General features: G+C 47.1%; 1 protein-coding gene across 1 annotated transcript; it reads left to right on the plus strand.

Moving 5' to 3' along the window:
• The first annotated feature begins 3,267 nt into the window (after positions 1–3,267).
• Positions 3,268–41,618, plus strand: LOC144146563 (uncharacterized). Its single transcript, XM_077678506.1, has 5 exons — positions 3,268–3,362; positions 4,485–5,349; positions 39,098–39,153; positions 40,060–40,924; positions 41,482–41,618. Coding segments are annotated over exons 1-5 (1,791 nt in total). The 5' UTR covers positions 3,268–3,359; the 3' UTR covers positions 41,484–41,618.
• The last annotated feature ends 30,309 nt before the right edge of the window (positions 41,619–71,927 follow it).

The following is a 71,927-nucleotide window of genomic DNA, read 5'->3' on the forward strand; positions in this document are numbered from 1 at the left end:
GGTCAGCCTCGCCACCCACTGCTCGTATGTAGGTTGGGGAAAATAAAAAAAATGGAAGAGAGACTGCAGGGGACGCCCAAACACTATCTGAGTAATTTTGCTGAATGCATAAATTTCGGGGTATGTTCTAACATCGAAACAACACACTGGCTGCGCTGCTGCTGGCTGTTGCTTTCAATGCCGAAAGGCAGACTGCAATCACGGATGTTTTTTTAAGCATCAGCTGTTGACACGCCCAAAGGCTTTGCAATCACGGTGCGCTGTTGTTATTCTTCGCTTTCATTAGTTCGAACCTGCGATAATATGCCGACACACTCGCCAACTACCGGCACGGGCGCCCACAATACCCAGATCTAGATCCAGCTGCACGCATCCAGAACCAAAGCTACCATATTCCGACGGGTACAAGCAAACTCTTACCCCCCCAATATCCTACTCCATGCAATGCACCCCACTCTCTACCCCGCTCTTGCCCCAACCTGGCACCCTATCCCGTCTGAAATGAGTGCACAATGCTATGAAGCATGCCGGTTCGCGTTAATGTCTGCGAAAGCTTGCGTCTGCGCCGCGCTTCACCCTCTGTGTGCAATTTTTCCCTGACAAATGTAGTGCATGCTACATGTTCTCTGCAGGAATAAATATGTTGGAGTAATTCAGCCTCTGAACTTAAATTGCGGAGTAACGGGTAAATAAAGTGACAACACACCCATCATAAATAGCAAAAAGCTGAGAGCTCGATTTCTTAAGACCGTACTACATGGTGTGAATTGACCTGGGAGTTCACTGTTGCAGCGGCGGTCGTGCGGCGCAGCGACCAATTGTGGCACGACCAAGAAATTTCGAAATGTTCGGGACGGCAAAACGTTTCGCTCCTCCGCTAGACAAGCAAGACTGACGGCCTGTTCAACCACAGCTGGGTCAACGTCACGGCTCAAAAAAGTGTCCCAAAGGCAATATGATTACTATTTTGCGGCACAACAAAAACCTTCGCCAGCAAAAGACGTAATTTGATCCGCGGGGAATGCGTTTCTAAAATGCCACAAGCGCGACGTCTGCGGACAACGTAACAGGCATTGAAAATTTCTCCGTTGTGAATATTCGCTTAACCAAATTCCCAAAATAAAAACGCGCCCTGTATGTAGTACAGGCTCAAGGAAACAGTGCCGGTGCAGTTTTTTCAACCTCTCAACATGGTAGAAACTACGGCTATGACAGTTTGTGGTGCTGTAGCGGCGGACATGAGTTTACGTATTTCTTTTTAACAGTGTATTTCTAAGGTCGCCAACACAACCGCCCGCCAATATCTGGTACATTAGCGTTACCGTTTCACGAGCCCACGTTTCAATCCAAACTCCCGCATCTTCCTCGCAATATTGCAAATCGTAAAGGTAACACACAAAATATCGGTGCTTGAGTTTGAATTGTCACATCCACCCATCCCTAATGCAACAAGAATTTTTCTCCTTTCATTAAAGTTTCTTCTTGGTTACGTGAACTGCGGAGGATCATAATTACTCCACTCGTGCTGTCAAGGAAGTATGTGCACTTGATGACGTAGCAAAAGTAGAAATATGTTGGGTTTCGAGGTAAGGCGTTTATACGGTTCTATCGCCATGTATTAATATTTCCTAATGAAGAACACGCTGTCGCAAGGATACAGAGCTAAAATATCAGGCACTGCATCTGCAGACCCCACCAGTTCTACGTAGTGGTTTCTCCCCGCCGCCCCCCCCCCCCCCCCCCCAAAAAAAAAAATCCTCTGTTGTATTATTGATACCTGCCATAAGTAGGCCTTCAACATTCTAGCTCCGACAGGGTTAAACAGAGGACAAAAACACGTGAAAATTTCATAAAGGATGGCGCAAGGGCTTGGTGTATGTGAGAGTGCATGTTTCGACTGCGTGGTATATCTGATAAAAACTCTTAACACCGGAACTGTTGTCGGTCGAGCCTTTTCATCCATCTTCTGAAGACCGTACATACGTCGCGCAGAGCTTGAAACAGGCTCCCAGACCCGCCGTCAGCCTCACAGAATCCGTTCCCGGAGGGGTGCAGCGTTCTCGAAGGGAAGGGGGGTTTGTAGTCCCTCCCGCTAAGGGAGAAGGAGGGTAGGACACCCCCCGCCCGTTGATGTTTACCTTCCGTGTGCTCTGCGCGAACCATAGAATTTGCGCGTCCACGCCGGACCAGCTCTAGGTTGAGCGCCCGTTCAGGTTCGAGCCGAAACAAGAGAACCAAAGTTCCACTGCTTCAGCATATTTGACGCTGGGTGGGACTGGGATAAGTTTTCTAATACCGCGGTCCCGCCATTTTCTGTCCCAGAGTTTGGAAATATACGGGGCTGAAAAATTTAGTAGATGGCATCAAGGCGCTTACTCGATTGATAGCCATGACACTGATACGTACGCTACAGTATTGATTTTGATTACTTTTTATCATACCAATTACCCCTTGAGTGCACGCATGCTTTAGATTTATTCGCTCCTTTCCTCCGTTTTGGTTCATTAACTCCAGGAGAAAGTTTTATAAATGCATTGTTCCTACCAAAAAGAATCCTTATTCTGCGATGTTATCGGGAAAATGAGACCAAAATTGAATCAGCCTTTCTATGACTCTTGCAGCATCGATGCCCTGAAGGCTGTCTTTTTTTAGCTGGAAGATGCCTGGATATTATAAATGCGCGGAGTTCACTGTGTACATCTCTCCCAAAAACCGTTTTTGCCAGAAGGCAATACGTGATTCGTTTAATACATTTCCTTGTCCCGCACCGTCGTCCATCCGTTGCACATATCAGCGTCGCTGTAAAAAAAGTGACAAAAAATACAAAAGGTAGCTTGCATAAGAAGCATCCTGGCGCTGAGTTGGCCGTTCTGTTAAGGCGGTTGCGCTGAGACCGGTTACGTGACTGCAATATAGAAACATTCAGCCGCGGTAGGTACGGGCTACCTTGTTTCATTTCTTGTTATATTTATAGAAGTCCGTTATTCAACTCCATTCTCACAAGGTCCCATTTATGTCAACCACTACAAGAGCATTCTAGAAGACGAGACTTACCTCTGCCAAGGTCACAAGACAAGATCTGTATTTCTCGCGAACATTCGAACCCACAACGACATCACGCTGTCTTACAACTTATTTCTCATGCAGTTCAAGCACAGGGTGGTACTCGGTCTGCGCAATACTTGCCACCCTGCTTCTTTATAATCTGGACGCCGCACATGCTATCTCTTTCCCTTCCCTTCATTTTTTATCTAATTACTGAAAAATTACTGCAGCGCCACTGAAGAGAAATTCTGTATAAAAAGGAGACCCACCCGGTTCGAAATCAGCAGTTGGACCAACAGCAGCTGAAAGAGACCATGGTAAGCGCACCTCTTAACGCTCTTTCTCAGACTTGGAATACGGCATGTTGTCAGAGAAGACCTCGCATGGTCAGGTAGCATCTTACTATAGCCTATTCTCCGAGTAAAACCGAAGCTTTCCTACTAACTTATGTGCCTGTTCTCTTGTTGACTCATCAAGTATTCTGGAGGCTCCTGAAAGGGATATTTAGTTCGCAACTGCATAAAAGATTATACTTTATTTTATTATGCAGTGTTCACTCAGGTTTGCGAACGGAACTCTTTTATAAAAACTACTTATGTAACGTCTAAAATGTTAAAGCAGAACTACAGAGGACGCACACCTTCTTCGTGGTCGTAATATTCTTCATCAGTGACTCGCAAACTTGACCAAGGTTATAAACAATAAGATACAACGCAAAGCATTGAGCAGACATTTATAGCTCATTGAAAGCACCTCGATACATAAGCAAAGTGTATTACTGCAGCTACAGAGTTACGAAGTTTTATGAATAGCTTACAATAAGTTAAACACCTATGGCTCTAATGGAACAGGCTCATAAATTAAACGACCAGCAAATACTACCTGAGCGAAATTCGGGCGCAACGCGATACTTAAACAAAACCCGGAAACTGGCATTGCATGGTTAGAAGAATGAAACAGAAATGCGCCCTTTCATCGACAAACCACCTAACCGTACGGTATACTAGCAAAATTGGCCCCATACGTCCCTCCAAAATCTACTTGAATTGTACAAAAAGAGCTAAATTGTACAAAACAGCGTACGTACACAAATACGTACGCTGGACACGAACAACAAGGATTGGCACGACTGCTCCTTCACCCCTTCAAGGAACGCGATTACGGGACTTGCGCTTCACGCACGCAATTTTTCCTCTGCGTTTTCATCGAATATCTATTCCGTAAAATAGTAAATATCTACAGTTCAAAGTGCTCAAACAACAAACGAGCCCGCTTTCAAGCGTTGCTGAACGTAAAGAAAATTCTAAATCAAACACCACGGCCGCTAAAGTTGACGAACACAATAGGTCATAAACAAACAGTCAGGGCACCATTTCTTGAACCATTTATTTAAATGCAGACTTCTAATCACTGACACCACTAAACATTGTACTCCGCAGATCCGCGCCTGCATTGTCCTGGCTCTGGCCACCAGCGCCTTCGCTGGCTACACCGGCTTCGGTGGTTATGGCCTCGGCTACGGCCTTGGCTACGGTGGCCTTGGCTACGGTGGCCTCGGCTACGCCGGGTACGGCCTGTCCCACTACGGCCTGGCCCACGGTGTCGGATACTCTGGTCTCGGCCTCGGCTACAGCTACGCCCCAGCCGCTAGCGTCGCCGTCGCTGCCCCTGCTGTCACCAAGACCGTGTCCACTTACCACGCTGCTCCAGCTGTGACCGCCGTCCACCACGCCCCAGCCGTGGCCACCGTCGCTCACGCTGCCCCAGTCGCCACCTATGCCGCTGCCCCAGTCGCCACCTACGCCGCTGCTCCAGTTGCCACCTACGCCGCTGCCCCAGTTGTGAGCCGTGTTGCCACCTACCACGCTGCTCCAGCCGTGACCAGCTTCGTCCGCCCAGCCCCAGTCGCTGTCGCTGCCCCAGTCGCCACCTACGCCGCTGCCCCAGCTGTTGCCACCACCACCGTCCACCACGCTCCAGTGGCCACCGCTGTTGCTGCCCCAGTGGCCACCTACGCCGCTGCCCCAGTGGCCACCTACGCCACTGCCGTCCACGCCGCCCCAGCTGTCTCCACCACCACCGTCCACCACGCCCCAGCTGTGGCCACCGTCGCCCACGCTGCCCCAGTCGTCGCCTCCTACGGCGTCGCCCACGCTGCTCCAGTCTACGGCTACGGTGTTGGCTCCCTTGGCTACGGTGTTGGCCACTATGGTTTCGGCCATGGTCTCGGCACCTACGGTCTGAACTACGGCTACGGCCTTGGCTCTCCCTTCGACTACACCACCCTCCTCCGCAAGAAGAAGTGTGAGTAGTTTATAATGTTTCCTGAAGTCGTGTAGACGCAAACAAATTAGCAAAAACACTCGTGGTGCATGAAACCGAAGGTTGGAATATTAGCAGTTATTAGAACATTTTCTGTAAAACGAGAGCTCGTGCGCGGGTAGTTTCATTTTTAGACATGAATTAATTGGCGCCGCGATTTCGTACAGCATTCAGTAAGGACTTGCTTGAAATGAACCAAACCAGAATGTGACAACTTGCTCTTGCTCGAGTTCATCCAGAGGATATCTTTCGATCGCTGCCTTAGCTGCGCCAATATTGCAGCCCAAAGATGCGTAACCGCCTATCTAGCGTTTAACTTGATTTGTTTGATTCTTCGAGCATACTCGGCTTCTTCATGAGACCAGGTGGTATGTGCATCTAGTACTTTTTATACAGTAGAAAAGATTTTGCACATACCACATTATGACTTACATGCACGTGCAGTGTAATTGAAAATCGCGAAGGAAACTTATGTTATTCTGAAACGCAAGAGGAGTGAATGATCAATTTATTTTTCATTTTTCAGAAACACTCATCCCAGGAATCAAGGAAGTAATCGAAGAAGTCCAGGAGATTTACCAAATCTCGACGGATGCATTTTCCTACTTGGTGTCAGTACCACGACAAAGGAAAGATGCTCCAATAAATTATACGAATTCGCTATGCTTCTGTGCTGCCACTAATTTTTTTGGTATAATGGGTCTCTTGGCAGCTGAGTTAAGCGGCCGGCAGCTGATTTCTTCAGCTGTGGTTTTAGTATTACTCAACATTCCGACATGCAAATATATGTTCCACGGAGAAAGTTTGGGGGTGTTGTGAAAGAATCTCCCCGACTTTCTTGCATTCTGACATTATCATTATTATTATGTAAACAGAAGCACGTCCCGCACGTTCGGTCTGCGCGTCCCGCATCTTAATCTTCTCGTTTCCCACAAGACTGGTGCCGAAGCCTGGGAACAAACCCCCTACAATGATTTGGAAGTGTACAATCATGGGTTCTACAGCGAAGGAAGCCAGTAACTCCACCGGTGTTGTTGGATGTGCCTACATACCAAAGGGCCCAGAGAAATGTTAACCACAGCGGAAGCTCATCGCCGCTAAGGAATTTTAGTGGGTGAATCGAGGGCCGTATCTTTACTTCAGAAACATATGGTGGCTGATGCGGAAAACGAAGACAGTTTATTCAAGCTTCGTGCTATCGCAGCCTTTATTATATAGCTACAGACACTTCGTACATTAATACAGAAGATTCGAGACGAAGCCCTTAGCGTTGCGAACTGCTCGCAGCCAAGTTACCTAGGACTCAAAAGCCATCCTTACAGACTCCTAGAACATGAAGCCAAGCTGAAATAATTGGACAAGGACATTGAGCCATACGCATACAGAGAATCTCTCGAAGAGGAATTTACTGCACGTTTTGAGTGCGAAGAGATTATTATCGACACCAGAACAGAAAACGATGCGCTTTAGAACAACGAATGATAAGAGTGTCAGAGTACTACTTGTGCCCTAACAAACATATCCTATTCTTCAGTCGTACCTCAGAAAAAGAAACTGGTTGAAAATCAATGTCCACATCATTCAATTCTGACGCCACATCATATGATCGTGAACCCCGTTAACTCAATGAAGCCATTCCGTGTTAAACCTCACCATACCATTAACAAAGCGCGAAGCCCGAATTCACTCGTCAACACCACTTAGGGAAGAGGCCTAAAGAAAGTGACTAATGAGTCACGAGCAACCTTCACCTGAGCTCCGTCTGAAACAGCTTCCACGGAACACAAATTACGAATTGCTTCAGCGCATACGTAGCCAACACAAGGCAATAGCAAAGCAAAGAGAGGCCCGAAGAACCGAGCTAAATACCTTTGTCCTTGCCAAAATAAGTCTCCATCAAACAGACCCTTTCCCACGTGCTTCCCTCAGTCGGCAGCCAAAAAAAGGAAGCGCATTGGCCAATATAAAATGTACGAAGAGAAAAAACGTAGTAGATAGGAGACCACCGAAGTCCTGAATTATGTGCACCAAAAAGACGCACCAGCGGAAGCGACAGAAAACTCGTTTATTTGGATAACGCACACGACCGGAAATTGACAGTAAAACAAACACGTGTGATCTACACAAGTTTCATCGTAAACGGCTCGAGGATATTCTGAAGAAAATCGTTACCTTCATCTGAAACCTACTTTCTTTAAGTAAGGTTGCTGTCTGCAAGCCTGTAACCATACACAAGACTGTATACCGAAAACGTTATCGAAGCTACAAATATCGCTTGGAGGTTAAGATGTGCCTAAACGGAACGTTATGAAATTTGGAAGTGAATGTGCCAGTGTTACGGACAACATTGATAGGCCAACTAGTTTACTCCCTCTGTTGCAGCGGGCACGACGTTGCGAAAGAAGAGGCTACCCGACTCGCGCGCATTCTGACATTACTACCATTGTTATGTAAATAAAATTCATGGTTCCACCTGCACGCCTCACTCCTTTGCCTTCTCGTTTTCCACAACAGCGGGGATGTTTGAGCACTGGTGTTGGCGCAACATAGCGCCATAGTGGGCTAACGCAGTCCTCCCACGAGTAGTAAAGGCTTGAAAATAACAGTGAGCCTTATATAAGGACAAAGGCTAAGCGAATGTTCTCGCAAGTGAATTTTCAGGAATTGCGTCGATGCAGCTGATAAGGCCGGAGCAGCCAGAAAGCGCACTGCACCGGACGTGGTACGAAAAGCTTGAAATGGCGAAAATTCCAGTGGATGACTCGGCGGTACTGAGTATTTTAAAGAAATGCTTGCGCGTTCAGCCGCGCAAAGGTGGTTGCTACATTGTTTCTCGTCCATGCTCGCCATCGATAGCCGAATTGTTAAAGAGACCACACGGCTCATTTCTAACTTCTTTTCAAAATCTGGAATGTTTTTATAACGTATTCAACAACCGTATCTAGTACTCAGCATACACGGCCAGCCAAATGTTTCTGCTCGAAAAAGTTTGTTGAAGAGCTTTTTCCATTTTTCTCGGTGGGGGCATTGTTTGCGCGCTTAGGTAACGTCACTCGAGCAAATCGTGGACATTGGGGGGCTTCTTTCAGTTGCAGCAATACAGGGAATCAATAGTTTGCTTTAAAAAACAGGCAGCGAAGCCACAGAGGTACTGGTACACGCGTTTGATATAATGACAAAATTGTGCTGTGCCGCTAGGTGGAGGCGACAAATACAGCTTTCGCAGTGCGTCCAGGAAGCCCGGAAAAACCAGCATCGTTTTCGGGCATTGTTGCAGGGTCCCTTAAGAGCCTCGTTTTGAGGTCCTCATGGTACTGATGAGTTTTTTATTTTACTCTCCTTTTGAAGGTCGTCATGGTACTGATGCTTTTATTAATTATTTGTTCATTTATTTACATCGTACTGCAATCTTCAGTTAAGAAAGATTTTGAGTCCCGGCATCGCTAAAGCGCGCGTCCGCGCGAGATTGCGGCACGTGCAGAGGCGGCATTTGCGTCAAATAGGTTTTTTACAATGCACATGCTGGTGCTAGAAAAAAATAGCCAAGCTTGAATGACTTAACGCCGCGAACCGCGGAGTTCCCTAATCGGACGGCTAAGCATGATAGAACTTCTGAAAGCCAGCAGTTCGATTTCCGCTCACGCCAATCCACGTTTGCTGTGTTCCACTTCTTGTATATTTGAAACTTTTGTTACTTTTGCACTTAGAACTCTGCTACGAGTGAGCGCCACGAACGCCTTTTGTTTTTTCTTGGCGTACATTTCATTTGCTATCACAAAAATCAAGGAGCCATGTATTACTAATTAAAACAACAATGCATACATCATTCATCCTTTGATGTCTTCCCTCAAAAATGCTGCACAGTTTCATTTTTCGGAACGATGTTCACAACTTCATAAACACTACTTAAAATGCCGAATCAGAAGAACTGACTTTCGCACTGGCGGTGACATCTCAAACTTCGAAGAAAACACTCCACACAATCGCAGACTGCAAACAGGCATACAGAAACGACATAAACAGGCGCATCTCAATATCCGCGCTACGAGTACTGAAAAAGCATAAGGATAACCTATACCCTACGGCGTTAATATGGACGCGAGGTTACGCAGGGTTCAACGGAAACGAGCAAGCACATGCTACAGCCCGAAAATGCCTCTTCCGGGCACCGTACCAGTCGCTCCGTGACCAAGACCTTATCCAGCTGCAGTTCTGTGCACTTCTGCAGCACCACCGTCTTGCAAGGTGTAACAACAAACCACCGCACCAGAAGATCAGCCGAGAGGAGACTAGCCTGAGGCGAAATACCAACAAATGCATAGGACCCCCCCCCCCCCCCCCTCTTAGCTTCCTCATATCACACACCCCAAAATATGTCGACCTACATGACCACACAGCAGCAGAAATCCAACACCACACTACACCACGTCCGCTTTCCAGAAAAAAGCAGCAGCCCCCATAATTCGCCTCGTCACCCTCGAGCAATGGGAGGCCGCGCAGGGCAGCTCGGGCCCTGAAGACCAGCGACGGTGTACGCAGGACAGCACCCACTGCAGAATCCCTGGATTGAGGGATTCTCTTTCAAGCGCGACCTCCTCTCGATATAAATAAGTGTTTTCCCACTACCACTAAGCACAAACACTGCCAGCAGGTTTAGTATTTTGGGCAACGTTTGCCTATATAAACGTCTCATTCAAGCATTCTTGCTGCGTTTGTCCTTGCCGCTTGCTCTCCTTCGCGCTAGTCTATGCCGTCTCAACATCGCTGCGACAATTTGTCCTTATTTCATTCCATAAAGGCCTCGACCAAGAACCCCTTCGTTGTTAAGACGTAAACAGCATCACCCGGTATTTAGGTGTTGAGTACGCTAGCGGCCTATTCAGAAGTCCAAACATGCCGCGCTCTGCCCACATGCATTTTATCAAAAGCAGGCGTGCCGTACGGACGCCATCATTCTCATTTTTTTCGCATTTGTAGGATTATTCTGGAACTTGTGACGCAACTTTGCATTTTTCGGAAGTCACCCCAGGGTAACTTGCGTTTTGGAGTAACGGATACAATGCAAGAAATAGGGGGAGGGGGCTGCTTGGAAATTTTTAAAAATGTGAAGGCGAAAGACTAGTTGAACGATGTGTTCATTTCCTGTTGCGCTTTCTGTTGAACTTTCCTGTGGCACTCGGTACGGTGGTTACGGCGAGTTGCATTAAAAGTGGTCCTAGCCACTTACGCTGTTGCGGACTTCCTCGGTCTTGCACTCCCGCGACTTAGGCCTCGCACAGTCGCCAGGCATGGCATCGTAGAATGAAGCTCTGCTCCCATGCGGAGACGTATGCAAAGTTTGTACAGAACGTTTTAAGGTTTGTCGCCCTTTTTTAGAAACCTCCTCCAGAGCACTGTTTCCCTTCCCGGGCCCGTGTTCCTAAGTTTGCAATCGAACCAAAACGTTTCTTTACCTAACGTTTGTACTTTTCAAAGCGACTTTGAAACTTAGCAATATAAGAAATCACCGCCAGTGAGATTCACCGCAACGTTAGAAGAGGGCCAGGCAGTGTGAACAAATGCTCGAATTTTGCAAATGAGGAGGCCCAGCTTCCAAATAGATTAGGAGTAGAATCTGCGCTGGTAGAAGAGCGAACATGCGTTTTTTTTACTCAAATGGCATGCTCACCCTCGTCATTCACCAAATTTGAACATTTGGTCACGTTGTTTGTTCGTGCTGGGCCTGTGTAACATTCGCGAAAACCCTCCATTTCTTCTTACGAGCTTTGAGCAAGAGCTCTGACCAGCTCCAACCTCAATGACCACCACCAGCTCGTGCTTAGGGTTGTTGAGGCTTGGAAAACTCAAGGGGTTTTGGACTGGGGACTCCTTCCCATTTCTTTTCGCAAAAAAACATGTTTCCTATCTTGCTCTCAATCCCACGAGTGGGGATTCCTTAGAATGCCAGGCTATCCCTTTAAAATAAAAGTGTTCAAATTATGCGGGTTCAACGCGCCAAAGATAGAGCTGGAGCTTAAGGCAAGTCGTACTGAACGGTGCGAATTAATGGTTACCCTCGGCGACAACTCTAACGAAAGCCACAATCTCGAAAGGCGGACATTTTCCCCTTTAGGATCCATCTCAGAAACGACTGGGCAGCGCCCAATTTAGAACCTCCGTTCTTGGGCTCAACAGCACAACGCCTCAGCCTGGAATCGCCACAGCTGCTAGGGTACAACAAGTGAGTTGCCATATTATATCCAAGTAGACAAAGTAAGAAATTCTTACATTAAAGGAGCTAACAAAGCAACGCTGTAGCGTGGTCTTGAATCTTCCTCGTTCGATGTGTACTTTCAAACGCTTATAAAAAAAAATTAGCGGCTTTGTCTTGTAAGCCAAACACCTTTTAAGAGTGGCTTATTTATGCGTACTGTCACGTACTGCTTTTGCATTCAAACCAGGGACGTACCCAGAGGGGGGGCCCGGGGGGCCCGGGCCCCCCCCGAAATTTTTTGGGCCATACCCCCCTTTCCCGCGCCACCTCTCATCGTCCCTCGCACACATTCTAAAGCGACGCCACACAAATCTTGGGTTTGATAGCTATTTGAGGCGCTTTTTTTTCGGAATGAGCCAAATCCTCCTAAGGGGAATTTGAGGGGAAAAAACGAAAGTTTGGAACCGGACCTAAATGCAGTGCTGTCAAAACTATTAAATGACATGTTTCACGTGTCAGCTAGGGGAAATCTATAGCGACAAGTAATTAATAATTATGCGGAGCATTTGAGCAATATTAAGAGAAGTTCAGATTTGGCTCGTACTCATTTGAAACAGACAAGTTGGTGCGGCATTCTTATGAAAACTTTAGAATCGACTTTCAAGAACGGTACGATACAGTTTCAAGCAAAAAAGGCAATAAATATGCAACAGAGCTTAAAAAAGAGCTATTTCAAATGGCTCCGTAGGGTACTTTTTTGGACACGCCTGAAAACACTCATGAAGCTCTTCATTACCTTGCCATAAATTTCCAAAACGCTTTACAAGAAGCCTGCGCAAATCATCTTCCATGGCTTGCCATGGCTTGTAAGAGGCAGCTAATTGGTTAGGTACGTAAAGGGGAAATATGGGAGTAATAACAATAATAATAACCAGATTTACCGCGTAAGGACGAGGGAGACGAGAGACGCTTCCGTTCACGTTATCGTAGTGGTGTGTCGGCAGATCATTTGCCGATCTCCTCATTGCTGTCTGACCTCATGATAAACCAGCTCTCAAAAGCAAAAAAAAATTGACGCAAAAACACACAAAACAGCCCGAAACGTCACACCAACGCGAAATCCCATTGGGCAAATGAATTTGGCTCATTTTGATCCATGCCACAGCAGGGTCTGGCTCATTTTCCACACGAAGTAAGATCTGCGTACACGTTTGCAGGGAATTGTCTCAACTATTTATTTGCCACATTTTTTTAGGGGAAAGTTGCCGGGATTTTCTTGGCACTGCAGTTTTATCCTACTTAGTTTTGGTTTGTGGATTAGGTTTATTTCGAAAAAAAAAGATGAATCATTTGGTGGTCAACGTGGGATTAAAAAAAAAACAGGCGAGGTATGTTTGCTCCGTTTACGCGGAAGCCAGTACCGCTGTACACTGGCTTCGTGCTCTGCTGCCGGCCTGCCACTTGCAATTCGCTGCACCCCCTTTACCCTGTTCGTCTGCAGTTGGTGCTTCGGTTCTCTCAGACAGCAGTAACTTATCGCTTGATTCGCCAGGGTGGTGGTTTCAGCGGCTCGGGTCGCATATGTTTTGGTGGGGAAGAAAATGTTTGTCTTTGAACATTCAACAAATCCCTCCATCCTAGCGCGCCGTGGTGTCGGCCGATACTATCGCCCATGCCTGGTGTTTGTGGCTCAACGAATTCCTTCCCTGAGCCCAACTCACAGCGCGTTTTTCACTAGTTTTCGTGGAAATGCTGCTTTTGTGTTTGTCGGTAAGAAGGGTAAGAAGTCTTCTTGCCGCAGAGAAACCCGCTGAAGGTTTCTCTACGCAATGCCTTCCAACGTCCGGCTCGCGCACGTGTGCAGCGTCTGCCGAACAAGCCAAGGCGATACAAGGGCTTGGAACCGGATGGCGACGAGCGGAGTGCGCGAGGGGATGCTTGACCCCACCATCCGGCGCCTCTAACATTACGCCCGCTTAGGGAAAGCTACCGTGGGAGTACAAAAGCCTTGTTCCACAGTCGGCGCGTCCGTCTGGACAAGAAGGATCGCTCAAAAAGGAAGCGCAACAACGTTACCAAGCCCGGCGACGGCAGGGTGACAAAGTGAAGGCGCGCATCGCAGTGGTACGGCGGCATTCCTTTGGACAACTAAAGGCAGTGGCAGCGGCACTGTTGATTGACAGCCATTTTGGGTAATGGCTGCTATGCACAACGGCGGTGTAGTGATGCCAGCGCCGGTGGACCCCGTCGGGGCGATGACCCTCCTCCCTTCTCGCAGCTTTGTCGTGTCCCCCAAGCCGTCGGCGGAGCGGCAGCCCTTTCGGACGGCCTTGCCGGCGACCTTCTACGCGGCTTTTTGGGAAGACTCGTTTGTTTCCCCCGACTTTCTGGGGCGGCGGACAGGGGGGAGCGGGGGTCAAAATCCTAATTGGCACGTGTGTTGCTGTGTGGAGGCTGCTTCGCTTGCGACTGCATGCGCAATTTTGCTGAGTTTGTCCGGAGCTGGGGCCAACAGCGGTCGCATGAAGACTTGCTCTCGTGGCAGTTTCTGGGCGCCAGAGCCCCACGAATTTTTCGCCAACCGCGCGGCGGTTCGGCACCCGTTTTGGCCCCCGAGCCCCCATCAGGGATCATGCCGCGATACCCTTTTTGTGCGCTGCGGCACCTTTTATTTGTAATCCAGTTTTCATTATCATGTGTTATCTGTTCATGCTTCGTCGTGTCCTGTAAATAAGTGTAAATAGACTTTTTCTTCATCATCTACTTGCCTCGTCTCATCATCGGGTCCTTCACGACGACACCACCCACCTCAACAACGAACCAAACTTTACTGGCGGGTTTATGGACCCCGAGCTGCATTCCTATGAACAGACCTCGAGAACACCGGGCTTCAGCGGGGAAGGGCACAGAGTCTAAGTGGCCAATGGTCAAGATGAGAGAGACGGGGTGCCGCGGGTGAACGGTGAAAATGAACCCGGGCCGGACATCTCGACGCACCCCAACCAGACTTTTGGCCGAGAGAAATTTCGGCTTGAAATTTGGACTGCGAACTGTGTCTTTGTATTAGAGAGGTTATGAAACTCCGGGTACATATGATAGCTTAGTCTCGCGATGTCGGAATATCGTCAAGGTGTCGGCAGAGAGCAACGAGTTTACTTCACCAACGGGCCGAACGAGAGGACAGAGGAGCTCATTCCCGCCTTGCAGGACAAGCCACGCAGCGACGTCGAGGAAGCGACAAGGCGCATCCCTGGATATAACAAGGTTCTTTACAAAACTGCGAGAGGTAAGCGCTGACGCGCTGGCGCTTGCCACTGTTTTTTTTATCTACATTTCCTGCAGTCCAGTGCGTCTCGATACCGCAATTTCCAAGGCCTGAATCATTGGTGCTTTGAATGGCAGACCGTTAAACGTCGAGCTCGGAGGCTGTTTAGGGTAATAACACACGGAATTAGGCGTATGACATCTCCAATTTACCTAGCATTTTGCTTCCTTCCTTCATAACTAGTAGCTACAGGTTTTGCTTGGAGAAAAATGTGGAAGCGCAAGAGGGTTGCCACGGAGATCTGAACTCTCGAGTGCCTATGCACTTCCGTTCCTGCCGACTTCGATTGCGTATAACGTGTGGGATGCTCCGGAAATGTATAGTTACAGTGCAGTACGCGTATTTATTCCCGGAAATATTGTAATTACTGCCGTTCTTTTTTTTTGTAATTTTGCAAACTTCGCGTAGGGATCTTTAACGTGCGCAGAAATCTCGAACATACGAGTGTTTTTGCTTTTCGCCTCCATCACAAGGGCGGATACAGTTAATTTCATTTCTCTATGCAGGTTTACACGCATTATGGTAAACGCTGCGCGTTTATCGTGTTTGTACTAGTAACGGCGGGTACCCTCGCCCTCTCCCCTAATTTGCATAAAAAAGCTACCTTGGGTTGGGCCCCCCCCCGAAAAAAAATCCTGGGTACGTGCCTGATTCAAACCATATACGTACCCACACCCTATTCAATCTGAGTAAGTCCGCGTAACGTTGTTGTCATGATGATCATGAAGGCTGACGTGGCTACTATAACGACAGTATGATCATGTCATCAAGAACCCGTAATCTTTCGAATTGTCCAGTCTAGCCCAACTAGGGAGCAAAACCACACCCCCATTACTCGCACGGCGCAGTAGCAGACTTGCGATTAAAGGCTGACACCAGGAGGCACTACTAGAAATTTGCGACCCTTTGCCCTGGTGAGACAGTGCACTGCGAATCAAAGAAAGACTCCAATCAACAAGATTTTTCTTTGCGCCGTGTCACACAGTACGGGTGGCCACTCCAGCTCGTTTGGTGCGACGTCAACAGCTAGCTTTCAAAATCAACGTTAAAAGCCTGCACTAGCGCGCAAGACTTGAATGGAGAAGCTTTTGTAGGTGAACATTGCCGGACACATAGCGAAGATTCAGTATCATTGTTTATTTGCGTAGTCGCGGTGCTACTAATGGTCGTCATATGCATCGAGGAGGTCGTCGTCTTCTTCGCAAGAATGGTGGATGCGAAGTCATCCTGAGCATTGTATACTTCCACCAGTTCTGCTGTCGAAGCTTCCCCTGTTATAAGTCGCACAAGGCATGAACCACACCGAAGCTGCACGATTTCTCTATACGGGAGTACAGAAGGACGAATCACCAGGCAATTGTACAAGTTTGACATTGTTTATTTACATGTCCCATCGCTGTTTTGCACTGTGGTAGTAGTACTCGCCGTCATATCCATCGATATCGTGGTTTTCCTCATTCCAAGCATTACATTCATTGTACCACTTCACGACAGCGCTAGAGGTTTTTTTGTTGCTGTTGTTGTTTGCTAAAGCCACTCGTGAGCTGGGGCTAAGCGTTCGCCGCAAGGCACCCGCTCACAAGTGCTAGGCGTTTTCAGGCTCTTCTTGGTTTTTGCTGATTTTTTGGGGTAAAGCTACTGCGCGTGCCGTGAACGCTTCGTTGTCCCAGCGAGGCGGGCGCCCACTTGCGCTCCGCATTTTCTAGCTATTTTTTTTTACCGCTACACCGAAGTTACGGCAGGTGCAACAGCTCCACTGTTCAAATGGCTTTCTACAAAGCAGAAACTGGTGTATAGAAGCTTTAATCTGCCTTTGTTTGGAGTTCCAAGACTCTTGAATGCGATTTTTTATGTTGCCATTGTCGAAGTTATGGCTGCTACAAAATGTAATGTAGTTATTACTTCTGTCACTCCAATGTCGATTACTCAGTAAGAGCCCCTGTTACACCTAGTGCGGTGAATATGCGCTCAGTACCGCCGGGAACGTGGGCGGGCACGTCTTGAGCGGTATTAAGGCGAAATAAGACATGTCCCGCTGATAGGCTTGTTCTGAAGCCTAGAGACAGTGTATGGTGGGCGGTCGTATTCACGGTAACTTTAATTCCTGGTTAAAAAAAAAAACTGGCGAAGCTTGCGCTAAGCCGCGCAAGGCTTGAACCATAGCGAAGCTGCAGGATTTCTTTATACGTAAGCAGTGATGGACAGATCACCACGCATTTTTACGAGTTTGAAATTCTTTATTTACGTGCTCCGTCGTTGTTTTGCACTGTGATAGTAGTAGTCATCGTCATATGCATCGATATCGTCGTGTTCCTGATGCCAATCATTACTTGCGTGGTAACGCTTGACACAGCTGGGGCGCAGCGGTGGCACGTACACGCACGAGGCAAGCGCGGCGTTCCTGGAGTCGCGTCGACGTTCCGTGGAGGTGGTGTTGCGCCAGCTGTCGCGTTGTTGGTTGCTGAACAACGCGAGGCGCTCCTTGGGGTTTTTGCCAGTTTTCTTTTTTTTTGCGAACGCAACTGTGCGTGCTGGGGACGTTCAGTAGTCGCTGTGAGGCACGCACTCATAAGCGCTCGATATTTTCTTGGTATCTTTATTGCTGGCCATAATGTCGGGCGCGTAACGGATTAAAAATACGAAGAAAATTCCAAACGGCGCTCTTGAGCGCGTGCCTCGCGGCGACCGCCGATCGTCCCCGGCTCGCGCAGTGGCTTTAGGAAAAAAACCGGGGCGAAAGCCCCGAGCCGCGAGAAAATGGCGAATGTATCCGCGAGCGCGTGCCTCGCGCCCACCGCCGGTCGTACCGGGCTCAAGCAGGGAATTTAGCAAAAAAAAAAAAAAGCTAAAACCCCGAGCAGCGCGTGGGGTCGCATATCAACCAACAACGCCACAGCTGGGGCAATATTTTCGCAACGGAGCTTACTCCACGAACGCAGCGCATGCGTCGAGCACGTACGCGCCAGCGCTGCGAACGAGCTGTCGTCAAGCGCTTGGCATAAGAAGCACGACGATATCACTGCATATGACGGTGGCTATTACTAGGACAGCGCAAACGACGACGGAACATGTAAATAAGCAAGTTCAAACTTGTATAAATGCGTCGTGATGTGTCCTTCAGTGCTCACGTATAAAGAAATCCTGCAGCTTCGCTATGGTTCAAGCCTTGCACGACTTAGTGCAAGCTTCGTGCAAGCTTCTTAGACCTTTTATTTGTTCTCTCATCTAGGCCAGCGTGGTTACAATGGTTTATTGAGCTGGCGGTGTCGCGGCAGGAAGCGGTGACGCAAGCTCACATTCTCCCACGTGTGAACGGCATTGGTGAGGAGTTTCTCTGTTCGCATATAATACAGTCGCCGTCGTTGCCTGATTCATACGTTTTTATATCTCTGCTTTCCTGTCTGCTCCGGAGGTGGGGGGGCGGGATGTGCGCGTGACCAGCCATGGTACTCTTCGCTGTTTTGTTTTCGTTTCGTTTCCTGTTTCTTTATCGTCATCATCATTCCTGTACCACTTGCTCAGCGGATCGAGGCTGCTGGAGTTGACGACTTTATCAGCGGGTCTCTTTAACTTCTTGATTTCTCGCTCTTTAGAACAGCGGCGGGAACACGCAGAGTAGGAAAATTTGCGCATTTTCGTTCGTTTCTTTTCCTTTTAGTGGAAAGCCCCTTATGGGGTTCGCGCCGTCGGTGTCTCATGTCGTCGCCTCAGGTGGTCGTAGTATCATGTACTCACGATACTAAAACATTGGGACACTCGTTTTCCAAAGCCTCGCGCTAGAAAGTAACGCGTGCTAAAAAAAGCACACTGGGAAACTCGTTGATTCTGTTGAGGATCACGTGTTCCATAAGTTTCCCGGCACATGAAGTAAGAGATATAGGTCTTAAGGTTTCTATCTGGAGCTTTTTGCCTGATTTGGGAATCATGACTACCTTCGCGGTTTTCCACTGGCCCGGGATTTGACCCCGTTCCCAGCACACGTTCATGTATTGGGTTAAGGCCTCGACAGAATTGTTGTCCAGATACCGTAGCATTTCATTTGTAATGCCGTCTGGACCCGGGGCGGAGCGGGCTCGCAGGTTGTGAATGGCACCTCGTACTTCGTGCACCGTGAGGTGGCGGTCCATGGTTTCGTTCCCGGTCCCTGAATCTTGTACATATATTATGGGCATGTCCTCAGGCGACTCCTCAGAGCCGCAAAATTATCAGTAATGAGCAGTGGGAGACCGTACTGCTCAGCTCAGACCTGGCGAATCAAGTCTGGGCCGTCCAGTTGGCCGAAAACGCTGCTAGGACCCAAGGGCTCCTGGCCGACGCCTAGGGTGGAGGTCTAGGTGTCCTCCACAAACTGGACAAATAAAAGTTATTTCTCTCTCTCTGGGACACTCGTTTTCCAACGCATCGCGCTAGAACGCTTCGTGCTTCAAAGACACGATACTTACAGCGACGCTGTATCCCTCTACCACCAACGGTTTCATCTTAGGGGGTAAAAACGCTAAGGCTCCGAGAATACACTTTTGAACTGCATGCTTCGGCCTTCCCCTGGTTTCGCGTTAGTGAAAATGGCCCTTTTTTTCATGAATGCGCCGCCAGGCATCAGCGCTGGTGCGAGCGTTCGTCTTAACAGAGCAGTCCATGTGAAGTGGTTCCTCTAGAGTGTATTCCTTTTTTTGCATCGGGTCGTTATAAAACCAGACAAACGCACGCGTGGGCGTTGTTCGGCATATTAGAGAATTCGGCTTAAACGAGTTCGTCTCAACGCGAGTCTGCTGCATACTGAAGGTCACTGAGATCCTTTAAAACATTGTCGATGGCATTGTGTGGTGTTCAGGGGCCAATTCTTTGTAACAAACCTTGAAACCGAACCCGTGTACTTACAGAAGAAGTATACGGTAGCAACCCTGCTGTTACACACATAGTGGGTACTAACACATATGAAGCAGTCAAATTCACTGGTTCTGCAGTGATTATGCTACATACCTCCTTTTTAGGAGGACGTCTTTTATAAACCCTGTTTTTAACGGTCTCATTCACTAGATCATGTTGGGGATAAGCATTTTTTCTGAAAATGACGTACACTGGGCTCCTTGTCCTTATGGCATTACAGGAACTGAAGTAGTAGTCGGGAGTGCAGCGTATCCTGCCTTGCGCAAGTGTGTAGTCGACGTGTCCTGCGTTTCATATTGTGTTACAGGTCACTAATCCACTAATGCCTAGTGGATTAGTGACCTCCTAGTGGATTAGTGACTAGTCCACTAATGCCTGGCGCAGGAATATATTGAAGATTGAAAAAATGTTCACAAAACTGAGAGTCGTAATAACCATTTATTAACGTAATTTTAAAGTCAAGAATGCAAGTTTACCCACCGCGGTGGCTCAGTGGCTGAGGTATTGTGCTGCTGAGCACGAGGTCTCGGGGGATTCGATTCTCGGCCGCGGCGGCCCCTTTTCTAGTGGAGGCGAAACTCAAAAACGCCCATGTGTACGAGATTTCGGCGCACGGTAACGGTCCCCAGGTGGTCAAAATTAATCCGAAGCCCTCCACTACAGCGCGCTTCATATCCTGCGTTGTGTCGGCGCGTTAAACCCTACAATAAATCAAGGGAGGCAAGTTCAGCCTCCTTACTCCATGAGGCCGCGAGCCTCCGTTGCTTGTAAGGGCTAGCTCTTGCTCCGGCTATGATTTGGTAAGCGCTGTCGAGCATTGTTCAAGGGCGGAGTTCGGCGGAGGAGAGGAGGCGTCATGCGAGCAAGAGGGCACTAATTGACAGATGCTGAGGCGAAGACGCAGTGGCAGACGTGGATGAAGTTGCAGACGCAGTGCTGGCATGGGTGGGGGGGGGGGGGGGTGTAAATGGCAAAGGATATGTGGCTGCTGATAGTGTAAAAAAACTGAGATTAGGTGCATGCACAACGAAAAAAATTTGTCGCCATCCAGTCCTGCGAAAGTGGATGTCCAGCAAATCTGTGGAATATCACTACAAATATTGATGGATATGGTATGAAATGCTTCTCGTCGCCTCGGCGGGATTGTCGCTTGCGCTCGGCTAGTGTCACTAGATAAAGTTGCAGAGTATCCTGACTCTTTTCTCGTATTGTTCAGTTACGCCGCTATGATAATTGGTCAGTTCGCCTTAAGTGACATTTGTTAACACTGCGACGATTCATGGGCACCGCCATTGGGTTGTTTATGCGTTTTATACGTCCAACTGTCGTATGCTTAGGTTGACCTCCCTGCTCAGCTGGCTTCGTAAGACTGACGTCGCTCCGAACACGAATAAAAGATAACGCGTTTAAAAGCATTTCAGCAGCAGAAGTGAGTCCAAAGACGCGGAAATGCTGTGTCCTGCCTAGCCTTAAGCCTGCCCAAGGCGTCTTGGGCAAGAAGGGCTCTATTTATTGATACTTGTCGTTCCTACCCTTAAAAGATAATCTGCAAACATAATCTTCACCAGAAACACATGGCGGGTACGGGGGGGCGGGGGTCCCATTCTTAACAGGACCCTTCCCTCATAAAAATTTTTACCAACATTGAATTCAATGTTTGTTGACAAAAGTCGACAAAAGCTACCAACTTTGAGTAGACTGTCTACTTACTGTCTGTAGACCTCCTAGCAACAGCCTACCAACTTTTTGTCAACCATTGGCCACCGTGTTTGAATTGAAACGTTTCTGTAAACTTTCTACAGAAAGTTTTCTGCAGACTTTATACTCAATCGCTGTTGCTAACCGAAGCGTTTTTGACAGGATATTCAAAATGTGATGCAGTGGGAAAATCCGACCATTCGTAGACCGTGCTGTAAATACAGCCTAATTGAAGGTCGTCATTATTTCTCTCTAAAAGATCGTGTAGTGGCAGCACAAATGAAAAAAAGGAAACAGCAACAGGTTAGGCTAGCCTGTTGCTGTTCCTTTTTTTTTTTTTCATTTTTCTCCTTCAAGGGATAAACGTTCACATTTTTAGGCATACATGTACACTCACTTTCTGCAATGCAACATAACAACACAACCCCACCTCAGAAGCGTACAACAGCAGGAGAAACACAAACGCAACGAAGCACGACATGGTCATCGCACATTTTACAGCAGTGCATTTCATGTATATGTAGCCGCCACCCGCGGGATGCCGATGCCGCGGTGAGGCGTGCCTCTTATTGCATTTTTACAAAACTGCGCGTTATTATTTCCAAAATACAATACTGGGAAACACTGGGACGTAAACGATTGCACATATCTTCTTGTTTACTTTATAGTTGCAAGCTGTAACCAAACAAAACGGAAAACTGGAATGGGTTGCAAGAAAGCCCGGCGCCGGCACGCGCGCCGCGTGTTCGCTGCCTCCGGTGATTGACGCGTTTCTCCCGGAGGTACGCAAAGAGGGAGGGGCGCCGGTGGCGGTTGGTAGAGAGCGGCCAAAGCACCTGCGCCGGCCGGATTAGGTTAGCATAGCGGGCGATTTTCGATTATCGTCGTTGTTAGAGGCGCGTCCAGCAGTCTGTCGCGAAATATGTACGCAAATAATTCGTTCCTTTCAACCATGTAGCACTTAGCTTGCGTAAATCAAAACACAGTGACGAGCGGTTGCGAGTGGTTGATGCCGCCGGCTGGCGCTTGTTCGGAACCGCTGAAAAGCCATGTTTATCAGCGTGAAGAGTGAAAGCAAGCAAGTCGTGAAGGACCAACCCGTGCGGCTGAGGGACGAACTGGTTGTTCCGCGGGAGAAACTGTGCGAATCGAGGTACGAACAGTGAATTCGAAAACAGCGCAAAAAGACGGGACAAGGCTTGTCCCGTCTTTTCGCGCTGTTTTCGAATTCAGTAGTATGCACCAACTAGCCCAAACCACCGTTCTAACGAACAGGAGAAGTTGCTCCCTTTTGCTACTTTTTTGTTTCTTGGAGTGCACAAGTGTGAAGATACGTGAAGAGAGAGAGGGAAAGAGAAAGATTCGTGTGTGTGCGCGTATGTGGGCGTGTGTTTGTTTGTTCAAAACCTGATTTAAACGAAGTAACGTAATTTGGTTAAAGTCAAGTAAATAGTTTGTCCCCAAATATTGTGAACGTGTCCAGGTATTTAGAAAAAAACCAACAAGAAATAATTCTAATCGGACTCCGGGACGAAGGAATCAGATGTTTGCGTTCAATTCAACTTGCGACAAAGCGTCTCAAAACACTTTCAGTGGTCATCCTACAGAAGCCCGTCAATAGACAAATGTCAACATAAATTAGACAGACTTTCTATATACCACCGTCAACAGACAAATGTCAACGTAAATTAAGAAGACTTTCTATATGCAACAGTCAACAGACGAGTGTCAACATATATTCAACAGACATTTTACAGACAACTGTCAATAAAATGTAAGAGTATGTAGGATAGCAATAAAGTAGGTAGGATGTCAACAGAACGTCTACAGAATGTAAAGAAGCATTTTTGTAAGGGTTATCATCCATAATGGGATTTCGATGCTAGTTTTGTGGTTTGCTGAAACGAATTCTGAGCTCTATGCTGTATGCCTGATTAGCCTGACGCATGCTCGGAGTATTAGGCCCTGGTGCCTGGGCGTATTTGCCCACGGAGATCGTTTTCACCCAAGGCGATGAAACCGTTGGAGCGGGGGAGGGTAGAGGTATACAGCTTTGTGTAGTAAACAAAACATGCTCATAGAAGTTACACTCTGAATACTGAGAGTAGGACCCATTCACGATATAGACGCGTACCGCTGATCAAGGGCACACAGAGATCAATCCCAGCAAGCTGTGTGCAATGGCTTTCTTGCAAGTCCTCACGCAACAAGAAGCACAGACACGAATTTGTTGACTGCGCAAAGCGTGTTCTGTATCATGTTCCGCTACGATGCGGAAAGTTTTACATGGGGCAATCTGGCACATGCCTGAAAACACAGCTATAACGTTCTAAATCAGAATGAGGTCTATCTTGCTTCACACTGCAAAATGTTTAGCTGTTCTCCTCCCTTTTTTTAAAAGTGTGTTGTTTTTGCCGAGCAGTCACCCCCTTACACGCAAAATTTTGGAAGCCAGATACATTTCTGGTTTGGGTGATCCATGCGTTTGAAAACCGTCGTTGCCTCTGTGGCCAAAAGAGATTTCTTTTAATTCAAAGCCATGCTTTTTTTACGTCTGGAATGTGTTTCTTTCACGCATGCGCATGTGCTTGTCCTCGTAAGGCGTTGACAAGCTTTGTCTAGTTTCTCATTTATATCTGTGTTTCTTATTATCTGATACTTTTAGCGATTCGGTACCGTGCTCAGCTTCTACGCCATGTTATAGGTGTTGTTCGCCATATGAGGACTACTACTTCCTTGAAGGTTGAAATTAGGCGTCTTGCTTGATAGGTATGGTACATGTGTAATGTCGGTTTTTATGCTATTAAAGTTATATTGTCCCTTTTCTTGTGCAGCGCTTTAAAACTTTGCCACACACCGCTGCACTCAGCTTTCAGACAAACCCATGCTTGCATTTTAAGCGACTTTTCAAAGTTGTTACTAGTATTGGCCCTTTTCATACGAGTACATATCGCCCACTTTTTTGGCATTTGTTGGTATTGTCGTTATGTTCGGCTCTTTCTTCCGACGCCTTCAAATTATAGCCCTTATACACTTCTTCCGACGAATCACCTATTTTCATCCCATCACGGTCAACATTTTAGCCGCATAGCTTTCCATGCATTCGTTTATACCTACCTTCAATAAACGGTTACTTACTGTAAGGCTTTTGCCGGCTCCTGAGCCACAAACGCAAACACACACATGGTTTTCAGCCTTTTGAATGGAATAACCCTATCGGTATTGTGATTTATTGTACGGTTTGACGCGCCGACGCAACGCAGGCGATGAGGCGCGCCGTAGTGGAGGCCTCTGGATTAATTTTGACCACCCGGGGACCTTTAACGTGCCCCGAAATATCGTTCACTCAGGTGCTTTTGCTTTTCGCCTCCATCAGAAAAGCGACCGCCGCAGCAGCCGGGAATAGAATCCGCGACATTGTGCTCAGCAGCGCAACACCTTAGCCACTGTGCCACCTATCAGTATTATTTATTCACCTCAGTTACCCCTTGGGGTTAAACATGTTTCCGGCTTTTATCCACCGCTTTAGAAGTTTTGTTTTTAAGAAGAAGAAGAGGAAGACTTTATTTTTCAGCAGACATTGTTACAATCCCTGCTGAAGGGGCAGGAGCTAAAGGCATTGAGTGCCTGACGAGGGCTCCTGACCCTCTGGATTCCACAACAGAGGAGTTCACAGTAGAGGACATGTTCAAATCAAATATGCGTGCTTAGCAATAAGATCCAGCAATACAGAGAAAAAAAAAGTAAATCAAGAAAAATACAAAAAATCCTACATTTCCTATAATGAGAATCACAAGTTATACAATATACATAAAACGTTTTTCTTCAATACCTGTTGCCAGCAGATACAATACAACACGAAATGTTTCCTTACATATTGGTCCTCATGTCTATGAAAAAATCACGTCTTCACACAGTACAGTTTAAATTCTTTAGAATGAGACACGCTTAGTGATTGTCATATCTCACTTTCTTTTCTATAAACATCACCTTGGTTTCAGTCTTAAATACGGTTGCACTGGTGCTAAGATTTAAATTATCCGCTAGGATGTTCAAGACATGTGGTACTTGATAAGTGGCCGATTGTTTGCCGTAATTAGTCCTAGTTTTTGGTGTACGTCTTATTGGACGCCGTACACAGTAATGACGGTTTTCTGCGTCACCATCCCCAGCAAACCACTAACATCTCTGCGACGTCCCAAAAAGATCCGAACGTCTATGTCCCAGCAGTATCTCTATTAGACATCCGTACAACGTGCGATATTTTTCTGAAAATTTTTGGATGTTGAGATAACGTTGCTGGTACCTTAATGTGGGACGTTATTTCAACTATGCTGAAGACGTACTCTAGATGTTGCTGCTGCTTCATTTGTGGACGGTATTTAGACATATTTTTCTGACGTTGTTCAGATGTTGCTGGTATGTCTGCTTGTTACTTCGTACATGTCTATCACAGTTACATATTTTTAGCTATATCTGCTATACCTTATTTTCAAACTCTCCGCAGCCGTAACCTTCATGTTACCGAGGGTATTGTATGTGTTTTGTATGGGTTTTGTACCGAGGGGTTTTGTGCAAGTTTTGTTATCCACCAATATTGCTTTTACAGAAACATAAATGCGGAGGACATAATAAATAAATTATCATCAACATAAGCCTGAACAAAATTTGATGCCTAAAGGAGTTTTCATTCACTGAAACCACCATTTTACTTGGTCCTTGTGCTCGCTCTCTCCGATGTTTCTTTGCGCGCGGTTGAGATTTTGTGCTTGTCAGCAGCAGATCTCGCGTATGCGCAACTTTTTTCGTAACAAAAGACTTAAAATAGCGTAAAGTAGCTCAAGGCGTGATTTTAAGTATAGTTTGTGATACCGCTCCGGAAAAAAATATTGCCGGCGTCGCCCATGCATTGCTGTGAAGCTGGCCCCGTGAGGAGCGCGAAGAGTCTGAGCTAGGCGTCAGCCTCTGTATGCAGCAGTCTTTCGAACAAACGTAAAAGCCGGAGGCTGACAATCGACAACAGCGAAAATGGAGGACCAAAACAAATTCCAATCCTTCAGGGCTGTCGGCATTGGCAGAAGGCATTACGATTCCAGCTAATCGTATATGTAAGGTAAAACAGATTTGGCAACCTTGCCTAACGCTCGAAACTATTGTATAAAGTCACTTTACGTTGTCACGGCATGAGTGTGTGCCGACATGCACTATGGGGCACAAATAATGTAGGTTGGTTTCCAAACAACCTTCTGTGTGTATAGGCGCGTGCTGGTTTTATACCAGGGAGTATGCAGGCTTATTGAGTATGCACTATGCAGGCTTATTGAGCAAGACGAGTAACCGGTATTGAAACATACAGTAAGACATTTTTTTTTCAAATTTGGAGGGATAATTTGGTACATTTGCCACAGCCATATTATCCCAATATTCAGATAGGCGTTATAGTAGAACTGCACTCAAGAGGAGGAGGACCAGCCGGAGGAGAAAACTTTAACAGTAAAATCGAGCTGGTTAGTGGGCAGGCTCCTTAGTCCCAGACGAGAGAGAAAGATTCATTCTTCAATTCACTGAACGTCACCCCGAGTTGCCCAGGATTTGTTCTTTGCGCCTGAAGTGGTTGGAAAACAATAAAAAGCTGCCTGGACATATTCATTGGTTTCGAAGTGTGTTATACTGAAAATTGGCATGTACTCTATTTATTGCGTTCGTTAGCGAGTATATCAAGTTTTCAACACCGTAATCATGGCATAACTGTTCAGGTTGAGATTGAGTTCGTTACGATAACGATGGTTCGATAGAAATTAGGTGCGCAAAAGCTTTCTTCGAGTACTGTGGACAATTATCTGCGGCGTAGCACAAATCTCATTGCATTGCATATCCACACGAACTTTGTGAGCCTTGAAAACATCTCAAAACTCCTGGGACGTTTGGGACGGTGCAGAAAAATGAATGCGTTGGGCACAGAAAAAAAAAAAACTTTCATCTAACACAAGTCAACAAAAACGAAAGAAATGGAAAACACCCGTTTTATTTCCTGCCGTGCGCCCCGCTGCTTCATACGTAGCATTGCACTGTTGAGTCTTCATAAGAGCATCTCAGAAATATTTCGGGGAAGCTTACGCATTTTCAATACTTACCAAGGAGCTCTGAGCACTGAAACTCGCATACACGCTAGGTAGGACGCGTTACGCACGATCGTCTGAGCGGTGCTCTCTGAAAGACGTTATCGCTCTCCTCGTGTGTTGTAAACTTGTGCGGGATAAAGCTTCAAATTATTCAGAGCTGTTGGAATCTGAATAAAAACACGCTTTTTAAGGCCCCAGAGCATCAAAGCGGGCGATTTCTAGCAAAGGCACTGCTGCCAGTCACAACCGGACGATCGCGGCGCGAATGTAGCAGACGACAGAGGAGCGGGTCCCTCAGACGTCACATCCAGGGGGCGCCACTCAAATATCTCACCGTCACTTCCCGCAGTGCCACAAGTTGAGTATAAATTCCTCCCGCTAAGATAAAAACTACATAAAATACACTAAATGTGTACTAACGCTACAGTTCGGACTATTGAAAAGCTTATTGTTGTATATGCTGTTTTGAGACCGCAAAATAACGACGGTGCTATAAAGCCAGATCATAAGAGCCAATCCAATCCACTAGTCATGACCTTCGGCGTTCAACGAGTGCAACGGCCAGACGCGTACTGCGCCGTTCAGTTTAAACGTGTTACAGGATGAGAGCCTTGAATGTTACTCAAATGTCTACTGTTACTACTGTGAATGAAAGAAGACTGTGTGCAGCCGTGTGAATTGTGTTGTGAACTCAATTCGTCTGGAAGAGCTCAGCGAGCCGAAAGCGCGACGACAGTTGTCACCGATGCAACGCTATTTAGACCGTTGCAGTTGCGACCTTGTTCATCGCCTTCCCATCGTGAGTATTGTGCATTTCAACGTCGTTACTAATAAAGTATCACGGTTTATTAGTTTTGCCAGCATATCTCTGAAAAGGCATATGGGTTGTACGTTGTTGCTGCGTTGTGGGAAACGTGCCTTCGAAATAAAGCGGTGGCGTTACAGACGGGGCGGAGCGATAAGCAGATAAACACTTGCGCTTTGTTCACCGCAGAAGCACAACGTCGCCTCTCATCGCGAACGCGGCCACAACACACACACACCCACACCACTTCGTTCGCTGGCCTGGCTACAAAGCTTTGTTTGGACAGTCAGCGATGTCACGACGATACACAGCTGTGCGAGGGAGATGTGCTAAGCACTCGTAAAGCAAGGAACTTTCTCCATCGGAGGCAAATTACTGTCGACAGAAAGGCGGAACCGTGGATGCTTGTCGCGCTACTTGCCGCCTGTTGGAAGCGCTAGCGGCCTTACGTAGGCACGCTATTTCGCTTCGGTTCGACAAATGCAGAAGCGGCTTAACGTACGGCGCATGCGCAGTGAGAACGACGCAAAGAAATAGCGTTCGCTAACTTTTTGCATACGGTTGCGTACGTTATTCTTAAACTCTCTAGTTTCCGCCCCGTCCGCTCCATTGGCCTACGCCTTTCCTCGAACCTACCAGTCGAAGTTCAAACTCCTGTGAAGCGTGCCTCAACAAAAGCAGTTGTTGGCGACGCGATCTTCAATGGATTTACAGCGCACGTAGACGAGAACACAAGAAGAGAAAATAGCACAAAGCGGTGAACTCTGAGTTTTATTCAGACACGAAAGACATAAACCGGGACACATCCGATAGGAATGGCAACACCACCTGACGTAAACGTCATCTTGCGCCCTGCCAGCTATACACCCGTTGCTCCTACTGGCTCCGCAATGCTGATTTGCCAAAGTGGACTAGCTGTGTGGAGGTTTGGTCCATACTCTTTAGCACAGCCTCGTTTCCCACTCGTGCGTGAAGGCACAACGCCTCAGAAGTGTCATCGGGATTTGTTTGCGTTCGCAGCGTAGAAGGCGCCTTTTGTACAGTCATTAAAAAAACAGAACGAGAGATTGTGCACCTGAACGGGAAAACTCTGATGTGCAGCAGTGATTTAATGAACACGAGTGGCAGGAATTTTCATTGTTATATCCTGTGCGTATATATTTCTGCGATTTGGGCAGAGAAACTGTAGAATGACAAAATTTGTGCGATGATACTCGGCACGCCATGGAACGGAAGCGCCCAACCACTAAGTGCGCAATTGAACGGAAGATGATAGGTATAACATTAAGCGACAAGAAGAGAACGGAGTGGATCAGGGAACGAACGCGTGTTAATGATATATTAGTAGAAATTAAGAAATGTAGGTGGGCAAGGCATGTAATGCGAAAGAAAGATAACCGTTGGTCATTAAGCGTAACAGAGTGGATCCCTAGAGAAGGCAAGCGTGGCAGGGGGCGGCAGAAATTAAGTTAGATGGGCAGATGAGGTGAAGCTTGCGGGGGTAAATTGATCGCAGTTAGCGGATGACCGGGATAATTGACGATCTATGTGAAAGACCTTTGCCCTGCAGTGAGCGTAGATTGGTGGGTGAAGATGATGACTCATTCCTAAAAGAACGCAAAAAAACTCAGCTCAGCCTCAAAGAATGCAATTGTAACTTTTGTATTTTTAACACGCCGTTCTGCTGTATATAGCAGCCTTGTTTTCGCGCAAGTTGGTGTCTCTTTTATGTCTAGCGCTGAACTGCAAATGCAACACCAAACTCGTAACAAGACTGACTGCCAACTTTCACTTGGGGAAGGCCTACCCCAATAGCATTGCTATACAGTCAATTCATCCCACCTATGCAACGAACAAAGCCTGCTGTATGCCGTAAAATTGAGCCAGTATCAATTGCAGATTGCGTGTATCATGTTTTACTTCACGTGCGTCTTGTTTGCGTCCTGATTATCCCGTCTACCAGTCATGTTTGTTGGTCGCCTAAATGCCACCTAAGTCTTTATATTTTGCATGTGCTATTTTGCTGAGACAAATACTTTTAAACTTGTTTATCTCCTGGTGCAAGCCAATGCCATCCATGCGCCGCCCTTCACTGCATTGTAGGATCGTGCGGTGTGGCCTCATTAACTCTATATTGATGCAAAGTTGAATTGTAAAAATATTCGGCTGGCTTGTGTTCAGGGCATAGTAGGTGCAGTAATAACCAAAGTGAGTGGGGGAATCTATTATTTTGGTTTCATTCCTACCTGTTTTTAAGCAATGCCGCAGCCACCACTGTCACGTATCTGTGGTTTAAACGCTAGCGCCACTGAAAGAACATAAGCAAAATGCACTTCATTTAATGAAAGCCTGCCAAAACAACTCACTACAATAGTATTCTAACCTCAGAAATTCGAATACAGTGGCCACTGGAAATTTTCCATAGAGTTTAAATTAAGGGAAGTCTATGCTTAAATTTGAGTGTGCAGTAAATATTTCTTGCACTACCTTGATGTTTCCTGCTGTACAACGTATATTTCAAATAAAAATGTAGGCCTAACAAGGCAAGCGAACAGGACGAGTTTTTCAGTGATGTGGTTTTTGAAGGTTTAGTTATGCATATATACCAACTAGCCCACCTCGCCATTGTGCTGCAGGATGTACGTCCATGGCAGAGACGCTGTCCGGGTTTGTGCATGTTTCCTTTTGCCACATTTTGTGGACATGGCTTCATCGGTGTATATATTGCCACTTCACTCAAAAAAGTGGGTAACATAGACACAGAAAAATATTTTGCAAGTTCAGGTCGGACCCGTAGCTGGGCTAAAATGTCCTCAGAGTCCCGATTCAAGAAATATAGTGCGTATAAATAGTGGTACCTCACATTAGCAGTCATAATTTTAAGGTTGCCTTAGTAGTGCCAATGCTGGCATTAAATTACATCGACTCCGCTCTCTTCCTTTCCCTTAATGTTACACCCATCATCTAACGTTCTACGGCCTGCTAAGTAGTCCCTACTTTCAGTTAGACCGTTTTATTGACCCTGGAAGTATCTGCCCCGTAGGTGAGTACCGGTAAGCTGCAGCTGTCATACACTGTAGATTTCAAGGACAATGGTAGGCGGCCACTCTGTATTATACCAGCCTTAAAAGCTGTATTAACAACATAGATTTTCCTGTACCCATGCCTAGATTGAAGAACTGGATTGCAAGGGAGGTGCTACTGCAACAGTCCACAAGGCGCCTGCTCGAGCTACTTTTGACGGTCAACTTGGCGCAGGAGTTCCCCTGGTTTGGGAAAAAGAGAAGCACCCTTTTTTCCACCTTCGAACGACATCCTGAATTGTGTGTAACTAGATATCTTCGTGTTTTTACAGACATCAAATTCTTTCATTAGACAATTAATTTATAGGGCCCAGATTTTTATTGTCAGTCACATCCTGCGCAAATATCAACATTGTCGACAACCTGCGGCTTCTTAGTTTTTATTGCTAGAAGAGGCATTTATTTTCTTCAGCCTTTGGATCATGAAATTTCTACTCACTTTCCAACCAATCCGGTCCGCAACTATTTTGACAATTTCTGGCACCACAACGAAGAATGAAAACTGTTCAAGAATCCCTACCATAACTGATGATGGAGGCATGCACCATGGAACCACCATTGAATTATTTCCTTGCTTCGATGCATTTTTATTTTGTTATTGTTCCTTGAGCGTATCACGTGGTGTGAATCATGTAGTTGTGTATATCTGTCTTGTAAATATTATTCAATCATTTCCGTGTTCCCCGTTTTTTCGTTTGTTGCCAAATCATATCACTTTGTGTGAAATATTGAAATAGTGTAACATTGTATTCTTTTCCTATCCAGACTTGAATAAGTTGTTGCTAAAGTTTTTTGTTGTTTTACTGTTGTCCTGCCATTTCGCTAAGTGTGAATTATTTCATCACGTAAATTACTACTGCTCTTGTAACCGCCGTACACTCATTTCTGTATACTCACCTTTTCTAGTGTCTATAACCATTTCCCTAGTTGTTGGTTTGTTTAAAGTATCTCAAATTTGTATGGCACTTACACCCACCACTCAACACCACGGTTGTGTTTCCAAGGTGCTTTTGGTGTATTGTTCCACAAATTGTTCACTAGATTTGAACTATTTAGTTCCGTAAATTTGCTTTGTTTTTGTAATCACCATTCAATCATTTTTTTGTTTCCACACTGTTTTTTTTCCACACTGCTGTTTTTCACCCATTTCACTTAATGTGAGATACTTCAAGTTGCATAACTATCTTGTGCTTGTACGCTGGGTTTACATGTTTGCTTTTTTTATTTTTGTCAACCTTTTTGCTGTGTTTGACTTATTTAATTTGTCATGAATATTTTTACTATTCTTGCAAATATACAATGTGTACCCTGTGAGCCAGGGCAAATAGGAATCAAAATAAAGTGGTTGTGTTGCGAAAGCATATTACATAATTTTGTGAAGTCAACATAAACTGTGTTACTGAACTCTTGTGTTTTATGTGTGCATTGAAAGCTTTCTTACTACCCAGCTGCACTTACTTACATCTAGGTTGGCAAGACTGTCATTTTAAAGTTTAATTATTGAATTGTTTCCCTGATAGTTTATTTGCAGAAGGCCTGTACAGCCATGCTGGTGGTACAATTCGATGACGCTACTGTTGTTGCCTTAGTGTCAACGTCACTTGTGCTGATCAGGACTGGTTTGCTGTTACTTACTGCCACTTGTTTTCGATGCGACATTTCTTGTTTAGAGCAGTGCTTCGTGTGCTTCGGCAAGAGTGTGTGGTCAGCTTGTTACTTCACATATAAGACTTCATGCAGTATGCAGCACTTCAAAAGTGGAAACATTATTCTAGAAACCAGGTGACAAGTAACAGCAAACAGTGCTGAATAGCTAGTAAGACATGTATTTGAAATATTATTGCCTACAACACGTAGGCAGCCTTGAAAAGGGGGCTGGCAAAACATCCAGATATTGTATAAAGAATGTAAATTTCCATTATACAGGTTCATCTCTACAATATCATACTAACGTACACTAGTCATGAATATAACAAACTAATGCTTGTGCCGAAGACAGAAAAAGAATGTAGAAGATACGTCTATAAACGTCTTGCATGCGTACCACTACAATATCCATACGACGTACCACTAAGGTAACGTCCCGCAAACGGCGTATAAAAGTACCATGAGACGTCTACAGTACGTGATCCTCCGTGTTATTTGGATGGGTTTTTTGCAGTTGTGGGGACGTTGATTATATGTAACTCTGACCCCAACAGTACGTCTCCTGGACGTCTGCAATGTCTATTGCTGACGTCTCCGGGATATCTGCACGACGTAACGTGGTTTGCTGGGTCTACATATAACGTGTTTTTGTGTACCATCTGCAGAAGTCTAAAGTAATACAGCTGGTCAGCTCTAAGTATTGAGTGTTTTGAAAACAAAGGTGAAGTTGAGAGGTCTTGGAATTTCCCTTGAAAATTTTCGAAACACCGTAATATCTTTTTTTGAAGGACAACAAGCTTATTGTAATTATTTTGTGAGGTTGTTCCCCACACCAAGATTCCGTACGTTAGTTTCGAATAGAATAGAGAATAATACATGTTTCTTTTTAGCCATAGCGGTACTAAGTGTGATATTTTATAAAGGCATCCAACTGTTCGTGCCAGAGCCGCAACTAAATTATTTACGTGTACTGACCAGTTTAACTGTTCTTGGAACCGAACACCAAGGAAATTTTGCTCATGTACTCGTGCAATAAGATGACCTTTGTATTTGAGAATGATATCTTCGTTTAAGGGCTTATTGATTGGGCGGAAAATTATATAGGTTGTGTTTGTGGCATTTAATCGCAGCTTGTTTTGTTGTAACCAGTTTGAAAGATGCACCAGATATTCGTTTACAATAGATTCCAGAAATGTTAAACTGTTTGATGAGAAAAAAATATTCGTGTCATCTGCATACATAATAATATTAGAAGAACCTGGTATTTTAACAATATCATTTATGTACACAAGAAATAATAACGGGCCAAGTAGGGATCCTTGTGGGACACCTTGGTTTAATTTCATTTCGGCAGATATTATGTCATTGATGCCAACTATTTGATATCGATCATGCAAGTAGTTTTCAAGAATTTGTAATGCGATCCCACGAATTCCACAGCTAGATAATTTTTTTAACAGCAAATCAAAATTTATTGAATCAAATGCCTTTTGAATATCTAAGAAAAGACCGAGTGTGTATTTTCTGTTTTCCATATTTACGATTATCTTTTCCTTGATATATGCCAGAGCTTGCTCAGTTGACCTATGCTTTTGGAGGCCGTATTGGTTGGTTGCTATTATTTGGTGCTTGTCGAAAAAAGAAGTGAGTCTCTCATGGATTACGCCTTCGAATATTTTAGATAGAGTTGGAATCATCGATATGGGACAATAGTTCGACAGGTTGTTACGGTCACCACCTTTGAATATAGCAGTGACTTTAGCCAGTTTTAAATGTCTGGGAAAAATGCCTAAGGTCAAGGTGAGGTTAATAATGAAGGATAAAACTTCGCATATCAATGGTGATATCAGTTTTAACTCGGCGGGCCCTATTTCATCTATGCCAGATGCTACATTGGTTTTAAGCTTGCGGATTAAATTTGCAAACTCAACAGCGTCTGTTGGTAGCACAAAGATGGACTCAGGCACACGGGGGCCCTCTGTTAACGCGTTGTCTGCGCTAATGCTAGGTCTTTCGTACGAGCCCGCATTTATAAAGTGGGCGTTGAAAGCATCGGCTAATCTCTTTCCTGCAAGAGCTTCATCGTTTACTGTTAATTCTTCGATACATCCACTACTTGTACTTTTGCCAGTCAGAGCGTTCACTACCTTCCAGATTTTGCGTTGGGTATCGTAGGTCGGAGCATTCCGGTTGCGCTGTGAAAGCTCAGGCCCGACAAGACTGGTGCCCGGAAGTCGATGCCGTCAAAATACCTCCACAATAGCGTATATGCCGTAGGTATAGCATAGAGTTTCATACTAATATACACTAGAGGAAAATCTGGCGCCACCGTCTAGGGGAGACGCGCTTCGGCGATCGGTCCACCATGTACCGGGCACGCACGTTCCCCTTGTCCTTGGTATGGCTCATGCACAGGCTGAAAAGTTGGCTCTGGCTGCAGAAAAGGAAGAATATTACTGTAGAATGTTCATCAAATTTGTTTTGTTAGTGTGAAATTGAACCTCCAGAAGATTAATTTGTCAGTGATTATGTAGAAGCCTCATGTACGATGAACAAGAACGAAATGTTACCCCTTTTTTTTGGTTTTTGCTTCGAGACAAAAAAGAAGCCCTGTGGCTAGCTAAGCCAAATAGGCGAGAAACGTCGCTAGCGGCGATGGCGCCGCCCACGGCGGCCCGCAACTGCAGCGACAGATTTCCCTCTGGCATATATTAGTATGAACCTCTATGAGGAATAGTGGCTTTACTGGAGTGGCAAGCAACATTTACGTATAGGACTAGTACCCTTGTAGAATATTTAAGGCCACAAAAAGGTAGGAGAAGACATATCGAAGTTAATATAGGTAGTAAGGAACTACGTCGGCCTAGGTTTTTTCCTTAAAGCAAAAAACAAATGTACAAGAAGCCCTTTTTGTTCAGGGTGAACTAGCCTTCTTCAGGGCGACATTACATGTGGGATCGTATTTGCCGCTTGACTGAATGGAGTCGCTGGTGGTCAGCTATTGCGGGTGCTAGGAAAATGCTTACTGCACAGCGATATTAAGTAAAAACTCTATTAAGCAGCTTGCAACGCGGTAATGCAAAAAAAAAGAAGTCAATTTAAAACTTATGCGTAAGTCTTGAGCTTATAATTCTGCAATTTCGGCAGCTACCGCTCCGCTCTCATTTCTCCCTGGTAGAGAGCAATCAGAAAACTGCATCGCATTATGCAGGTTCGAATACAGGGCGCAGAAAGTTTTGTTAGTCGATTTTTTTAATGCAGTGTTCATTTATCGCATTTAAGATTTTCCGCCACAACATTTATGACTCGACGAGCTAGTCGGCAGAGTGCCTGCACACGACAAAAACGAGTGCCGACTCAATTCCGCCGCCAATATGAAACAGCTTCAACAAAGAGCCCAATCTGCCGACTGTGTGCCTGGTCTACATGCTGCCCTTCCGACAGATAGTCGAGAGGTGAAAGCGAAAGGCGTCGTAGTTGACTATCTCTGACGACGCGGGGGGCGTTTCGTCATTGCGTTGGCCTTGGCTCATGATTTGCAATTGACCGTAATTGTTTGCCTTTGGCGGAGATGGCACAGTTATCCGACCCGTCCTGCAGCCACCATCCTGGGACGAGCGCAGTATGCAGATTCAAGAGGTATTACGAATGTAGGATCAAGTATAACATAGGATGACAGGCACTATTTTGTAGGAAATCGAAACGAAAACCAATGTTGGCTACCATCAAAACAAACCCGATAAGTATATTCCGGTATATGTGCTTGTTGCAAATATAACTAATGCTCTCCATTAACTAAAAAAATATTCACACCCACAAGTGCAAACTCATGTACAAAACTTTCAAAATTTAGACACCGCCAAATCAAATAGCGCCAAAAGTTCGCACAGTTATACGCCACTGCTGTAGTTGTTCCTGCTTCCACAAATGGCGCACAATAATTTGCTTTCTTCCCGCATTTATAGGTTGTATAGTGCTTTAGGCCTAAGAGCAATGATAAAAAGTATGTTTATTTGAGCTAGTCTATGAACTACCGACAGGAACAGCAGTTTGACAAATCCACTTCAGCATTCCTTGACGATTCTTCCTGTTCCACCTTTTCATTATTTCGCTTCTCAGGTTCAGAAACATTGGGCCTCCCACCATTCCGTAACAGAGAAAGAGAGAGAGAGAGGGAAAGAGAGAGAACTTTTTAATGTGTGCTGGAGAGGTCAGCTCTGCTAGCGGCAGTGCTTGCTACGCCAGATGGGGATGGTTTGCTTGTTTTGAGCCTGCCTGGCATTTCAGCACCCTGTACTCCCCCATATCAATATTGCAAGGAACAAGACAAACCAGTGGAATGAAGACAATAGCCGAGAATTTCATCAATATCATATCGTAGCCACCACTCCGGAAGATACAGATGGAATTTCAATTTTGGCGACTCCATGATTAAGTGATGCAGCGGACATTGCGCCTCACTTGAGTTTGTGCTGCCGCCCCGGTGCGGCTAGCAGCATCGTTACGGCATTCGACGCTGCCAAAATCACTGAAGACCAGAAATACGCATTCGTAGCCCATAGAGCCAAACCAGCTCTCCCGCTTTGTTAGCACTAACCGACACTACTGCTAACGTGACCGCTACCACGACAAGGGCCACTAACATTTCTGCATCAATATTGATGCATCATCTGTCGCCCCCACGATAAAGCCAGCAGTTTCTTTTTCAATTCCTTCTACGATCATGCTGAAGGTGAAGCTACGGACAAAATCCCGCGTCCTTGCAACATTCACCACATGGGAACTGACAAGGAGGGAATAAACGGGCTCTTGTCCTCGTTCTCACACCTCCTCCTCATTCCTCCATTATGCGCTCTCGGGCTCTACCGCACAATATCATGGGTTTACATCCATCGGGTACAAAAGCAAGGCGGCACAAAATCGTAATATTCCAGCCACACTGTTTAAGAAAAAGTTTCCCCTTGACGTCATACTCTTGCCGGTGAACCCTTTCCATTCTATTAAAGCAACGCGCATATGTCTATTGACGCCTTTATTACAGAGAAAGAGTGGTTAAGGAGTCCTTTGGTTTGCAATCTGTTACCAAGTTAGGCTCCTAACATGAAGTGAACAACTACTTTAAAACAAAATCTCTGTTCGGTAACTACAGCTCAGTTTTGAAGTCAAGTAATCCATACTGAGACCCCTTACACCATAAACAAAAACATTGCGGACAAGATTATATGTAATCACCGGTATAGAACATTTGCCTTTTTCCAGCATTCAGACTTCGTTGTCTAATCATTTTGTCCTCGTGTCATACTCGAATGTATTGTTTGATTACTGAGTGCGTACGACGCTGAACCTTTGCACATGGCTTATAAAAGGAAGCGATTTTTTTAACGGCATTATTACTCAGGTACATAAAGCTTCCACACTGGTTCCATTATATGACCGAAACCTCAAGTATAGGGGCAAAGTGTATCCACTTTTATTTTCCGAAGAATCGAAGAGTCTTGAAAAGGGCATTCCACCCTGGAGAAAGAGGCGGGTGAATTTCCGATACCGCTACAGGCCAGAATACGGTTTCGTGACTGCCATATTGAAGCCTTCGAACACAGCAAATGTTCGCTCGTTTTATTTTTGTGCTTCCTTATTTATTATTCCAGTCTCTTTTTCAACTGCATTCTAGCAAGATCCTGGTAGTGTCAACCACGGAAAGTGCATTCTCCAAGACGACACTTCGAACAGTCAAGGTCAGAATACGGGATACGTATTTCTTGAGAATGCCTGATGTTAGGACGATATCGCATCGTCTTACAGCCTATTTATAATGCAACACAAGCTCAAGGGGTGCTGCGTGCAATACTTACCCCACGACTTCGTTTTAAAATTCAGCTCGCTACGTATGTTAGCTTCTCCCCTTCCATAACCTTTATCTAATTGCTTCGAAGTTGAGCCCCACCCCGAATAAAAGCTCGGTATAAAAAGGCAATCGCCCAGTAGCGAAATCAGCAGTTGGACCAACAGCAGCTGAAGAGACCATGGTGAGCATATCTCTTTACGTTTCTCAGTTTGTGTGGACTATGCAAAGAGCTAGAAAGACCATGCACGGTCCTGCAACATATTTGTATGGTGCTTTCCTAAAATCCCACTGAAAGTTCCTCTTGAAATTACAGAACCCTTCCCTTACAAACTGCAAACCTTCCAGAAATTTGGTGGACCCTATGTGTAGTTCACTGCGTAAGCACCCCAAAGATGACACTTCTTTCACAGTGGAACGTAAATCCAGGTGTAAATATGAAAATCCGGGACCAAAGTTCGACAGCAGAATGTCCGTAAAATAAATACACTTCACGCCATTACGCCCACATGGTGCCTTGATGTTACCTCAAAACTCTGGTGTCTGGCAGAAGCACTGGCGCTGGTTACTAGCACAACATCCAAAATGACAGCTTTGGCAAGATGTTTCTGATACGTGGATGCAGGCCCCTACAGAATAGAAGGCTGAAGACGCAACTAGCATTTCCCCAAACGATTTATAAGTAGCCCAAAATGAGTATGAAACACACAATTCAGAAGTTCCGGGAAGCGCTTTACCTACATCGCAGGCCTTTCAAAAGATGTAGTCAAAAACGTACCTCAACCCAATGCGTACCTCAACCAAAATTACCTCAACCAAATAAATCCTCACACACTAGGAAAAAGAACCAGAGAAGAACACTTTTTTTAGAAAACCGCCAAGACGTATGTTGCTCTAGAAAATGTAGCCCCTCAATTCTTCATAAAACCAAAGTCAGAAATCAAACGTTCGCTTTGTTACATTTGGACGAAGCCACCGCTCCGAAAGAAAAAGCCAGCACACCCCGCTCAGTAGGCTCTCAAGCACAACAAAAATTTTTTCGGGTCCAAACTTGACATCAATCCCTGTACGAAACAAAAATACTTCGCAGATCCGCGCCTGCATTGTCCTGGCTCTGGCCACCAGCGCCTTCGCTGGCTACACCGGCTTCGGTGGTTATGGCCTCGGCTACGGCCTTGGCTACGGTGGCCTCGGCTATGGTGGCCTCGGCTACGCCGGATACGGCCTGTCCCACTACGGCCTGGCCCACGGTGTCGGATACTCTGGTCTCGGCCTCGGCTACAGCTACGCCCCAGCCGCTAGCGTCGCCGTCGCTGCCCCTGCTGTCACCAAGACCGTGTCCACTTACCACGCTGCTCCAGCTGTGACCGCCGTTCACCACGCCCCAGCCGTGGCCACCGTCGCTCACGCTGCCCCAGTGGCCACCTACGCCGCTGCCCCAGTCGCCACCTATGCCGCTGCCCCAGTTGCCACCTACGCTGCTGCCCCAGTTGTGAGCCGCGTCGCCACCTACCACGCTGCTCCAGCCGTGACCAGCTTCGTCCGCCCAGCCCCAGTCGCTGTCGCTGCCCCAGTCGCCACCTACGCCGCTGCCCCAGCTGTTGCCACCACCACCGTCCACCACGCTCCAGTGGCCACCGCTGTTGCTGCCCCAGTGGCCACCTACGCCGCTGCCCCAGTGGCCACCTACGCCACTGCCGTCCACGCCGCCCCAGCTGTCTCCACCACCACCGTCCACCACGCCCCAGCTGTGGCCACCGTCGCCCACGCTGCCCCAGTCGTCGCCTCCTACGGCGTCGCCCACGCTGCTCCAGTCTACGGCTACGGTGTTGGCTCCCTCGGCTACGGTGTTGGCCACTACGGTTTCGGCCATGGTCTCGGCGCCTACGGTCTGAACTACGGCTACGGCCTTGGCTCTCCCTTCGACTACACCACCCTCCTCCGCAAGAAGAAGTGTGAGTACTATGTAACTTTCATGAAATATCGTAGACACAAACAAACCAAAGAAACGAAGAAACAAGCAAAAGAAAGAGCACTGGCGTAGTGCCCGTGAACCTTTGACCGGATATACATTGCTATTTCTTCTGCAAGTCTAAACAGATTTTACGCAGCTCCAGATCTTGTAACTTGGCCGAGCCGGCAGCCTACATAATGTTTGCCATGATTTCTTTGAGTCCCCCATTTCCACCTCAATTTTAACATCGTCTTACAAGTATCGGTGGAATACCCAGTCTTGTGACTGGCACTACGTTTTAGCACATCGTAACCGTGCAGAAATACGCTCTTTTTGCCAAACGTGGTTATACTGTCCTTCTTGAGTAACTTATTTGTATTTTTATGCCGAATCAAGCTATTTCAGAAATCAGTGGGCATCTAGAAGATGGTTTTAATGGATCACAGTTTGGTATCAACAGGCAATATTTATTGGGGTAAATGAAGTTGATGATACAAGATTGAAGGTTTGTGTACGACTTGGATAAGTAAATGATGAATTCGATGTGCTTTTTTACAGAAACACCTTTCCCGGGAGAAAACGAAGTAACCACGGAAGTCAAGAAGGCTTCCCAAACCTCTACGAAAGCATTTTCCTTCTGAGTGGCATAACTGCTACACGAAAGAGATGCTGCAATAAATTATACGAATTCGCTATCTGCCGTCCCGTTTTTTGTGCCCTGCAGGAGCGTTTGGCTCCTCATTAACGCAGGCGTGAGTGAATTTGCTGAACCCGTCACCTCGCGTTTCCTCGCGGTAGGTCACATGTGCCAGGCAATTGGCAACACGTCATAGCAAGTAGCAACAGACACATGTAATTGGAAGAAATAGTGATTAGCGATGTTTAAAAGAGAAAAGACCGAAAGACAAGAAACATGAAAAAAAACTGAAAAAGCCATGTGAATGTGTATATGCCCGGTTTCTCAAACGTAGGCTCAACCCTCTGAAGGTATATATACCGAGCACAGTTCAGAGGGTAGAGCGTTCAATAGAAAAGAAACTTAAGCTCACCAATGCTCCCAATATCTGCTTCAGACGCTCGGACGCATCGAGGTGTGAAAAATATGTGTAGAACTACAGAGAGAAGAGAGAAAAAAACAATTGCCAGTGAAACTGGTGATGTCAGTCGAGTAAATACGCCTGACTTGATAAGCCATAACAATATGGTGACTATGATAATGAAGAATGTACATAATTTTCATGATTCGCAAATAATTTTAACACGACTTTCGGGTAAAGCAACACAGAAAAAACCAGGTATAATAATCTCGAAACATGTAGACTCTTCCAATACGTCATGCATTACAGACATCAGTATAGATTACTCTTGTAGTTATTCTCAGTTTTTTATACGCCAGTTGCAGAAGAAAAACAGAAGATGGGATACGGGAATACAGATTAAGCAAGTGCTAACTATATCTACACGCGGGCGTTCTTAGAACGCTTTGTTGGGGAAAACATCATACAGGTAACATTTCCAAGTTGGTTGCGGAAGGACGCAAAATGTCTACTTCAGAGCATATCTAAGCCCTTCTATTAGTAAGCACCCGGGCTGAGTACTTAGGTTACAGCCGGGTGAATCGAAGTACTCGACTATAAAAACACGGGTTCCAGGACGACAGCCGTACTACAAACAAGTTGTAGCATTCAAAAAATCGAATTGTTTTCTTATCAATTGAAAACATTATTGTGAAAACAACTCGCTGCTACAATTTTTTTTTCGTTTTATGTTGCCGTTGAGCCGCTGCATCTCTTCCGCAGAATCAAGCTGTGAAACCTCCATGTGTTCCATGCGTTTTTAAGGTAGGTAACAAAATAATAAACGTCCCTTACCATAGTTATCTTGGGCCCGTTGTAAGCACTGATTGTAATAGTTAAGCAGATGTTAAAAGCAGAATAAGTGCAAACAGTGCTACATTGTATAATGTGCCTGATATTTCTAGCTGTAAGTCTGGTTTTGACTACAAGGTTGCTATATAACCAATGCATTCTTCTGGCAGCGGAATATAAGGCGGAAAACCTGGGGTCTCAGCACCTTCAAAGAAATATTGATCGGCCAATGGCACTTAGAGAGAGCGACGCTAGGGATAAAGCTTGCTAGGGTTGAAGCTTGGGCGAGTTGGTGCATGATTACGAAGAGGCTACCAGCGCAACACAGACGAAACACAATAAGAAGAAAGTGACAACCACGAGTGCTGACTTACAACCAACTTTAAGAGCAGAAAAAACATGAAAGCTGGAGATAATCCAACCGATCGACACGCTGCACCCGACTCCATGTGCCACAAATATGTGCTGAACTAAATGTGGGACAGAAAATAATCTCTTTTGCGAGAGGAACAACGAAGGTACACTTACACATTTTTTTTTTCTTTTCGGCGCTGTATTTCTGTGGCTTCAATTATTTGTCTAGTTATTTTATCTTTGTGTTTTGCAATGACTTGAGTTTTTTTAAAGATTGGGGCAGAGCCGGAGCAAGCACGACAGTGGACACCTAAATGGTCATTAATCGCCTTAGGTACATTATAGTTATGTTCTTTTAATCATTAATTTAGGCATCGTCCCGTTTGGCTGGCGTAAGTTTTCGCACAGGACAGCGCAACTAAATAGACGACGCCTCTGACGCATTCTACAAAACGGTTACCGTGCTTTACAAAGCAAGACTGCATTGTTTTTTTGGTTTTGCTAACTTGTGGACACATGGAGCGAAGCTTGATAGGAGCAGAAATTACAAGTTTTACGCTAGCTCTTTTTTCTATCATTTTCAAATTGTGTGCTATCCGGTGCATGTAATGAATAACATCTAGTTTATCACCTTTGTTGCGTTCTACGGCTGCTTGGCTGTCCTTTTCCTCTTTTTTTATGATCTGCATTATTTATTTCGCTACTGATTCTAACAGCTGCTTGGGGTACCCCGCTATCACAAGCCGATCAACCTGTTTGCGAAAGCTTCCGTCTATCGAATGAAAACAAGACTTGTTCAGGGCATTTTTAAAACACGTCGTTATGATAGACCTTTTCACGAGTTTAGAATGGGGCTCATGGGACTTTTTGACTCCTCCCATTCTAAACTCGTGAAAAGGTCTATCATAACCATGTGTTTTAAAAACCATTCCATTTTAGAATGGAATGAACATTAACAGCGCAATAGAGATAACGAAAACAATATTAATCAATTCAACCCTTTATAAATTATAAATTCAAATTTTTAAGCATGCGTTTGTAGGAAGAAAAGGCTGATGGTGAAGTTAGTTGCTGAAATAAAATAGCTAAAAAAGGGATGTAATTTGAATATAGTACGTTCGGACAATAAGCAATACGTGATTATCATTGGCTGCGAACGTAGTAGAATTGTTACTTTTTAGCAGGGAGTCAAGTGTGAGTTCGTGCGTGGAGTTGGGGCCGATGATAAACTACTCTAATAAGAGCATGAACTATCGTGATATATTGAATTACAAACAACGGTGCGCGTGGTTACCAGTACATGGTGCGTTCCCTGGCGACGCGCCGTGCATGCACACCAGGCATACGGCTGGGAAAGCTTCTGGTAACTTATTCTTTTTGTGCATGCGCAGCACCGCGCTTAGAATAAGGATCATATACTAAAGCACGCGTACCGTTGTTCGTATTTCAATTAATGACGACAGTACGTGGTCGGGATATCCATGGATATTGCCACAAGACTTAGATCTACAATGCCTCATGCTGGCCTGATAAACCTCCGACAGCGATGACGATAGAGTAGAAGGCATGCAGCCTACGCGGAGTATGTTAAGACCGCTATATTAACATACTGTAAATACGTCGATCTCATCTCTGTGTAAATACATTATTTCACCATCAAACATGGATTGTCTCATCTGTCCTGTCGCTACGTAAAAATATCCTAGGAGAAGTTTATACCAATTTCGTTTCCAGCTTCGGCTGCCGGTTGGCGACTTTTACTTCAAAGCGTGACGTAGGCCTAACATGTGGCAGTTGCCTGCCAGCGTCCCTCTTCCTGTACAGCGCGTCGCCCGTAGCTCAAGCGCATTATTAATTGTAAAACACGGAATACGAAATTCAACTGGGATTGCGAACTAAGCTCCACAACACAAGCTTCACTAATTTCCCATCGAAACCCACACGAACAGGCCACAGGGCTTTTGAAAAAAAAAACTAATTGTGGCAGGATGGAAAGTTGGGCGAGTTCGTAGGTCGACATAATGTTTTACATCATACTAGTTGTGGCTTCACTAAGGGCATTTCTGCTTCCCTGAAAATTGTCACAAAGGTCTCGGCTTTGTTTCAAAGCCCTTGGTCAGTGCAATTTACCGCATATTAGCCAATGTTTTGCACAGAATCGAAAAACATTTTCTGAGTGTGAGGCGCCCACACCTTCTGTCGTTGGCGGCAGTAAGCGGGCAATGGCTTGTACTATATACAAAGAGAGTATTTCGCTAAAGTTATCCTGCTTAATACTTGTATTAGTACACACATGAGTATTAGTACGTGTATTAGTACGTCATTATCATAAAGCTATGTCGTCGAAAATAATTTAGAAAAACGCTAAATCTGAGGAATACCACCAATAAAATAAAAATAATCCAGAAAAATCACAAAGCCTCTCCACACAATTGAAAAAAAATGAATAATTAACAGTAAAAAAGTAACTATAAGCGAATTGTGCATTCCTCGTAGCTGCACAAAATTTGTGAACAGCCCTGTTACTACGTACACTGTAAATCGGGTGGATGAGGCGTCTGTCACTCCACGTCCGCCTTTAGTTCAGCCTCCCCTTGATTTAGCCAAGAAATAAAAATCAAATACTCAAATACTGAAATAATTTGTTACGTTAACGCATTTGCTTGCTCTAAGGTCGTATATGTGAAATATTTGACGAGGTACATGAATCTTGGCCAAACCGACCCACGAATATGGAGAACCAGCCACGCTCTAATAGCGCCGGGGGGATGTTCCTATCCATTTCTCTTAAAGTCGAGGTACAGCACCGAGCAATAAATATTCTTCGCACGTCCCACGCACTTTGAACGTTGATACGTTGGCCCTTTCAAGAAAGATGTACGCCGCATCACGGCATGTTCCCAATTAGATACGCAAAAGAATGTCCCCTATGCTCAAAACCAGGCACCCTGAAACACACCATCGGAGAATGCACAAAACTCAAGTCCCCCCCAATTCTTGTTGACTCCGTCAGCATAGAGGATGAGCGATGGGAGATCTTGCTGACCAGCCCCGCCCTAGAAGACCAACTTCGGCTGATCAACAGGGGCCAGGAGTCTTGGGAAGCATATGGGAACCTGGGAACAAGGAACCACTCCGACTGAGCTGAAATAGCTCCATCGCAACCCTTTTTCTAACAATAAAGTTTAATCTCTCTCTCTCTCTCTCCGTTGCAGGTTCACTTGGCGCGGTACCTTGAACGTTACCAATAAGGAACAAACCGTTCTTGAACCGCAGTTTGTCGCCTACTGCGCAAGTGATTAGGAAGTGTTTGCCAAAAAAAGTTCCTCAGAAATTGTGCAAACTCACACTATTAGTGGTCCAACTAACTTACTGGCGTGGCACCTTCTCCGCCTCGCTGCCCAGCCCGCTTCGTAGCACCCTCCTTCATATTCTCTGGCCCTACCTAAGCTGCTACTCGCCGCTTGCTGATACTGATCGCAATCTTGTTTACGTTCTCGGCATTCTGCTTCGCAGGGGGCCTGTTATTTCTCCGAGGTAGATGTATTAGCTGTATTTATTACCACACATTAGAAAACACCACTTGCACACAGCGCGTAACGATGTGTATCAAGGAGTGTTTTCTAGCTGACCTCTTGCTACGCCAGGTGTCAGCATATGCCCTATTGTGCATTCCGCCTCTATACGGACTGCGTCGTTGCGTAGTCTTTGAGAAAACTAGGATACCGACAAAATAAAGTCAGACGGGGGAGGTGCTCGGAGACCACCTGTTAGTACTATATGTACTGTTTATACTATATGTACTATGTTTGCACGAAGCTGCCAATCACCTAAAGAAACTGTTTTGGATGGCATTACTGGATACTAATGGAGAGTGTGACAATGTAGATAGAGAACTTTATGGAGTCTACTCGAACTCGATAGGTTTGGCCGGGACATTACACAGCTGCTACATGAAGGGACCCCCTAAGTGCACCGAACTGGTAGTTAAACGGGCCCTGAAGAGATTTTTAGGAAAATTGTGTTGAGTGGGTATTTTGCGTATTTAGAACCGCAGAACCTTGCTAAACATACTACGCGCAACCGTTGCGCTGCAAGGTATCGGCACGAAGGTAAAAAAAGTTGAAGTTCCGGTTTCACCGAGACGCACTTCCTCAAGTCATGAAGTGACGTCATGTAGAGAGCCCGATCATAGCTCACCCTTGTCTACACAGCGTGTCGCAAATAAGCAAATTATGCATGGCCCCTGCATTGCAAGATATGCGCAAAAGGTAAAAAAACTATGGAGTTAAGGTTTCACCGATGTCTTCTTGCTCAGGTAGTGAAGTGGCGTCATGTTAAGCAGCCAATCATACCCCACCTTTGTCTGCAGAACATGTTCTAGCCCGCAAAGTGTCAGACGCAGCTAAATCATCGGAATCAAAATAAAATTCGCCCTCAATTGAACGAGTTGTCTGATCTCTGATACGACTGGTCAACATGGCAAAACTGCTAGTCAACAACACGCGCGTGTGGCGCAGGCAGAAGGAACCATGTTTAAGGTAAACGGCTTATTAGTTAACTGTTTCGGCTGTTTCTCATTAGTCTTAACTTGAGCCGGTATTGCTCAAGCTTGCCGACGTCTGTCTGACACACCTTCTAATGAGAATTGCGTGAACATGAACTTCGTAACCTGGCGATTGAGATAAAAAAACCGAAAGTATAAAATGGAATTTTATTACACGAACAAGTTTATTGGAAGAACTTGGAGTAGCCAGAAAATATAACCAACCCCTCTGTTACTCTTCAAGCGTAAAAATAACGAGCGAGAATCAGTGATAAAGAGCGTCGCTCAGACCCACCACCACACAGTTCGATTTTTAGGGGTGAAGCTCCTCTTGCTCGGGCCCTGTCCCGTCCCTCGTAAGTGCCGTGTACATACCGCTGATGATTATTGTGGCAGGATGCCCCTAGGGATTGCCCAACCTAAGATTGGACGAAGAGGTCAAAACGTTCAACGCGTTCGTTGCTGCCCAACAAGGAGGAGAGGAAGAAGAAGAGGTTGTCGTTCGTCGACCTTCGAGCTCAAGACATGTACCGGGGGTACGCGACACAAGACGCTCTGCAGAAGGCAACGGCCAAGGTGGCTAAAATGTCACACACCGAATTTGCCAACTTACCCATGGAGATTCTCATCGTTCCAAACAAGCCCTACATGACCACCACAAACATCGACGTCGTGGACGGGCTTGTCAACGGGGCGGTGTGAAGTCTCAAGCTTTGCGAGTGAGGAGTGGTGGTCTTGACGCGGCGGCGCCCGGTTTCGATCCCACGACTCTCTGGCAGCGACGGGAGGTACGTGGCGCTCTTCCCACTGCGCGACAAACCGAGACGCGAGCATGGCTACGAACGCGCCTTATGTCCTTCACTCATTCAGATGGTGCGCGCCGTCAGGAAGACCTCTAACAACGTGTCGAGTCTTTACATGACGTGTGGGTGAATGTTTCAAGGTTTTACCGATAAGCATTTTAGCTTCGCCCCTCTCATCATCATTCACTTCGTGGAGATGGCGGGATTTTTTCCTGCAATAAACAATGCTGTTAATGTTGGTTCACCAGTTGGATAGGCTCCCCTCTGGTTTACTCTGCAAGCGATCAACACTAGGTTATCTGTTCAAGGTCTGGGTATATTAGCATTTCTAAAGGCACACCGGAGTGCTGGGTTTTACACCGCATCTCTTCACGCCTTTGGCAGACTGGGTAAAGTGTTGGACTCCAAAGCAGGCCTGCCCGGAGGCTACGGGTTCCAATCACACCTGGTGAGACTTTTGCAGCGAAGCTATTTAGGAAATTATAATTTTTCGTGTCTGCTCTTAAAAATATCAAGAAAATAGCGAGCATGCCCCTTTAGGTAGATTGACCAAGATTGGCCAAAAACCCGAATACACACTTAGGGAGATCGGACAAGATTGGCAGCAAAAACTTCAGCGTTCCCCGTAATCGTGGCAACACTTCCTCGGAACGAGAAAAATACGTCATCGAGTATGTCCCTCCTAGGTGATGTCCTATGATTATCACTTCAAAAAATTGAATGAAGCTCCCGCTCATAGCAACAATGATGGAGTAAAGGTCGTTGCGGCGGCGAAAAAAAAAGCCACTTGGCTGAAATCGTAGACTTAAACCATCGTGATGATCGTGAAGGTTGCGTATACTTCCAGCGTTCACCGTAATCGTACAAGCACTTGCTCGGAGAGAGAAAGACCCAGTGTTCGCCGGAATCGTGGGGACCCTTGCTCGGAACGACAAAGACACGCCATAGCGCACACTACGCCAAGGTGGTGTTTAAGGATTATACCTTCCAAAAAAGGAAGGAAACTCACCCTTACAGCAATAATGGAGGAGTAAAGGTCGTTGCGGCAGCGAAGAAGAAGTAAATCGGCTGCAATCGTGGGTTTAAACCGTAGTGATGATAGTGAAGGTTGCGTACAGCTCCGCTACCTTCAAGTGTTACGCGTCAGTGTGAGCTTCCCTCATTTTTCTCACGCCGAAGCTGTTTAGCAAATCATAATTTTTCGTGTCCGCAGTTCAAAATAGCGACAAATTGCCGAGCGCACGTACGTGAGAGCGAGAACGTGAGCGCGGATCCTGCGGTGACTGCTCGGCAGTTAACAAAACCGAGAAAATTGCGAGCGCTCGTGCGTGCATGCCTCGCGACGACCACACAGCGTCCACAGCGAATATTGCTCAAGCCAAGCAAACCCACTTAGTGGGATTGGCCAAGATTGCGGCGACCACCCGGCAGTTAAAAAAATTCCCCCGCATTTCCCCGAGGGGGAGAATGTGAAAGTGCGAATGCACGGTTGTCGGCCCGCTTGCGGCGCTTGCGCTCGGCCCCCGCAGCCCACCGCCTCGCCGCCTTCTCTTCCATCTCTTCCATCGGGTTTGTAGTATCACGTGTACACCACGCAGTTATCAAGCCGCTATAACGCCGCTGAGTCGCCAACGCACGCCGCTGACGACGTAGTTTGAATGCGTTAAAGATATAAGGCGCGTCACTAACACTGATATCAGCGTCGCGTCCGTGGCTTGGTCGGTAGAGCGTCGCGCTGCGGCCGCAAAGTCCTCGGATCGAAACCTGGCGCCGGATGCTGTTTCTTTTTTAAATATAGAGGACCACTGCGGACGCCGCCGCCGCCGCCGCCGCCGGCGGTGGATGGTTTGGGGTCGCTTATAAAGTGCATTCGCACTTAAAATGCCGAGCGCTCGTGTGTGCGTTCCTCGCGGTGACCGCCCAGCGCCCGCAGACAACGTTTGCAAGCCAAGCATACCCACTTTGCGAGGTTGGCCGAGATTTGCCAGAAAAAAGAAACTCCAGCGTTCACCGCAATCGTGGAAACACTTGCTCTGAACGTTAAAGGCACGTCATAGCGTCCGCCCCTCCAAGCTGATGTCCAATGATTACCACTTCAGCAAAACCGAAGGAAACTCACACCTATAGCAACAATGAAGTTAATGTCGCTGCAGCACAGAAGAGGAAGCAAATCGGCCGCAATCGAGGACTTAAACCGTCGTGACAGTCTTGAAAGTTGCGCACAGCTTCGCTACCTTGAAGTCTTACGCGTTAGTGGCAGCTAGCTTGGTTTCTTTGTTTTATTGTGGGTGATTCTATGAAGGACTGAACGTGCATGGACAAGCGCATTTTTTTCTATATTTTATGCGTTATGCGGAAGCCGGGTATTAGCTTAAAAATGCAATCCGTTTCCCTCTAGTGTGCGCAATTCGCGACAAAGAAATTTGCAAAGGTGGCGCGAGTGAGGTGCGATTTGGTCGAATCCAGTTTTTTCCAAAAACTTTAGGGCTCTCCGCACGGGAAGATTTGATCGTTCTGTCTTACATATGTTTGACAACAAAACCTACAACAAAATGACAAACAGGTTAAAACAAATTTCCTGGTCTGCCTGGAGAAAAGAATATAACACTGTTGAATATTCTCAGACGCTAGATTGTTTCTGACTTTGCCGCCCCCTATCTCGGCATCTGACATTGGGAACTACTTTTACGTGATATGTAATATCGACGAGATATTTTTAAACATATCTGTAAAATATCGCTTGCCTAGAAAAATATCAATATATGAAAAAAAATACTGACAGCTGTGCATTTCCTAAAATTACGTAATTTTAAAAGTCAAGATAAAAGGACTCGGTCTCTTTATGCTTCAAAATTAAGGAAAAAAGACTTCTGAAGATTGCTAAAAATACGGCTGAAAAACATATTGGATCATTTATTTGTACGGAAGTTATAGGCGGCTGAACACACCCGTTCGAAAGGCGTCTCCGTAACGGGTGCTCCGCTACGGCCGCTGCTTTTTAAGGGCAAAGCACATTAGGACCTCGCTTTGTCCGGTGCTTGGCGTCCATGTACACAGTGTTTCTCATGTGCGAAAAGGATTGTATTGGACTGGACTGGATTGGATTGGATTGGATTGGATTGGTCATTTCACCGCTTGGCCCTTCATTCTAGAACAACCTTATGTTCACAAACCAAGTTATCAGGATACATTGCTCAGCAATGCGCCTGACGTTATCCGCTAGGGGCATCAACAAGACTACACGACCGCACAGTGACCGTGAATATCGTGTCGTAAGTTCCGACGCGGGTTAAAACAAAGATAGCGCTCGGAATTCTTGGTCGCCTAATCACGCTGACAGCGCCTTTACATATTCATTGCAATGCGGCAGCCGTAAATTTCTTGTGTGAAAATGTATGTGCAGTCATGGACAATTCAAATGCGAACCGCGGAGCGCGTGGTCGAAGATACCGGTGCCGTCACCTGGCAGCGGCCGTGGAAATCTCACGGACATGCGCAGTTGAGATGAAGGGAGCGAGGCTGCGTGTCCCACTCCGATAGCCCTCTGCTCGCTCGCATGCTTGCTTTGTCGCCGCGCCGCAAGAGCGCTGAAATCTGAGGTGTTAGCGAGGCGGCGCAAGATAGTAGGCAACTGCAGTTACTCAGCGCTCGGCAACGTTTATAGAACCAAGGTTCTATAAACGTTGGCGCTCGGCGCATACGATCGGCCGCTCCCCGCCTTTGCCAGCGTCACATAGCTGCACGTGCGTGGCGCAGTGACTCGAACCAACGACGCCCATTGGGACTGGCCCAAAGCCATGTTTAGTTCAGTCAGGAGTTGTTCATGAGGCGTCGCATGCATGCCACAAGACCAAAAGAAAATAAGTTAGCCCATTGGCAACGACGTCGTAACTCGGTTTATTTCGGCCAGGTAGCAGCCGCACAGTACCAAGGCATACAGATCGCAGCATGTACAGCCGGTAAAACGCTTGTCTATAACAGCGATTTCAACTTCAACCAGCCACATCAAAAAACTGCCGAAACATACCCGTTCCAAACATGTCGGAGGAAAAGGCGAAGGGCTAAGACTTCATAATTCCGCAGTAGTTTTATTCAAATCCCATTCCGGCGGGGCAGGATAGGGCTTAGAGTACGAACGCTGTGTTATAGACAAGCCTTTTACCGGCTGTACTTTGTGTTAACAACAACAAAAACAAATGAGATGACGGTGAGCGACAACCCGAAAACTGCCAATTAGCCGTGGCATTATTCCAAAAAATGTTAAAAATGAAAGTGCCATGGCAAACAGGCGCGGGGATAGGCAGCAGCCCCTGGACAACAAAGGCAGTGGCGGGAGCCTTTTCGAGACACTTCAATACTTGGTGAAAGTCCCCCTTGGCAGACACAACAGCCGCCACACGTCGAGGGAAAAGGCGCGCCGCGAAGTCGGTAGCCCGGAGGCCCCGCCACTCCTCTTCGACAGCTTGCCAGAACGCGTCAGGCGAGCTGTCCTGTAGCTGTCGGCTACTAAGAGACTTCTTCATTGCTCCCCACACGTTTTCAATTATATTCATGTCCGCCCCCTGCGGTGGCCACTCGATCACCATCACGCCTCGCCCTTCCAGTAGGTGTTCTACTGACTGAGCCATGTGTATCGCGCTTCGGTCATGCGGCAAATAATACAGACCATCCGCGAATGGACCATCGAGGTCGCAGGGTATCACCACGCTGTCAACGATGTCCTCGTAGGCAGCCGTGTTCAAGCGGCCCTCGATACGAACTAACGGACCGAGGCCATGGCTTAAAATCGCACCCCACACGGTAACGGCGCAACGGCCGCTACTTGAAATCCGCTGCAGGTTGCACGACTCGAATCTGTGGAAGAAAGAAATCGCAGTAGGTTAGTGCCGATATCATTCAGGCGTTTCTTTGTCTCTGAGCCATTGTCGACGGATGCACCCGACACACAATTTCGCTCCGGGAAAGGGAGTGCTGTAGGCAGCTAAATGACTGCATATGCTCCGCCGTCGTTTTTTCTATTGTGAGTCATAAAAGAAACTTGGCGCTCAAGCTTGGGAGCGCAATAGTTCTGACTGGTGGCCAGTGCTGCGCCGAACAAAGATAAGAAATGACTGCACTACAAAACGCGTGGTGAGTGGCAACAAGCCTTAATGTAAACGAACATGCAAGCAACACTAAACTTGTGGGCTCGTTTGCCTGGTCTCTCTTTTAATTATATTCGCACTACCGCTGTCTATTCTATTACTATTTGGTTTTAAAAGAAAATGAAAAAAAAATCGCGCCAATCCACCCCGTGAATTTGGTTGGAAAGCAAAGCTGTAAACGGCACCCATAACGATTACCCATGCGATGTCACTTAAACTCACTCACATCGCTCTACAAATAGCAAAACCAGAGAGAAGTGAAATGCACTTAACCACACCATTTATTACTTCAAAGCGATATTCTTGTTAAGGTTAAATCAATGCATGCAGCATGAACGGTGTTTGGCTGAGTTGTATTGGTGTAGCACAAGAGCGGAAACTTTTTTTATAAAATTAACGTAATCTCCAACCCGTGAGACGATCTGTCTTCTCCGTCTCTGTGCCGCGGACGGAGGCGACGAGATTTGCGGCAGAGAAGGAGGAGGAGGAAGAAATATTTCTGTTGAGATTTCTGAACGGCACAGAGTGTAGTCCTGGGTAGTGATTCCTTCTTCTGTGGGGCCCATATGCAGTCCGCGCGGCCTGTGTTCTGTCCACCCGCTGAAGCTGGGTAGGTAGAGAGGCCCTGGACAGCAGCATCTCCCATTGCTCTTTTTGGGTAGTTGACGGAAAGAGAGGAGGGTGCTCAGGGCTAACGTCGCACACCCCGATTACGGGGCGGAGTGTTCCTACTTCTGAGCAGAATTTACATTCAGCGTCGTAGCGATTCGGATACATTAAGTGAACACGCGTAGGCTGTGGGAAGAAGCCCGGATTGTATGAGCCGTAAAGTAGTTTGTTGTTCTCTGGAAAGTTCAGGGTAAAGCGAAGGTACGGTCTGTCTGAGAAGGCGATAATGCTGGGTTATCTCCTGAACGTGACAAGCGGGTGACTGTTCTCGTGCGGCTCCTTAGGACGGGAGGTAAAGGCGCAGGATTGTTGGGTTGGCGTATTTGTTGCCCTCCATTGCAGCGTGAGGGGGGTCCAGATGAGCTGAATGGAACCGTTTGGGGGGTGGTTTTTTAGCACGCGCCGTGCAGGTCAGGACACCCAACCCTATTTGTAATTCCAGTAGGCTTGCTGGGAATCGATGACTACCCTCCGAACCCCTGGTTGAGCGAGAGCCATGGTTATGGCTGCCTCTTCAGCTGCTGTCATTTCTTGGGTCCTAAGCGAGGTACACGCAAGGAGGTTTGTTCTGAAGTTAGCCACGATGATGGCGTATTGCTGCCCTCGATGTTTGGAGGCGTCTGTGTAGATAACTGCATGATCCCCACAGAGGGTGGTGTTTACCGCTTGAGCCCGTGCTTTTCGGTGACCCTCGTCATTTGAGGGGTTCACATTTTTAAGCAAAGGGAGCATCTTTAGTTTTAGTCACTAAGAGTCTGGGAGTACGCCAAGGGGAGTGACATTCTGGGCTGCCCAGCCAATCTGGTGAAGCATGCGGTTACCCATCGCAGTTCTGATTCGGACCTTCCTGTTAGAAATATGGCCTTCTATCAGCTCTTCCACCGTGTTGTGGAGCCCCATGCTAAGCAGCCTCTGTGTGGACGCACTCATGACAAGACCAACTGCCTGCTCGACCGCCTTTGTAATCATTTATTAAAGCATCTCTATGTCTTCCTTGTCGAGAAGACAGGGGGTTGACGTAAGTAACTCTCGAGAGGAGAAAACCTTCAATTAATCGGAAGGTACCGGATTCTTTTAGGCCTAGCTTCTTGGTGGCAACTCGCCTGATCATGTGTATGATTTAATTATAGCTGGTTTTTATGCGCTGCAAGGAGACGTTACTCTTGGTGTTAGCCTGGAGATGTAGGCCCAGGATCTTGATGCTGGGGCTTGGAGTGATGGCCTGGCCATCAAGGAGTATTTGCATGTATTCCTTGGTTTGGCGTGAGGGCGGACGACAAGCAGCTGTGATTGTTTACGTGAACACTGGAGGCCTCAAGCTTTAGCACATTGGCGTACTAGAAGTGAGATGCCATGCATTGGTGTGAGGTTACTTTAATTTTTGTAACTGTTAGCACATGAGCAAGGTGCGCACAGGGCCGCTAGACGGGCGTGAGTGGTCGCGTGGCGCTTTTACGTGGCACTCAGCGAGAACGCAGGGGGTAAACCCGTAGATGAGCTTGGTGAGTAGACCACCTGTCTTCCCAGTCTTTGCGTGGGCTCGTAGCTAAATCGGTAAGACAATGGGCTCTCCCTTTGTTAGGCTATTAGTTCCAAGTGTGATTCCCGGCGGTGCCAGTAAATTCTTTTATTTGTTCGTTGGAGTTTTCTGGTGATACCAACGGTCGCGAAAGAACCCTTGGGGGGTAGAGGTAAAAATCTTTGCTTTAAAACATCTCCATTACTCATACCTGGTGTTCACGGCCCTCCAAATGCGTTGGAGCTGGTCCCAACGGCTTGAAAATGTGGATTCGTCCGTGAAGAGAACACAGCTCCTGTCTTCCGCCATCCAGGTTGCGTGGTCTTCTGCGAAAAGCAGTCGTGCAAGTTTGTTCGCTTCGGATAGCTTGGGCTTTCTAGCAGGGACACAGTTTCGTAGCCGCACATCATGTAAGCGGCGTCGAACAGTTTTTGTGGTTGCCGAAAGGTCGAGCTCACACTTGATTTGTTTAGACGTCAGGGACGGCTTTACTGCCGCGGCGGCCACGATTAGCATGTCTTGCTCACTTGTGGTAGCCCGTGGTGTGCGTCCTTGGGGAAGATTCTCGATCCGGCCCTCATCGCGGAACGCTTGCCGGATGCGATTCACGGTGCGTAGTGGTTGTCCTGTGGCTTTCGCAATATTGCACTGCCTAATACCTTCTTGGAAGAGGTGGATCATGCGCAGTCGGTCTTCCTCTGGAATGCTTGGCATGGTCGGTTTCAAATGAGGGCATGGCTGACGGCCTCTTCGCATTTTATACAGTTTTGTTCACACAACAGCGACACCAGGAAAAAGGTGACGTGTCACAAATTCGTCATATGATGCCCGCTAGCAACGACTATAACTTAGCACCACACAAATATGAAGTGCCCGTCCACCGTCAGCAAAGGGTGCTTTGCGGGGATGCTCGGTTTAAAATAGAGTTGGCTTTTGTCCGAGCCGATAGAAGCGGCCAAGAAAAGACTTTCCTACAGGAGCCGTTTTCATACGCCGTGAAAACACAGTCGATGACAAATGACACTGCTGCAACGTGTACAACGCGCTCGCCAATGCGAAAGCACGCTGAATTGGGAAGATTACTGATAAGCGGCCGCCCTGCACACTAAACCGAGTCGCAAACAAGAGCCAAATTGGACGGTCAGGTGCAGGGTGCATTCCGTTCCCTATAGTAAACCCCTTTCCTTACTTGCTTTGTGCTCGAATAGAGCAGCACTGGGGCTACCCTCAAGCCACATAGCAAACATAATTAGGTAGAACACAACACCCAGAAAAACGGACCGCGTCGCGCCGGGGTTACCAAGAGGCAAGCTGAGGATTTGAGATTAATAGTGGGTTATCTAGTTTATAGTACTAGGGAGTGAGAAGTGCAGCTCTTTTGAGTGGCGCTGCATGCGGATGATGGCACAAGCCGTACTTTCTCAACGTAAGCGGCCCCATTGCACGGCGCGCTTAGTATGCCAGACGTGGTGCACGCGATCGCAACGGTTTCGCTCAAGGTATATCGGATCCTCCACTATCACTACTTTCATAGCCTGATCAGCGAGGCACTCGGGAGTAGGCAGAACTCAGGCCTTCTGGAATAGCGCCCCTGGGACGCAATTTCGGAACGGCCGAGTTTCAGCGAGTGTGAGTTTGAACGGGGAGGTGCCAGACATCGGGAAAAGCCGAGATCTGGCGCCTCCCCGTAAACTCATGGTAATATTTCCACGGGGTAGTAAAATGCTTGAGAAGTGCGATTTATGCGATTTAGTTATAATTGCAGTGATGTAACCGGCCCCGGCATCACGCGCAAAGTTAGGGCGGCATAGGCATGCTGTATATTTTTCAGAGCGTTCTTTCGCTCCCCTGTTGCAGCTTTGACTAGTAGGGAGAAGCAGGTATTAAACTACCTGAGTTTCTTACGCTTTTATTCTGTTAATGTGTAATTCATTACGGGATGCGACTTGTTTCATATTTTGGAAGTTATTACAGGCTTTGTTTCTGAAAAGTTCCGTTTTGAGAGGCAGTTTCGGTGGTAAAGCGTGTGAGTGCGTGTGCACGTAATCCCCGTGGCAATAGCAGACGAGCAAAAAGAGACACGTACGGATAGAAGCACGCAAATTTTAATAAATTTGCTGCTATATCAAAACCTTCCGCTTTCCCTTACAAAAACAGGACTTTATGTACCGCTGCCCCCTGCAGATGTACCTTCTGTCACACTGCGTGTGAAGCAAACATGGACCATCCTTTTCGTCACTGCTCCGCTTTTGATCTGCATAAGCTAAACCATAGTGTTTTTCAAAATTCAGATATAGAAGCATTACATAGGGAGATTCTCGAAAATCCTCAGCACCTAGTGATCTTAGCCCAGTTTGGCGTTGCCAGTGGCTTCGCGAGCGTAATTTAGTGGACGTCTACCTCCCTCCCTATTCCCCCTCTCTTCCTCCTCCAGCGACCTTCGGTCCTCCCCTTCCTAATAAAAGAATTGATCATCATCATTTACGTGACCACGCGTTTGACGGTACCTGTGGAGCTTCAGTGTCGTGTGAAGACTAGCTGCACGACTGTTTGAGGTGCACTTCAAACGCAACGCATTCTTAACTGGTAAGTTCATACTTTTATTTGCAAAATTAAACACTTTACAGTTATAACTATCCGCCCAGTGGCTGTGGAGTTTTGCCAAACAATCGCGGCGATTTCAGGACGTGTGTTCCTGGGATGCGTTTCCGTTTCCTACAAGGTTTTATGGGGCTTTGATTTTTTCGTTTATTTATTTTGCTTTTTAACGATCTATATCCCTTTCTGAACGAAACTTTCGCACGAAACATCACTCGCCGCAGGAAAAATCTCTCGGGAGGTTTGCTTTAACTCAAGTTACAATTCGTTCTCTTGCTTTCCCTCTTCTCTCCGCCTTCCTCCTCCATTTGTTCTCTGACGTCCGCTCCCCTATTGTGCTGCAGTGTCAGGCGTTAATTTTCGATTACGTGTACGTCCTTTCTTTTTCATATAAAGTTATACCGTTATCTCTATCTCCTAATCCGTATACGTGTCTCCTGCTACATGCTCTTTTACTCCAGCACAGGATACCAGGTCACAGCGTATACGATCAGCCTGACCTTGCTTTGTTTTGTAGCGTAAGCTACACTGGCCGAGGTTGAGCAGTTTCGCGTGGGCCTTCAAGGGCCGTGCTGCGCAAGCGCGAGGAGCATTGGATTGGATTTGGGTTTGAATTCAATTGGATTGGAATGAAATTTATTGGACTGGATTGGATTAAATTGGATTGGATTGGAAATCCAATGCAAATGGAGTACGGGTGTGTAGAGAATTGGCTCTGCATATTTGCCAGTCTGAGCATTCCAGAGCAGTGGCGTCGTAGCCGCGGCCGACGCACTGGCGCCGGCGCATGACCAGCAATGCTCCTCGGTTGCGCAGTAGCTAAGTCTGACGGTGCGCCGGAGCCGCTTGATAGCCGTTTCGCATGGCTCCTGGAGAGCCGTGCAACACATGCGCGAGGAGCAGTGACTGGACTGGACTGGATTGGATTGGACTGGACTGGACTTGACTGGACTACATTGGATTGGATTAGATTGGATTGGAGATCCTTTTAGAAGCAGTAAGCATGATAATCAGCTAATCCTAGACAACCAGGAAAGCCAAAAAATAACCAGCTGAACCTTAGCTCACGCTAAGTATTGCCTGGCTTAGCCGAGCTAAGCCACAGCTATTTTTTTTATTCATCTATTAAAATTACACTTTTTACCTCACTCTTCTCCTGCTTTGCTATGCGCTTTCTATCAGAAAACAGTGAAAGCTTTCTGAAAAATCGTTACATAATAGTAGGTAATGAACTATATTATATATCATGTTTTGGTAAGGGAGGCAGCACACGCATGTCCCCATGCAAAAGAGCTGAGAAGACTGCGTGTACATACAAAGTGTGGCAAACAATGCCATCAAACAGCCAGTACCAAAATTTAACAGATGTCCCTAGACTGCAGGGGAAGTCTACATGTACTGCTATGGCATTCCCTCAACAGCAATTAGATCGTTGTATTTATTTTTGATGCCGTTTACTGAGCCAGCATGGCTTAAAAATCTTTTCGTAGAAACTATGGCACTCGGCAAACTACCAGACTGCTCCATTCATTCTACATCCGCAGGGCTATAAAGGTAGACATGATCATGCACAACTATGATATTCATCATTAATGTAAAGGTGCATCGAACAACACTTAGCTCTTCACCATTCACCATTCATTAAGCAGGCAACTTGGTGAACACATTTCTTTGCGGAGTAATGCCTGAGTACAAAATAAAGCCATCCAAACAGTAACAAAATAACTTTAAAAACGAAACAAGTGAACGACATGCGGATGTTTTTGAAGAATCTATGTAATCATGAAGCTGCAACGCATAGTACATTTTGTCACTCAATATCGCACATTGCTGCCCTCATAAAAATTTTTACCAACATTGAGTTCAATGTTTGTTGACAAAAGTCGACAAAAGCTACCAACATTGAGTAGACTGTCTACTTACTGTCTATAGACTTCCTAGCAACAGCCTACCAACTTTTTGTCAACCATTGGCCACCGTGTTTGAACTGAAACGTTTCTGTAGACTTTCTACAGAAAGTTTTTTGTAGACTTTATACTCAATCGCTGTTGCTAACCGAAGCGTTTCTGACAGGATATTCGAAACGTGATGCAGTGAGAAAAGCCGGCCATTCCTAGACCGTGGTGTCAATACAGCTTAATAGAACGTCGTCATTATTGCCCTTTAAAAGATCGTTTAGTGGGAGCAAAAATGAAAAACAAAGAAAGCAGAAACAGATTAGGCCTCGGGAACCTCGTCTGCGAGGGTTCACATTTTGCGGAGCCACACATCCACACGCGCACTTTCTGAAACACAACACAACAAACAACGCAACCCCAGCTCACAAACGTACTACATCCGAAAAATCACAAGCGGTTGCAAGCAGGACACCGACACCGCACAAATTCTAGCAGTGCACTTCATGTATATATACCCGCCAGCCGCGGGATGCCGATGCCGCGGTGAGGCGCGCCTCTCATTGCATGTTTACAAAACTACGCGTTATTATTTCCAAAATATAATACCGCGAAACACTGGAACGTAAGCAATTGCACATATCTTCATGTTTACTTTATTGTTGCAAGCTGTAACTAAACAAAACGGAAATCTGGAATGGGTTGCGCGCCGCGTTTCGGCTGCCTCCGGTGATTGACGCGTTTCTCCCGGAGGTACGCAAAGAGGGAGGGGCGCCGCTGGCGGTTGGCCGAGAGCGACCAAAACATCTGCGCCGGCCGTATTAGGTGGGCCACGGCCGGGCTGGAGGAGCGGCGGGCGCGCACTTTCATACGGCCTGCGCTTCGGGTATAGTTCCCACCTTTCACCGCCGCTAGTTCGTGGCGCTTCGGACCAACCCTCGCCGGTTGACCTACAGCACGCGCGGGGTAGGTAGAGCGGCGGCGCGCGCGCACTTGCCGCTGCTCTAGCCCTGCCGTGGCTACACGCGATACCTGTCCGTGTAAATTTACATGTGCGTCATTAAAATAGGCGACTCCTCCCCCCTTCTGAATTTTCGGTCTAATTGGGTCAAACAGCCTAACATTATCACTCGGAAGCGCCTAATCAAAAAATTGAAAGAAACATTTTAACTCGGGGCACATGAAGAAAAATATGCGAGGCCTTCATATCTTATCAGCGACTGTATTATATGAAAATGGTGAGACAGGCAAATAAACACGGCACTTTCCGTGACTGAAATATCATTTCTTATTTTTTATTTTTCATTTCGGATGATGTATTGGTTTGCACACCCACAGGGCACGACCAGTGACGCGAATGATTTCCCGTCGAGGGAGATAGGGTTATCGCTTAGCTAAACGTGATTCTGCTATTCACGCTCCGGTCGGGCTGAGCGGCCCGTCGGCAGCGAAGCGCACTGTCAAAAACACACAGCTGCTCGGCCAGAGGCGATGCGTCGACTAACAGAAAGGCGGGTTGGAAGGGCAGAGGGTTGGTTCGAAGCGCCCCCACTGTAAAGAATCTGCTGTATTGGTTCCTTCTTGGGTGCGCAGGCCGTATGAAAGTGCGCGCTCGCCGCTGCTCCAGTCCGGCCGTGGGTGGGCATAGCAGGCGATTTTAGATTATCGCCGTTGTTGGAGACACGTCCAGTAGTCTGTCGCGAAATATTTACTGGCATAATTCGTTCCTTTCAACCATGCATGGCACTTAGCTTGCGCAAATCAAAACACAGTGACGAGCGGTTGCGCGTGGTTGATGCCGCTGGCTGGCGCTTGTTCGGAACCGCTGAATAGTCATGTTGATCACCGTGAAGAGTGAAAGCGAGCGGGTCGTGAAGTACCAACCCGTGCGGCTGAGGGACGAACTGGTTGTTCCGAGGGAGAAACTGCGCGGCTCGAGGTACTAACAGTGAAAGTTGCTCCCTTTTGCTACTTTTTTTTTCTCGGGCTGCACAAGTGTGAAGATACATGCAGAGAGAGAGGGAGAGAGAAAGATACGCGCGTGTGTGTGTGTGTGTGTGTGTGTGTGTGTGTGTGTGTGTGTGTGTGAGAGAGAGAGAGAGAGTATGTGTGTCTGTGTGCGTACGTGCGTGCGTGCGTGCAGGCGCTCGGGCGCGCGTGTGTTTGTGTGTGTGTGTGTGTTTAAAACCTGATTCAAACAAAGTAACGTAATTTGGTTAAAGTCAAGTAAATAGTTTGTCCCCAAATATTGTGAACCTGTCCTGGTATTTAGCAAAAACCAATATGAATTAATTGAAATCGGACTCCAGGACGAAGGAAAAAGATGTTTGCGTTAAATTCAACTTGAGACAAAGCGTGTCAAAACACTTTTAGTGGTCATTCTACAGAAGCTCGTCAACAGACAAATGTCAACAAAAATGAGGTAGACTTTCTATATACAACCGTCAACAGACAAATGTCAACGTGAATTAAGTAGACTTTCTACATACAACAGTCAACAGACGGGTGTCAACATACATTCAGTAGACTTTTTACAGACGACTGTCAATAGAATGTAAGAGTATGTAGGATAGCAATAAAGTTGGTAGGATGTCAACAGAACGTCTACAGAATGTAAAAAAGCATTTTTGTAAGGAAGCTGCAACGCATAGTACATTTTGTCACTCAATATCGCACATTGCTGTTTGCAGAGTACATATCTATAGGCAAAAAATTGGCTGCTGATTACGATACTCCCTAGTGCCATATCTGGGCGCAGCTGTTTAGCTGTTTTGACCGAGAAAAATATGTTGACGCAAAGAATTTCATACGCACATATTTTTATTGTTGCAGAAAACTTGAATCAGCAGTGGCTGACAAAGCACATGCCCCGTTTGCCTCGCTCATTGATCAGTACTCACTCGCGGTTCTGGCGTCGGCGGGGCTGGGCCTCCGCTCTGGCAGCTCGTGTAGCTGCAGCGGCTGACGCAGCGCCCGACCGGCTGCTTCACTCGCAGTTCAGCACTCACTCCTGATGACTGCAGTGTGCTGAGGCAGCATTCACTCTTTGGTTCTCTCGATGGCAGCTATGGTGAGCCTCTGCATCGGAGGCGCGAAGTGCGGCTCAGGAAGGGACTGCAAACCGCGTTTTAAAGGGACCCTGCAACACTTTTTGAGCAGTGCAAGTAAACCTGCGCGACGTTTAGATTACACTGCCAGGAATACCTGAGCCAAATATTACACGTGGACGTGAAGCAGTGAGTGCGCAAATCGATGTGAAAGACGCGGAAAACCCAACCGCTCTCTCTTCAGTTGTCCTCATTATGCAAACTGTGGCATGGCCTAAGGGACGTCACATAGGTCATGGCTGCCCGATCGGCTGTCACTGGTCAACTTCGCGGCTAGATTCTCTCATTTCCGTTGTCGTCATCGCTGTGTACGAACCTCTTCTATGCCTGAACCTGTAGGCACAGTTTTGCCGTTTCTTTTGTGTTTTGAGTGCGCGCGGAGCTTGAGTGATGAGCTCAATACTTCCCTTTCAACGGGACCACTCAACCAACCATCATCATTCAACTCCGATAACGCCACTCAGGGTAGGGTCCCCCCCGGAGCGAGGGGGAATCTTTTGATTTAAAGTGGCGGCCCTTCCCCCTGGGCGCAAGGGTGGCGCTGCTTTTTTGTGGCACCAGACCGGAAATAGGCCCCTCCGCGTTGCGGAGAAAAGGAGAAAACTACCCGGCATGTGATATATCGAAGGCCACCGAAGAGAATGCCGCGAGCCGCCCCTTCTCCGGGAGAGAGCGCGCAGCTTTAGTCGCGTTGCCTGCGGTCGAGTTGAGAGGAAACGATTATGCGCGATTTCTCATCGCGCGTAGTTTCGTTAATTGTGAACGGATTTTCATAATTCTTGCGGGAGGAGATTTGTGGGACAATAGACTTTATCCCAAAATACATTACTAGTAGTCGATGGCAAGTGTTCCAGGGTCCCTTTAAGCGAACGCATATCATCGTCACGCGTACGGCGTACGCCCCCTCAAGTTTTCGCCAAGCGTCGCGCAGTCGAGCTCCTCGTGCGGGCGCAGCAGACTGCCCCCTCCCTTCCTTTCCCGTACACTTTCGAAGAAGCGTAACGCGAAAGCCTCCTCCTTCACTTTCTTTCACCCTACGGTCTTACCCGGTTTCTCTCGGTAACGACGACGGCTACACGGCTCAGGCCAGGGACGGGTGCCAAAGGGCTGCACCCTATAATGAACCCTGAAACGCTCTTACATTACGGTGAAAAAATACGTTCAGCCCATGAAGCGTGCGCCACTCCCACCAGTAACAATACCCACAGTGCGCTAGCAGCCACGTTTGTCACGAGTTCAGAAAAAATTCCCCGCATTTCCCCGAGGGGAAGAATGTGAAAGTGCGAATGCACGAGTTGAATTTGCGCGGTTCGGTAATGTTCGCGAAAGAGAGATCACACACACACACACAACTAAAAAGAAAGAAAGATGCATTTATTCACAGACACCTATTTGTGTTGTCGTTGTACTTGATTGCTAGAGCGGATCTCAGCTTTGAAATTTCGTGTCAGTACTCCTTTAAGCAGGTGCATTAGCCCTTCTCACGCCCGATTCTTGGCCAATCCCCCACGTGGGTATGTGCCATGTCCGCGGCCAGGCAGCGCGCGCCCATCTCCCCCCGTTGCCAAGGAAGACGAGGAGATTCCTGGCCAATCCCCCACGTGGGTATGTGCCATGTCAGCGGCCAGGCTGCGCGCGCCCATCTCCACGTGCGCGGACATCGCCGGTGGACGCAGGTTCAGGGTCGCTTAAGAAGTGCATTCGCACTTAAAATAGCGCAGAGTTGTCCCAAAGATCGCATTGTCAATCGAACGCACCTAGCCAATTCATAGGCGCAGCATAGCCCCTCAAGCGTCACTCAACCACGGCGTCACTTTTTTTATGGGTTACTGTTGCAGCAACAAAGTCATTTTCATTTTATTGCCGCTTGCAGTAACAGGCGCTTGGCAGCAAACGATGAACGCAGGCCACATGCCACCGTCGCAGCCGCTGCGTTTGCTTGAGTAGCGGTGTTTCGTACCAACCAAGAGGAGCGGCCAAGACGATGGTAAGTTAAGCTCCCTTCACACGCCCCGAAAACTCAATGGATGGCAGATTACAAGACTTCAACGCCTCAAGCGCACTCGCCATTGCTCATATCGTAGGGTTTCATACAATAACTATAGGGATCCTGCGCGGGAGTTTGGCGGCATGCAGCGCCCCCTCGTGTCCGACGCGTCTGGTTAGCACAAAAGCAGACGACCCTCGCCGCCCTCCATGTGTTTTTTTCAATTACAAGCCAGAGCGAAAGTTGGTTGTGCTTACTTTAATCGTGTTGTGGCGTGTTTAAATGGCTACATACGAATGAAACACCTATAAAGTAGTTGCAGAGGCTATACAAAATAAAATCCGCAGCAACAAGCCGATCTACAGGGACCGGGTTTTAGTAGAGCGTCTCATCAGTTTAGCGTAGCAACGGCGCCATCTGTCTAATGTTTTGCGAAATGACTCGCCAGCTGACCTGCGAGCGGAGTGCCGGAGTGCTTGGAGATTTTAGGACTACCCAAACAATTGTAAACAAACGCTTCCCCGTTAGTATTGAATGCAACACGGCCACAGCACGGTATGAATATTCTCTCACCCGGGTACGTTCCCTAAGACACCGTTGAAGTCCCGCGGAACTTCTTTCGTGCAATCGCACAGAACGCCCTGAACCGAATGCCCGTGTTTGACGCATACATTTTGTTATATTCGTTATAGGCTCCGTGCAGTCAAGTTTGCCGAGCGGGCGTAGCGCCATCTACCGCGCCTCCGCGCAACACTGTTTAGGCCGAGCCGCACCGTCCTGGCCGGCCGCCTGCTTTAGTCACTGTGCACGCGCCCTTGCAAAGGCTTCTATCAAGTGGTTAGGTGCGCTTAAGCGGCTCCAGTTTGCGGAATACGCTGCAACGGCGACAGGATGGAGTGTTATCGACCGAGACGCTTTAAAAAGAAACAAAGCGCAGAAGGAAAGCTACCGCCTTCGCTGCCCTGAATCGTCCGAGTTGGGAAGGCTGGTCGCTGGTCACATCCTCACAGGCGGCACAATTCCGTGAATTTTTTAGAAAATACAACGGCGATGACTACCAAGAAGATTACATGCTGCCGTCAAAGTAAAGTATATCGGTTTGCCAGCTGTTAATACTCGTGAGCTTACAATAAATTTCCCCTCCTAGCGAATACCGCGCGCATTGGCAGTATTTGCACGAAGGTTGGTTTTTCTGATTTGTGCATGTGTCTTCCGCGGCGTTTTTAATGAAAATTCATGCGGCACGTAACACTCAGCTGCCGTTTTAACTGGGCTCACAACAGCAACTTCAGAGAACAATAAAAAATAAACGGAGTTTATGATGATTCTAGTATTTGCAGGCCCTGCTTACCCCGTAAAAAGGAAGCGGTAGTCTTGCAGCGAAACCCGTGTACATTGTGAATGTATTCACGGAAAAGGAGACAGAAAGCACAGAGGTTGTAGTCTTTCGCTCCTGAGGCGATAGTTGACTTGGTGCACGGAGCAAGAAAGCTTGCTCGCTCCGTGCTCTCGGGGTGGGACGAACTGGCACCAGCCGGAACGAACTGTTAGGGGCGAGGAGCAAGGCGCATTCTGGGAATTTTTGGCGATAATTCAAGCCTTGAAATTGAAAATCGTCGTCAGGTTCGTTTCCCGGCCGCAGCGGCCGCTTTTCCGATAGAGGCGAAAAGCGACAACGCCCTCGTGTTCGAGATTCTGGCCACGTGAAAGATCCCCAGGTGGTCAAAATTAATCCCGATCCCTCCACTACGGCGCGCCTCATCGCCTGTCTGGCGTCGGCGAGTTGAACCGCACAATCAATCGAAAATCTTCCCCAGTTGGTGCGCAGTTCTCGATGCTTCCCACCCGCATGATCCACACTAGACCGCGCGCGTATGTAAGGTAATTTTACTTGCTTTGAAGTCAATGCTACTGGCACGTAGCGCAGCGTACACACCGCACTACACCCAAACAATCGATCCTGTGAGACGGGCACCGTACACGCGAAACCACGGCGGTCCGATTTCAAGTATGCGAACAAAACGGCTTCTTTCCAATGCTGTGAGCAGCTAATTAATTTGTGCTTTCTAGTGGAAACACAAATTCACTGAAAAAACTGTGTGGAAACGTGAAAACGTGCGTACGAAAGGCTCCACCTGCGTTCTGGCTATGCATGGCAAAGTCAATATCGCTTGCTTTCCTCCTCCGTACGCGTAGTCAACAGTTCCGTCCTTCAGTCTATTCCTACCCCGGTGCGGTAGAATTACAGTAGTATGTTTTAATTAATATAAAACTTAAAAATTGCGTAGACTAGATTTGATCCGGTGCCGCCTAGCAGGAACGCAACGGAAACCCGAGCACGCTGGCGAGCGGTGGCCGACCCAGTGTTTTTCTTATTCCCCGATGGCGGCGCTGGGTGTCGCCGCTCAGTGTCGCCCTCTGTTCACTGCACGGCGCCTATTCCACTGTACTACGAAGCCAGAGGCTGCAAGCGAGGGGCCGCCTGTGCCCGCCACCGCTCCGCTTCTCGGGCACGGGGCAAACGAGGGAGAGGGCGATCTCTTGTAAACAATAAACGCTCCCCCGATTTCTAGAGTGGGAAGCCAGTCGTCTCTACGCCAGCATTGCGTCTGCTCCTTCTTCGCGGCGCTCAGCGCTGCCACCCTGTCTGGGCGCCTTCGTAACGTCCTTACTTCCGGACTTTCCCCGGAGACGATCATAACACATTTTATTCAACTTCAAAACAATCCAGAGAGGCGTTTCGAACGAACACAACGTCACGACATGCGTTGCAAGTCTGAACTGCGATCGACCGCCGATCGGTTGCCTTCTCCTGCCCGTCGTAAATTCGGCACTCACCTCGCGCGCGGTTTGCTGGGTGGAACAGCAAGTCACTTAACTCTGGCGCTCAAGCCGAGAGGGCTTTTAGCCACGCACACTGTACATACCCGATGCGAGGTTGACTCGTACGTCACTCGAGAAAGATAATCCAGAGCATGGGGAGCACTGTCCACCCGCAGAAACACAACTTCGCAATTCATCGCGAACGCAAGCGGTTTCACGTACGCACGCTATTTCGCTGAACTTTCGCTGAAATAGCGTCCGCTCGGCTTCCGTCCGCTAAACGCAGAAGCGGCTTAACGTACGGCACATGCGCAATGGGAACGACGCTAAGAAATAGCGTTCGCTAACTGTTTGCGTACGGTTGCGTACGTTATTCTAAAACTCTCTAGTATCGCCAGGTCGGGTGGTCTAATTTCCTCACGATAATTATCGTTCTTTCTTCTTGCGGGCAGTGGACAAAGAAAAGTTCGCAAATAGCAAAAACACAGAACGCTGCTCATCCACAGCGTGAGGTAACTGCAAAAGGTTGTTTCAGCGGGAGCGGGAGCGTGACGCGAGAAGCGCAGCCAACTCAGCTGACACTGATGGCTTGGCAGGCTGGCACTGCCTTGAAAACGAGAGGGACATTTTGTTTTGTGTTTTCGCACAGTAAATGATTCTTGCGTAACATTTTACGCTGCACGGGTTACGAACGGCACGGTACATGTATAGTAGCGAGTAGGTGAGGCTAGCGTCAAATAAACAAATTCCGCGCAAGTAAAGGACGCAAACAAGCCCCACATCGCCCGTCCGCTGCATGCAGAGATGTGCACTTCTATTTTTAGATAACATAACACAGCCGCATACACCGTGTGCGGCCATAATATTTACATACGATCGTCACTGACTGTGTTGGTTATCTTCTAGTGCAGGGGTCGTTGCTAACAATCTGAACGCCGACAGGCAAATTTTGTCTTCAAATTGGGTTAATGACGAGACAAGAACATAGAATTGATCGCTTCCAGTTGCACTGTCCCCCATCTTCACACTTCGCCAGGTTATTGTCAGATATTACTGGCAATTCGCTGAACTTTTCCTGTTTGCCTTCAAAGCCCCCCTCCCTCTTCCACCTAATTTCCCGTCCAGCCCACCTCCGAGTCGGCTTCATGCAACTCGTTCCTTAGTGTATTAACTGCGAACTGGGAATATATGACGCAACAGCGTAATTAAATAGAGTTAGAGCAATCAAAGAAACAGAAACACCACTCAGTTCGACCGACCACTTTGTTTTACGGTCCCTACTTTCGGAATCACAAAACACTTCACGCTTCTGACGCACGGTGCATTTTGTCACTGAGCCACGCAATAAAAGGGTCAACTGTCCCGGCACCATGTATTCGTAACGGCGACGCAAACCAGCTGTGTTTAGTGGAAGTGCATGCATAAGTGCGCAGGTGCACAAAATCGCGGCGCACCGCAGTAGGCGAGCCTGCGGTCCGCTAGTCTCGCTGAGTTTTACGCGCGATCATCGCCGATTGCGTTGCTCTTCTTTTTTGATTGGCTGTTGTTGAAAAGTCCTTGTCACCAAGTGTATTGGTTTAATCAAGAAGCTTTCACTTCAAATTTCACTTTATACGACCATTGATCGGTGAACGGTGAACCGGCGAGTGGCAGAGCGCCGTCACCGCCCCAGCACTTTCGTAGACGCTGTAAACTCATTTATCGCTGCAAATTTTTTTCCCCTAATGCCGAGTTGATCACCGGAAGAGGTCGGACGCTACGGGGATGGGCGGGAGACCATGTCGTGAAACCATCGGGAGCATCGATTTGATTGATTTGATTGGAGGGTTTAACGCGCCGACGCAACACAGGCGATGAGGCGCGCCGTAGTGGAGGGCTCCGGATTAATTTTGACCACCTGGGGATCTTTATCGTGCGCCGAAATCTCGTACACACGGGCGTTTTTGCTTTTCGCCTCCATCAGAAAAGCGACCGCCGCGGCCGGGAATCGAACCCGCGACCTCGTGCTCAGCAGCACAAATCGGGAGCATCGAGCTCATTTCGCTTCTGTCAACACAAGATCCTATGGGACCCCCCAGCTTTGTACGACCCGGAAGTACTGCCTTGAAGGCGGTTTCGCAGGGCCCCCTGTGCAGCGCGGGAGCCCTATATAGGATTACGGCGCTACGATCGTCCATCCCAATCGGCGTGATCGGTAGTTCTGAATTCTGATGGACACTCAATGGTTTCCGTAAGTTACTAAGAATTGGATCGTGCGGCCAGTTTCGTTTTCATTTTGGACTTGCATGAACGCATTCGCCTATGCGGGGTGTTAGATGAAACGTTCAGAAAATAGGTTTCTCCAGGAACTGAATGCCGCACGCACACGGTCGCCGCCCTGAGTAGAAATGTTTTATCACCAGAGTTGAGAATAGGGGGGGGGGGGGGGGGGTTGTCAATTCAGTGGCGAGACTGCGAGTACGGCAACACAAATTACGGCGCTGTATGTGGCGACATTGCCTGCTAATTACGATTTACGTCCCTGCTCATTCGGCAGACCAGTGTATTTTCGAAACTGACGACGCTAGCAAAGTGTTAGGGATCTAAAAACGTTGGGACAGACGCACTTTTCGTGCGAACGCCGGATCCTACGGCGTAGACCAGCAGTACCGGCGGCTGATATAGGAACGCAGCTTGATGAAGTCACTAATTCAGGTTATAATCACTCCTACAAAGTTAATCGTTTCGTTTTTTTGGAGCACCCTTCCTAATATTAAAAACTCCAATCACCGAAACATCTACAAATAGTTTTAAAGAAGTCCGCGTTCCGCTGTATTTGGCGACAAGTGGTAAAAATACTCCGCAAAAGTTCTCGACTTTGCGTCAGCGTTTTATTTGAACGCGCCGTTTTATTTCGTACAAGTCATTGTTTTGGTCACTAACTTTCTTGTTCACCATATAATTGGTAAACAGCGAACCGCCAAATAAGAGGTTGTTGACAAAAAACACGACTTGCGCCACTCTAGATAGGCGCGTTTCGATCCTACGCAATCCGGTTCCATAACTACCCATCGTTCCCTTTGAAGCGTAAGTGCCGTCTCAGAGTTCGCGTTGACACTAGTGCCAGTTTCACCTGTAGTTATTATTCTATGAAACTGTGTCTCTGATGTAGGCTTAAGTGGGACGATTTCTTTTTCTGTACACTTATTGTGCTCCGGGGGCCCCATTGCCGACTGCACAAATTACCGGCGATTCCCCATATTTGCCGGCAATTTGCCGGAAGTCCTTTCTGATTGGATTTCAGTTTTCGTCACGTGATTCCGGCTGACAAAGCGGTTGTGTGTGCTGTCGTCATTTTGACGTTTTTTGACGTTTACGGGCACCAGTTCAAACGTTTGCCTTATTTTTCTTTACTGAAAGCGCACAACTCTTGGCCGGCAATGAAAAACCAGACTAAAAGCACCACACATGACAACGTAGGCCTGTCTTTGCTATTCAACAACAATAATGCCTGTAACAAACGCCCTCTCTGTGATTGGCTGAGAAGGCATGACTTGGCGGGAACAATTACGTCATGCATTGTCAACTTCAGCCTGCGTAAAAGTGACGTAATGATACGTAACAGCTTGAAAATGGCGGCTGTTTTTGTCGCAAAATACAAGAAAAATAGAGCAAAAAATTGCCCCGGCTTTCGGCGCCGCGAAATGTCCGC

Source organism: Haemaphysalis longicornis, unplaced genomic scaffold, assembly GCF_048455015.1.
Source record: "Haemaphysalis longicornis isolate Haplotype H1 unplaced genomic scaffold, Haemaphysalis longicornis Haplotype H1 scaffold_7, whole genome shotgun sequence".
NCBI classification, from domain to species: Eukaryota; Metazoa; Arthropoda; class Arachnida; order Ixodida; family Ixodidae; genus Haemaphysalis; species Haemaphysalis longicornis.

What these genes read in the sequence shown, in the direction of transcription:
- LOC144146563 (XM_077678506.1), top strand. An exon ending in CCTCCTCCGCAAGAAGAAGT is followed by an intron (nt 5,350 to 39,097) that starts GTGAGTAGTTTA and finishes CGGTATAAAAAG; the next exon opens with GCAATCGCCCAGTAGCGAAA. An exon ending in CAGCAGCTGAAGAGACCATG is followed by an intron (nt 39,154 to 40,059) that starts GTGAGCATATCT and finishes AATACTTCGCAG; the next exon opens with ATCCGCGCCTGCATTGTCCT.